This window comes from Grus americana, chromosome 4, assembly GCF_028858705.1.
Source record: "Grus americana isolate bGruAme1 chromosome 4, bGruAme1.mat, whole genome shotgun sequence".
NCBI classification, from domain to species: domain Eukaryota; kingdom Metazoa; phylum Chordata; class Aves; order Gruiformes; family Gruidae; genus Grus; species Grus americana.
The window spans coordinates 62285138-62357226 of NC_072855.1; positions in this window are offsets into that span (position 1 = coordinate 62285138).

The following is a 72089-nucleotide window of genomic DNA, read 5'->3' on the forward strand; positions in this document are numbered from 1 at the left end:
CTATCAGACACAGGGGGAGCTTCTAGCAGCTTCTCACAGAAGCCACCCTTGTAGCCCCCCCCCCGCTACCAAAACCTTGCCACACAAACCCAACACACGTTTTGGGTTTTTTTAAGGCAAAATCTGGGGAAAAGGCAGCTCTGCGGCCATGGGGTCTTACTGAAGCAAGATCTCCTCTTTCAAGCAAGATGTTGGACCATATAGACAGGGGTTTTTTTCACTGACCTCCAGCTGGTAACAGCTAGGCAGCTAGCTAGGCTTCCTCCATAATCACCAGATAAAAAGAGGCACCTCCAGATGTGGATCCATTGCCCTTGGTCTGTGTCAGGATGGAAGAACATACTGTGGAGGTGCCAGGGGCTGCACAGGCAGCTTGGAAAGATGTATTATACTAGATGCTTAACTTGTAGATGTCCAGCTGTAGGTGAGGTGACTCCTCCCTGTGTCAACAATCCATTTGCCTCTCAGTATAGTTAATTGCACAAGTCATTTTCCAGCTCAGCAATTAGCTTAAAACCCTGGTGGTTTTGTCTGAAATGACCCTGGTGGGAATTATTCATCACCCTTATCTCTCAGCAAACCTGTCTTGGCTACTACTGAGAATTTTCAATCTGACCACAATATGCCAAGCCACAAAGCTTTCAGCCTCATAGTGAAGAATTCACAAGGTTTGAGTCCTCTGGCATGCTCAGAGCTAATCCGATGGGCACTCTGACCATACAGATACATTAGTGTCATTGACATAAGCACTATTACCATGTGGTTGAAAAGGCACAATTGCACTGGCTTGGATGATGTTATCAACCTTTATCACCTGGCTTAATAGCTCTTTCCTTCAGAGGCAGAAGTTCACCTCTGGCTCCCTTAGTTATTGTATGTATAATATTTGTAAAACATGAACAAAGAAAATAAAATTAATTCACTTGTAAAACAAACCTTTACTGACAAGCAGTTGATCTTAACTGATCCACTGCTTTATTTTAAACTAATACTTAAACTGAGATCTCATAGTCACTAATTTATTATTTTTACAGCCCGCTTCATTTTCCACTGCTGACTGGGAATTTCTTTGTATAATAAGCTTTATTGAACTAAAAAAATGATGATGTGTTGCATAGGAATAGGTCAGGCTTTTTAAAATAGTCGTCATTTTTAGAAAGATTGGAAAGCATTTAAAGATTGATTAAATATCCTCTTTGACATTTTCAGAATGAAAACAGAAATCTTTTTTTTATGTTTCTATTGATTTTCCTCCTCTGACAGTCATTTTTGTTTCAAAAAATAAAAAATATCAAAATCAAAATGAAGTGTTTTAAAATTAAATGTTTTGAAATTGTTAAGTTGCAACTTAACAATTAGTTTATGAAAAAAAAAATTATAGCTCTTCCATTTCATCCTACTGATGGAAAATATTTCATAACCTAAAAAACATTTCTTATTTGAGAAAATCTTTTTTTTGCCAGGTTCGTTAGACTTCCATATTCACTATTATCCAAATCTGTAACGCCTTCCCTCTTTTAAAATAACAGAAGAAATGTTTTGAAATTGTCTGGTAGAAAAATGTACTTCATACCAAAATATCATAAATTTTCCTTGTTTCCCTTAACGACATAATTTCTACATGTGCTGCTCTGAAAAACTGAAGCAAATATTTCAACTTTGAGATATTTTTCATGCAAACTGCAAGATGGCTATGGTTCACTGACTTCACTCAGCCTCCTCTTTATTCTGGTTATTTTTTATTAGGAAACTGTTCACTTCTAATAACTAAAGCTGGTATGCTCTAATTGTTTAGTTAACTAGATTTTATTGCATTCTAGTGGGAATACTGTACTCTGGGTTATTGGTTTGCCTATCGCAGGAATAACAGGTCATATAACTGTTCTGATTATTACACAATTTATGAGCCCAGTTCTGCTTTTGGGTATTACAGTAGATTTGCAAGGCTGAGTACCAAATGAAGCAATAGAGCACCAAGGAGAAATCAAATCAAGTGGTTTTACATTTCCAGTGACATGAATAAAGGATTACTCTTGTCTACTCATACCGAAAAGCAATTATTCTGTAATGAGGATCACAAATTATCATTGTAATAATAAAGCTTTGCTATGGCTTTAAATACTTCTAATTTATTACACATATTTGGCATATTATTGACAATCATTACTTTGGATGATATTACTGGCCATCCTTGTAGTTTTGTGAAACAAGAAACTGATTTAAAACCATGACAATTAAAGGATCATGGAGGTCCCCATGGCTTTATGGAACAAACGTACAAAAGAAATAAAAAGACCTTTTCCTAAAGCTTCTAGAAGAGAATCAGTGTCCTTCAGGACAGGTAACATCTGAACTTCTGCTGGGAAAAAGGGAAGGTGAATCAGCCTTAAAGTTCTCAGAGGTTTAAGTATGCTCAGTGCAGATTAGACAGGGGCTATACCATCTAAATAGATGTTGAACCAGATTCACATAACATGGAGAATTTCTGTGTGAAGGAGGACCTTCACCTGCATTCTTTCTTCTGGGGAACACTGTTCACTTGGAAGCTGTGTTCACAGTAGCAAGAAAGAAAGAAAACCACTGACTGAGGGCAGGCAATGATTCAATCTCTTGTCCTTTGTGGACTGTGAAGTTAAGGGCTGATAAGACTGCCTGTCCTGCACTTGCCTTGGTGGTTTACAAAGGCAGGCACGTTTACGAAGCCCTTGCTTTTCATGTAGTTGTAGCTGCCCTGGGCTGGGGACTGGATGAGAAAGGGCATCTCAGCAGAAGATATTGTGCATTTCGACAACCCACAGACTGTGAGGGGCTGAGTGATCTTATCTGCCTTTCCCATGCACATCAATAAAGGAAGACATTTTGGCTACTACTACAGGGGACTTGCCAGTCCCAAACTAGTTAACTGCTGAATGAGAGGAGATGTGAGTAGTGAATTTCCATAGGGTAACTGTCATTATCTTCAACAAAAGTATGGGCTCCCAAAATTTTGTTCAGTAAAGCGCAGTTCTTTGACAGAGGATCTCTGCCATGGCCCCATATTTGTCCCCCAGGGGTCCATATTGGGACCAGTACTATTTAATATCTTCATCAACAACATAGACAGTGGGATTGAGTGTACCCTCATCAAATTTGCAGATGACACCAAGCTGAGTGGTGCAGTTGACACACCTCAGGGACTGGATGCCATTCAGAGGGACTTGGACAAACTTGAGAAGTGGGCCTATGTGAACATCATGATGTTCAACAAGGTCAAGTGTAAGGTCTGCACCTGGGTTGGGGCAATCACCAGTTTCAGTACAGAGTGAGGGATGAATGGATTGAGAGCAGCCAGTGGAGACGGACTTGGGAGTACTGCTGGATGAAAAACTGGACGTAAGCCGGCAATGTTCGCTCACAGCCAAAAAAGCCAATCATATCCTGGGCTGCATCCAAAGAAGCGTGACCAGCAGGTCGAGAGAAATAATTCTGCCCCAACGGGCGATACACAATGCAATTTGCTCAACCCACAACGCCACCCAACCAGGCAATCAGAGAATCGAAGATCAGGGTCAGCTCACACCCAGATGGTGCCGCAGCCACTTGTTACTCTCCTGCTAGCACCCTTTATATGCTGAGCATGACATATGGTATGGAATACCCCGTTTGGGTCAGCTGTCCCAGCTGTGTCCCCTCCCAGCTTCTCGTGAAAATTAATTCTATCTTAGATGAAAACCAGGACAATAAATAACCCTCTTATTTATTGCTATTTTTATTAAAATATTATTTCAAGCACCCTTAGGATTACACTAATTTTCAGATAGCAGACTTTTAAGTATCTTCAGAAACTGCTTTACAGCCATTAAACACGTATTTCATTTATGAAATCTATTGTCTGCACTTTACACTCTGCCTGTGCAACTGGATTGTAAAATATATCACTCACTCTCTTCATGCTGCCATGATGTCTCTGCAGAGTAGTGTTGCCTCTGAATTTGTGTAAGAAAGGATGCAGTGGTACAGCTTACTGCTGCCCCTGGTATACCTAATGCAATGGAAAAGGTGAAGAAAGAAAACAGGATGAGTGTGCTCCCAAGATGTATCTGAGGTCTTGCTCTATTGCCATTGAGAAAGGCACTGGGAAGAGAGAAATTCTCCACATCAGCAGAACAGCAGCAGATGATAGCGGCAAAGAGGTCAGGTTTGCTGATCCTGAATGGTACTTTGCTCCTGCAACTCCGTGTCAAGTCTGTGGGAGATGCAGGTCTTCACAACCACTCCAAGTTTGGTCCTAAGGAGGACTGCTGTAGAGAGAAGATGAGTGCTTCATTCTGTGTTTTAGTACCTTGGTATTTACTTCTTGCTGCTGGTTGTTTTTCAGAAATGCTGTGTGAAATCAGACACCTAGTAGGCTAATCAAAATTGCCAAAGCTGGCATGTCTGTTATGTGTAAGGCAGAGTTTCTGAGTTAGAATTACATCAGCATGAAACGAGCCAATATTCACCCAAGACTCAAGGAAAAATTGTATTTGTGGCTATTAATCAGGGGTAGCAAGAGTCATTATAATTGCTTTTTTTCAAGACAGAATATTACTGCACATGTATATCTTGTCACATAGGTACAAGACACATCCACGTATACAATGTTAGTATTTCCTAAAGAAAATACAGCAAACTGTAGTGTACTACCACAGTGAGTACAGGCTCAACGATATCATATACAATTTAAGTAGTTACCAAAGTCAAAACTAGTCTGTGACCTCCCTTTAAGACCTTCAGCTTTCCAAGATCCGTCATACATCTTGTCATATTTTCCTCTTTGTCTTGTTCAGATGAAAACACTCAGTTCACAAAAAAGCAAGAAGGGGCAGATATGACTAGTAACTCATAGCCATAACACAACAACATAGTTTTGCAAGCTTCTGCGTCCTGACAATGTTCCTTTTCATACCCAGGACTGAGTCAGATCAACATTTTCTAACAAAATGCTCTTCTGTTAGAAACTGTTGATTTAGCAAGATCAAACCCTTCCACAGAAATTTCTCAAGTTAGTTGCTCCTTTTGGCAGCAAGAACTATCAGAATGCCAAAAAAAGACAAAAGGTGCCCTCATTTGAACCTTACAGAGACGATATGGCAGAGTGTAGTATCTTAAAAATACTGTGCAGGATGTAACATGTCCATCTTATCCATATTTTCTTCCTGATACATTTTCCATGTCTTATTTATATTAGAATATATACTAAATATCTATTCTGAGTAAATTACAAAATTCCACATGACATTGAGTTTTGAGAAAAAAAATATTTTTGAGATACGTTTGGCAAAGATAAAAAAATTGACACTCAGGCAAAAGTATGAAGCACAAGCATTTTTATTCATATTTTTTCCTAAATTTTTATTTGACTGTGTCTCTGGAGAACACCTTCAATTTATAAGGACATGTTTGTAGGCAGACAGTACAGAAAAGGATATGGGTTTGAATACTTTTAATGACTGAAATCAGTGATGGAACAAAGGTCAGGATGGTGATGTTCAGAACAGGAGAGCCGTTATTTCAAAGACAGGATGAAGTGCTGTTTTACTGGAGGTCAATAGTTATCTTGATGAGGCAGAATTTCATCAAAAATAACTCAGAAAACATAAGACCCAGATTGCCTTTGCTTCCAAAACCTGAAAACAGCCATGACACGCACCAAGGTCTGAGCCTCCAGCAAGAAGTAGGCTCCTTGTCAGATATGCATTATCTGAAAGGTTGGGACATACAGGCCCATGAGGGTTCCACCAACCATGAGGAGGCAGCAGCACAGTCCCTGCTCCATGGTGAGCTGACTCCTATACTCATTATTCCTAGTCAATATGGGAACATTATTCTTTCCAGCCACTGTGAAGGACAATGAAAATAGCTTTTCTCCATGGTGTACAGTCATGCAGGGTTTGACATGAGTCTAGCTCATTGTACTTTATTACCTTTCAGCTGTTTTATTTATAACAGCAATAATAACCTGAGGTAATGTAATTGCAGCTGCTTAAAACTGCTCAGTGCTTCTACACCATGCCTTACCACACCATAGATGAATCCTATCTCCTCATATAAATCTTTTACTGCATTGATAAGTAAAGCTATTCCCCTTCTCGTCAGCTTGCCACCTGTGAATGGGGGGCAGAGGGAGCTCACAGCAGCAAGAAACCTGTCACTTCCTTCAGACAGCCACTCAGAGACCATTTCAGAGTGTCACAGTGCATAGTTTGTCATCACAGTTGTTGTCCTGTTCCTACCTCTGCATGTTGTAAGCTCCCCAGATCACTCACTCTTGCTACACAGCAAGATACTTGCAACAGTGAAATTCCCCTTAATAAGGTGGTTTTAGTTTACTTTTAAGTTAGTCTCCTGAGTTCTGAGAAAGGGGACTGCTAGCATCCTACTCCTGTGCTTCAATAAGTGATCAGGACTGTTTTGTCCTGATTATGCAACTTTCTAATTACAACACACCTAAAAGCAGTCCTGTAAAATCAGACTATGATGTCCACACTTACAAGAAAGGAGATCCATTAGTGGCAGACTAGTACATGGATGCAGTTGGCACTGGGGACCCAACATCCATGCTGTAGGCGTTTCATTAAATCTTACTTCAAACTGGATCTAGTCTGGTCCCTCTGATGAAGCTTGCCCCTATATATACGGTTCAAAGCTACTCCATGGAAACCTGTCCCACAAGAATCTGCTTTCTGGACTGCAGGTCCTTTAGCAGGCCACTCTTGCAAATACCATGCTGTCCATTTAACTCACACAGATGATGGCAGCACGTTGCAGCTGCTGTCCTCATTGCCTCTACAGGGCCACCCATTCAATAGTGAGGCTTATTTGGTCTTATGATCTTGTGGTAAGCCAAAGAAGCAGGGACATTTTTGGGACATGGGACAACCAGCTGTAGCTGCAAAACATATAGAATCATAGAATGGTTTGGGTTGGAAGGAACTTTTAAAGGTCATCTAGTCCAACCCACTTGCAATGAGCAGGGACATCTTCAACTAGGTCATGTTGCTCAGAGCCCTGTCCAGCCTGACCTTGAAAGTTTCCAGAGATGGGGCATCTACAACCTCTCTGGGCAACCTCTTCCAGTGTTTCACCACCCTCATCATGAATAATTTCTTCCTTGTGTATAGTCTGAATCTACCCTCTTTTAGTTTACACCATTACCCCTTGTCCTATTGCTACAAGCCCGATCAAAAAATCTCTCCCCATCTTTCTTATAAGCCCCCTTTAAGTATTGAAAGGCTGCAATAAGGTCTCCCTGGAGCCTTCTGCTCTCCAGGCTGAACAACCCCAACTCTCTGTGTCTTTCTTCACAGAAGAGGTGTTACATCCCTCTTGCATGGTCTCTCATCTCTGTCATGAAGGGAGAGTACTGGGATGGAGCTGGATGTTTTTGAGGGGATGAGACAGACCACTGCTCTCAGCCATAACCTTACAAAGTCTTATAGATACACCCATAGCTTAAAAATATTACAGTATCTGGTGGCACCTCAAGAGTGTTTTCAGAGTTGGTTTCCATGGCATCTCTGCCATGGAAAATTCAAATGATACTGCTCAGTCATGCTTCTCCATACTCTCTTAGCTCATTTCCACTATCACTACAAACTCCAAAATTAAAATTGCTGGTTAAAAATAAAAAATTGCTCAGGGAGCAGAAGGAATGAAGCCTGGTTTCCTGCAGACTTCTAGGCATTTCACCTCTGTCTCCTAAACAACTTTTTTCACTACAAATACCATGGCTTTCTCCTGTGGTGGTACAGCTTCTCATCAGTAAGAGACAGTGCTGATGGCTGCTCTGCCAGCTGACTGTTGTTGCCAAAAATTACAACACACTGTCTTCGTGGTTTCCCCTCTGTAGCATTATTTACACAACCTCTTTCCTCTGCTTGATCATGAAACCTTTTCAGAACTTGGTTAAATTTAAAACTGTAACTTCTTCCTTTAAATTTGTCAGAAATGACAAATTAAAAAATGTTATATCCATCTGAAGCAAGACTAATAAATAACTCCAGTGCCTACCTCTACTAAAATTCAGAAAAGAAACAGAGGCTCTGTTGTAATTCAGGAACAGTCCCATGGAGTTGTGTAGAAATAAAGGTTAATTCTTATGCTATAATACTGCTTCAGTATGTGCTAAGGTATCCCTTGAAATTCTAATGAAGACTCTTGCTGTCACAAGTTACTGAAAACTGTATTATCATGTGCCTTCAGGCTTATAAGCAAAGTAAGTGTTTAATCTACACATATTCTTGCAAAAACTAATATTAACATCGGAGTCAAAGCTTGATGATTCATGAATAATTTAAAAATAGGAAAAAATAAAAAGGAAGTCTCAGGAACATATATGAATCAGATACAATGTAGTTTATGTTGCATAATATATTTCTACATTTATTGCAATGTATCTGGTTAGACAGGTCTGAATACCAGCCTTCCTTAGCCATAACTTCCCAAATACTGGCCTTTATGCATGGGTCTCAATGTTTATTCCAGAACAACCCCCTAAAAGGTATTTGGATTCTCAGTTCAGTGCATTAAAGTTAGTTGCTACCAGATGCTGGTAAAGTCACTGATATGATAATATGAATTGTTCAGTATGGTGTCTGTGTGTCTTGGTACACATATGTAACCGTGGGATAGGGGCCGTGAAACAGAAACTATAGAATCAGGTTGAGATAATTATTTGTAACCAAGGTAATAGGTAATGAAGCTAACTGACCATGGCAAGGTACAATGCTGCTATGTCCCATGTACAGTCCATACCAAACCAAACAATAGGTTTGGAGATATTAATCTTATGAAGTAAGTTGCTATGGACAGGTGCATCCACAGCAAGGATACTGCGCATGCCTGCACGAAGGAGGTCATCCAGCCGACACGGGTGCGAGACCACTGATGACCACCAGAGACCCTTGAGGACCACCAACTCAAATCACTGAGCATGCGTGACAGGGAGGAGAATATGGAAATGGATTCCAAGAAATGATTATCATAGGACTGCCCTTTCTGAGAAAAACGATGAATATGTATGTTTTGATCCTACATAACCTGTGTGTTGGTGATCACCTGGCATGCACGTTGGGTGGAGCTATCCCCCGTGCATCCAGTGCTGCAATAAAGAATGCCTGCCTTTTAACACTACATTGGTGTTACGAGGTTTATTCCCGGATTTCGGTGACACATACAGGAATTGTTGCGTGAAAGGCTGAGGTCTCTCCTGGATTCAGGCAGCTGCCAGTTGCCTCCTGGCAATCAGAGCAAGAGAAGTGCAGGCTGTAAACAGCCCATCATTGTAGAAAGCAAGGGAATAGTGCAGCATTTTTGGGCAGTGTGCCCAGAGAAGTCAGAGAAAGGTCTGGCACATTGAATGTGCAGCTGATGCATGCAACCCAGGCTATGGCATCTTAGAGCACAAAAGGTAGTGTACTTGACTGACATGCCAGCTATATGTCGCAAAACTGTCCATTGGTGTTTCACCAAGTGGCAGCAATCTGTATCAACTGGGTTTGCAATATGCCTGGGCTATTTGATAGATAGCTTATCCATGGAGAGCTCAGGGGAAGGCTAAGCTGTCTGTGCCTTACACATTCAGCTAAGGGATATTTTATTTCTCATACAATGCTGGTCTTAGCTCTCTGCTGTATTCTGTACCTGGTAAAGAAGCCCACTGCACGATGGAAAGGCAACAAGTTGTATGTGGTAATATGGTTCAAAGAATGAAAGGTAATTAATGCCTGCCTCTTAGATGAGGAGATATTGATATGGTTTAGCCCCAGCTGGCAGCTGGGTGCCATGCGCTGCTCACTCACCCCTCCCCCGGCGGGATGGGGAGGAGAACGAAAAACAACGGCAAAGCCTGGAGGGTTGGGATAAGGGCAGTTTACTGGGACAGTAAGGGAGAGGGAAAACAATCAACAACAGTACTGATAGATATTCACAATGGGTGATAACAGAGAACAATTTACCGAGCCAACAACCGACTGACCAGACACTCAGCCCATCCGGGAACCGCACCAAAACCGCGCTGCCCCCCCACTGCCCGACTAGCCCCCTTTTAGCCCCCTTTTATGGTGAGCATGACGTCACATGGTATAGAATAGCCCCCATCCAGCTTGGGTCACCTGTCCTGGCCCCTTGTGAAATTAACTCTGTCCTTGCCAGAACCAGGACAGATATGTAATTTTGCCTTCCAGCACAACTGCAGGTAGTGCCTGCTATAGCAGGAAAGAGATGCTCTGCATTAGCTGCTCTTTTCTTCAGCTGCACAGAAGTATGCAGGCACGTCCTTGGGACAGTGACTTTTACCATTACTGTCATCAAAATCATATCCAAATAATATCACTGCTTGTTAATCTGTCATCATGTATTAGCAGCAAGATATATTATCTCGACATTTACTATTTTCCCTGTTACTGTATTTTGTGCTGCTGGCATCGTATGCTGTTCCCTTTTAAGAAAACTCATTGAGCCTAACCCAGCAAAACTCCCACTGAAGCACAGGCTTTGTGTGACCAGAGAGAGCAGGAGCAGTGCCAGCATTTTCCCCTGTCAGATTCCATAGTAAGAAAAGGGAAAGGTGACTTACTGTAGTTCCAGATAGAGAACAGCTCCAAACATACTCCAAAAAATGGAGAAAATAAATACAGCAAGAAGGAGAAAAGCTTGTCTGGTCAAAATATTTCTTAGCTCTTTGTCCAGCATGTTTGATTATGGTTTCTGGCTTCCTTTGTTCAGTTCTTTCTGTTGCGACAGTGCCACCTTGATGTTGTGGTTTTCCCCCAGCTAAGCACCACGCAGCAGCTCACTCACTCCCCCCTGGTGGGATGGGGGAGTGTATCAGAAAAGTGAAAGTGAGAAAACTTGTGAGTTGAGATAAAGACAGTTTAATAGGTAAAGCAAAAGCCACACATGCAGTCAAAGCAAGACAAGGCATTCCTTCATCACTTGCCATGGGCAGGCAGGTATTTGGCCATCTCCAGGAAAGCAGGGCTCCATCATGGTGTTACAGTTACTTGGGAAGACAAACACTATCACTCCAAACATCCATCCTCCCCTTCCTTCCTCTTCCCCCAGTCCCTTCTATGCTGAGCATGACATCATATGGTATGGAATATCCCTTTGGTCAGTTGGGGTCAGCTGTCCCAGCTGTGTCCCCTCCCAACTCCTTGTGCACCCCCAGTCTACTCACTGGTGGGGTGGTGTGAGAAGCAGAAAAGGCCTTGGCTCTGTGTAAGCACTGCTCAGCAGTAATGAAAACATCTCTATATTATCAACACTGTTTTCAGTACAGATCCAAAACATAGCCTCATACTAGCTACTATGAAGAAAATAAACCAGCCAAACCCAGCACAACAATGCAAAAACTTAATAAATTTGTTTTAAAAAATCAGTATTGGGCTTCCCAGTTCAGTAAGGACAGGAAACTACTGGAGAGAGCCCAGTGGAGGGCTACAAAGATGATTAGGGGACTGGAGCATCTATTGTATGAGGAAAGACTGAGAGAGCTGGGTCTGTTTAGTCTGGAGAAGAGAGGACTAAGAGGGGATCTTATTAATGCATATAAATATCTAAGGGGTGGATGTCTAGAGGAAGGGGCCAGACTCTTCTAAATGATGCCCAGTGACAGGACAAGGGGCAAGGGGCAAAGTGGAGCACAGGAAGTTCCATCTGAATACGAGGGAAAACTACTTCAATCTGAGGGTGACAGAGCGCTGGTACAAGTTGACCAGAGAGGTTGTGGAGTCACCTTCTCTGGAGACATTCAAAACCCGCCTGGACATGATACTGTGCAACATGCTCTAGGTGATCCTGCTCTAGCAGGGGGTTGGACTAGATGATCTCCAGAAGTCCCTTCCAACCCCTGCCATTCTGTGAATCTGTGAATCTGTATCGTGCCCTTTATAGTTAGTAGCTTCCTTTGATCAAATGTAACTGTGGGCCCTAATGATGTGTTTTGGAAAATCAAATGTTGTACCAATGCTTGGAGAATTGGCTTCTCTGTTGCAGACCTTCTACAAATTACCATTAATACAGTGGTACTCCATGAAGGTCCCTTGCTGAATGTGTAGGATAAATTGCAAGATATGGCTATACTAGGTCACATCAAAGTTCCCTGTTGCCCAATATGCTGTTTCTGATGGAGTCTGAGAGGAAATAACAAGGTAAGCATTTATGTAGTTCCTCTAACTGATATCCACCACCAGTTTTAATAAACATTTCAGCTCCTATCCTTGCTAGAAAAGAAGACTTCTATATGATGATTTCTCCTGTCTATACAAGAATAAAAATTTGAAGTTGCTTTCTATCAAAGTTCAGTTATGTCTTAATTAATTAATATTCATATCAAAATCTATGCCAAAAAGATTCTGGATAGCATGGGACTTGCTTGTGCTGGCATGGCTTGAACATGAAGGTTGACAAGATGTTTGTCAAAAATACACTTGTGTGTACAATGTACATTTTTGGAAGATCAGCCATCTACAAAAAATGCATACCTGAGGAGACAGGTGATTGAATACCTAGGATGTGGCAACTACAGATATCTGTGAGTAAGGTTAGATGACGACAGACACTCCTTCTGGGAAAATGGGGTTTCAAAGAGGGCTAAGGGAGCAGAACACAAACTGTATTAAATTGCAGTGAGACTTGCACTGATAAATCACAAAGGATCTATATGCTTGCACAATTACAGATAGCTACTTTTCAATATCTTTTTCCAACTTTTTATTTTCCCAGCAATTATAAAGCTTCTTGAATGTGGAAATTAAGTACAGTGATCATCTTATAATAATCCATTTTCTTTTAATTTCTGAATAGGTTGTATGGACTGAATGTTATCTGAGCATTTTAAAGCTTCTCCCTTGGAACATGCCATCATTATATTCATTAAAATATCCCCTGTGGAGTCAGTTTTTATCAAGTAAATTATAGGGACTATCATCCATTTGACACTTCACAACTTTTGATCATACATTTCTCCATTCAGCATTGTCAGGAAGAATTTATAAGTATTATGTAAGATTGTGTTTCACCAAACTGCTGTTTGATAAAATAAATTGAGTGTATCACCAGGTAAAATGACACTGCACTCAAGTTAAAGAAAAGAGGGATGTGGATCTTAAAAAAATTACAGTGAGTTTAGAATACAGTACATACTCTCTGCTTTCTAATTGCCCAAAGAGCAACAGAATAAAGGTTTATGAAGAGTTTGTGCAGGTGTGTGATGAGAAAAGCTATGCAAGATTTGATTTTTCTTTGAAAGTCTTCATTGTATACAATGAAGTCATCTGTGTTGAAAATAAAGTGTTGGCTATCCTTTTCTGCAAACTCTGGTGATATTCTTGTTCTCTGAGTTCACAAACCTATCTCAATAGTCTTTCAATCAATAATCTTTCCCCTCAGATTGCTTTTTCCGGCCATCAGCTGAAATTTCATGCTATTTGACTTTGTAGAAACACATGTCTAGAATTGCCATCACCTTGATACCTTAAAAGTCAGCCAGAATCCTGAACATTTCCTTGTTAATTTTTCCATGGTCGAATTTAGCTCGCTTGACCCTACATCCTATTGAAGCCAGACAGCATACTCTATAGAACAGTACAATTCACACCTGAGTAGCAGTTTGCATTTGTGGATGAATAAAATGTAAGATTTGGCCTCTGCAATATAAAATAGGACAAATTCTTAGATTCATGTATTTTGCTACGTGAATGTAAATGTTCAGTATTTACAAATGTCAGGAATACATCTTATTATGTGACCAAAACACATTGTGTACAGGTGCAGCATAAGCTTACTGAATAACATAACCTCTGGCAATTCTATTTCACAAATAAGCATTTAATAGGCAGTCATAGAAAATGAGTTGTTACATAATGATGTGAAGTTTAACCTTGTAACCCTGACTTCTGGATACAGTGAAACATGAATTGTAGTGTCATTTCATTTCTTACTATCAGATTGCCAAGAAATGGAGCATTGTCACAACAACATATTTGAAGTTAGCTGCTGTTTTATGGGAAACTGAAAAAAACACTCAGAGAATGTAGCAATTAGCTGTTATTTTCTATGTTCTCTGACTTTTCTCAGATGACACTGGAACAAATATAGGACTGCTGATTCCCCCTAGCCCATCTACTCCCACCTAGAATGGGAAATCTTTTTAGATTAACCTCCTAGTTAAATATATAGCACCAAGTGGGAGGTATAAAGGAGGTTTTTAGTAAATGCTGGTGGAGGCAGTTGCAGGAGCAGAAAATTAACTCCAAGGAACAGAGATCCTGTTTTAATGCAAATGTTTCTATTAATAAGGAATGAAGAAGAAAACCACAGAAAATCATAATTTATATAAAAGGTCTCTAAAAATGTTTTTATTCCTTGAGATATCAGTAACTCTTCAGTGCTTGATGCCTCCATAAATGAATATCGGAGTATTACGTATAGCTACATGTATTTGTAATACCCATAACACAGGAATTGATCTTTCTGATTACATCAGTGTGATTTAGTATAATTTGCTGAGACAGACACAGAAATATGCTTGATTGCAAACAATGCTTTGAAGACTCAATAATTGACTATTAAGTCCAGGATTAACCAAAAGAAGATCATAAAACAGCATAATACAATACACTAAGTGATTGCAAAGATGTTTGAGGAGACAACTTTTAAACAAATTTGAATTCCTCTGGACCAATTCTGTCATCCTTCGTCATGCTGAATAGTATTTTATTCCACTAATAGTCCTGATTTGATCAGTGGGACTCTTTGCAAAATAAGGAAGAACTCAGTGTGAGCCAACATAACAAAAATGGGTCCATGCTTTACTGTGTTTATATGTTCTATGATTATTTGTAGTTACTGGGGGAGAGGATTTGTTGGTACCGACTTTTTGATACAAAACCACAAATTAAATCTGAGTGTATATTTCAAGAACCTGCTTCTTCCACTGGGATTTCTCTGCTCATGAGCAAAAGGATTGCAGTCTGACTAGATATCCATATGATCTTCAACAATCTATTTTTTATGGACTGAATAAGTATGAATTCCATGGAAAGAAAGGAGTATTGTTCTCATTTGACAGCCAAGGAGCTGAGGCACACACTAGATGGAAGGCTTGAAGAATAAAAGAGGTTGAAGGGGAAAGGCTAGTGTCCTAGACTTCAAAAGGAGGCAATTTTCTTTTGAGTTATAGTCAGTTTTTATTGTCTTTCCACATGTTGAGTATGAAGTGGATTAAAATGCTTATTCACAGGGGTTTGAACTTTTTTTTTCCCCAGTCTGCAGGCACAATCTAATTCACTTTTTGTTAACCTACATCAATTGACATACTGAAAACCCATGAACTACTGCTATTCTGAGTTCATTGCCTTTCTTGTAGTTATGGCTTTGCTATAAAATCCATGAATTTGTACATGGTCTTGATTTCTCTCTTGTTGTTTATTCTGAAAACTAATGATGACATCTAATGCTCTCTCCATCGAGCTTTGCACTGTAGGCCATATTATCAGAGATTTTCTTAATAAATGTGTTTATTCATAGTTTGATAAAATAGTGCTTTTGAAGAGGCAGGAAAGATTTTTAAGTGAATTAGGAGAAGAGGTTGCTAGTTTAGTGTGACACTTAAGCAACAGACTCTTTCACTATGCTTCTACAAGCTACATATTGATCCCTAGCTTGTCATTTTGGCCTCTTGATGACTTTGCCTGATGTATCAATTTACTCTTTTTTATCATTATTACACACTTCTTTTTTAAACCAGTAACCTGTGTGGAAACGTACAGACAGTGCTCAGTTTTCTTTGGAGTGACTGGGGCTCAGCTGCACCAGGTCTCGTGCTGCGTGCTTTCAGAGGTGTCTTCTCTGGCGTGAGCTGGAGAGTACACAGCACAGCACGGATATATTGCAAAAGGGCATATATACTCTTATGAAAATTCAATTTTATTTTTGTGTCATGTTGCGGCTCATAATAAGATTGCTGTGTGCTTCCAGTGGTAACAGCCAGCAAGTCAGGCCTGTTGGCATCATTTCAGCCGTGTGTCTGAAACATGTCCCAAAAGACTAGTTTTGTATCCAATTAGTTGGGCCAGATGCTCCAAGAGAATCGATTCTGGAGCTGATTCAGAAAGAGTCTGGGATTTGACAAATCAGGCTTTTTAAATGCAAGTCAGGAGATAGATACATAAAATCTGAAGAATGGTTGTGCTGGGTCAGACTGAGGCCCACCTACACCAGTGAAACACATCTTCCCACCTTGCGTTGGGCAGTGGTAAGCAGCCAACAGTAACAACAATACAAACTAACCGTAAGCAGCAGTGGTGATTCCCTTTCAGTTTCTGGCTATCAGCAGGTTAGGGACTGCCTGTTCTGGAGATCACAGTCAGAACAGCAATGGAAAAGAGTTCACCCGTTTGTGCTCCTTCACTGCACAAACTTGTTTCTTTGGGTATTTTCTTAGTGTAGCTGGTTTTTTACTTAGGTCACTTATAATGAATACAGTGCCACATGCTATGAAAAAAATGTTGTGACAAATATTCTGTGTATACTTGCATGAAAATATGGAAAAAAAAATTAAAAAAAAAAAGGATTGCTTAGACAACCTGACATTGTCTAAGTCAATTTTAATAAATGTTAGTGTGAAATACATGTTATGTAGCTCTGTTAAACACAACCAGGTGATTGTTAATTCTACCATTCATATTCTGGAGGACTAATCTGTAATGTAAGACTCATTAAATATGCTGCTACCTATCCAGGTTATACTAGAAAATTGCAGGCTTACAGTTTATATTAGAGCAACAGCTCCCTGTTTCCTAGTGTTTCTGAATGCCTCAAGTCATATTTTGGTCTCTCAGCCTTTTTCTGGCCTTGAAGAGTAGGATTTAATGACTGTCAAACACTCACATTTCCTCCTTTCAGTATTGTCTCTTCAAGCATCATTTCCAAAGAAAGTATTTTTTTAATAATATCTCCTTTTTTCTAATGCTTTTCTGAAGATACTACACACACACTTTTCACTACAACCCAAGTTAAAAGAGGCTGATCCTTAATGGACAACAATGAAACAAGCTCAAGTCTATCCCATGGTGCATATTCTTCTCCTGCAGGACATTGTGTGTACAAGAGGTGTACTTTGCCAGCTTAGACTGGCCCCAGATCATGTCTACCCCATCAAACTCTTTGCAGACCCTCCTCTCTTAAATTCTTTGGTTGGAACATGCAGGTGAAGACTACCAAAGATACTTGATGCAGAATTGATATAGCAGGATGCAGTTGTATTTACATATTCTATGTGTATATGAAATATATAAAAACGTGCATACAGATACATGACACATATGAACATGCAAAAACCCCTCCTTATTCTGTGCCAGGATAGTAACTGTATATTCTCATAGGATGCATAAAATACACGTATGATCCATCAGATCTTTTTTATGGATGACATTGTTAAAAAGCCCCCATGGTCTAAGATACGTGGAAATTTTCACCTCTTCGCAAAGTTCAGGATTCCCCAGCCTGTACCTGAGTGCTTCCTGCTGCAGATTAGCCTTTGAGCCCACTGAAGGCCTGAGTCTGCTCCTTTACCTTTTTTTCCCCAGAGATCAGCCTTTGACCATCCGACCTCATTGAAATCTTGTGTGCAGGGATGTGTACTTGCCAGATTTTCCCAGTTGTCCTCAGTACTGGTATTTCAGCACCTTGCTTAGCTGTGTGATATTGGGGTGTTCTCACACTCACTCAGGAACCCAAAAGGCTCTCATGATCCATTCTCACTCCCATTCAGATCTCTCACATGCGCTTATGTACTTTGCATATAGTTGGGCTCAGTGTTTTTAGGTGACCTCAGGTCTAGGTGTAAAGATGTAAAGGTACAGATCTATGTGTAACATTTTGCTTTTACCTGGGACCACTCTGTTTGGAAGCAGAAGACAATGCAGCCCTACTGACAACCCCATTCATGTGCTATCTTTTAAAACCATTGACCTCTTGAATTCATACATTTGTGGGACTGTGAGTTGAAACACTTTTCTCTCTTAGAACAGCTCAATAGGTCTCCTCAGAAACCTTGCACATAGAACACCTGGTGATATGCTTCTTAAGTGCTCCCTGTGTGACCTGTACAGTTGTCATAAAGTACAGTTGTCATTGCTGTGCATTAGATGACCTGAACAGCATGTTGGCACAGCCCAGGAATGGAATCATTCTCTGTATCACATTCAACATAGATAATGGTCTCTGTTAGACCAAGGATAGGAATTTGCCATGAACCCTATCCTTTTTTCTAATCTTACATTAACTTCAGACTGACAGAACAATGTGAAGAAACATATTTTGCAGGCTTCTGAGTCTTCTCTTCTGTTAGCAGGGAGTTATCTGTGAAGAGAAGAACTTGTTGGTAGGTGAATGGGTGGTAGGCCAGTGTTCTTGCAAGCAGAACCATCCACATAGATGTAGCTGCAATTAGTCTGAGTTACAATATGGTGGCGAGGATGCAGGTCTATGTTGCATGTGAACTGGGTCTTCATCCTGAGTGATCATGTGCCATTGCCTTTAGATGTAAATAAAAAAAGAAAAAAAAAAGGAGGGCTTGCATGCTCTGAGCGCTGGGCACATGCAATCCCACCTCCAGGGTCCAGAACTCCTCCTCTCACACAACACGTGGGCAGGACCATGTGCCTCAGAGTGAGATCTGGGCTATAATGAGCATGACATGGTCTGTGGCTGCCCACCTGGACAAGCTGAACTCAGATGTTCCCGAAACAATTTTCCCTGAGACTCAGGCCTATCCCTTAAAAAAAAATCTAATAAGGAGAACCCTTAAAAAAGGGTAATTACACTTTTAAAAGGGTAATAAGGAGGACCCTGGGAACTACTGACCAATTAGCTTCACTTCAGTGCCCAGTAAGGTCATGGAACAGATCCTTCTGGAAGTTATGTTTAAGCATATGGAACATAGGGAGATGATTAGAGACAGCCACCATGACTTCACAAAGGACAAATCATGCCTGAGGAATCCAGTGGCCTTCCATGATGGACTGACTGCTTTGGTAGATAAGGCAAGAGCTATTGATGTAATCTACCTGGACTTCTGTAAGGTGTTTGATACAGTCCTTCACAGCATTCTTATCCTTAAATTGGAGAGAAACAGGTTTGGTGGATAGACAGTATGATGGATAAGGAATTGGCTGGGTGGCTGCATCCAAAAAGTTACATTCAATGGCTCAATGTCCAAGTGGAAACCAGTAATGAGTGGTATTCCTCAAGGGAACATATTGGAACCAATACCATTTAATAACCTCATCAGTGACATAGATAATGGGATTGAGTGCACCCTCAGCAAGTTTGCAGATGACACCAAGCCAAGTGGTGGTGTTGATATTCTTGAGGGAACCGATGCCATTGTGGTGGGTTGACCCTGGCTGGAGGCCAGGTGCCCACCAGAGCCGCTCTCTCACTCCCCTCATTCACTAGACAGGGCAGAAAAAGTATAACGAAAAGCTTACAGGTCGAGATAAGGACAGGGAGAGATCACTCACTAATTATCATCATTAGCAAAACAGACTGAACTTAGAGAGGAGATTCATCTAATTTATTACTAAGCGAAACAGAGTAGAGGAATGAGAAATAAAATCAAATCTTAAAACACCTCCCCCCACCCCTCCCATCTTCCCAGGCTCGACTTCACTCCCGGCTTCAACCTTCCCCCACTCAGCGGCACAGGGGGACAGGGAATGGGGGTTACGTTCAGTTCATCACATGTTGTTTCTGCTGCTTCTTCACCCTCAGGGGAAGGACTCCTCTCATCGTTCCCCTGCTCCAGCATGGAGTCCCTCTCACGGGGTGCAGACCTTCAGGAGCAAACTGCTCCAGCGTGGGATCCCCCACAGGGTCACGAGTCCTGCCAGCAAACCTTCTCTGGCATGGGCGCCCCTCTTCATGGGTCCACCGGTCTGGCCAGGAACTTGCTCCAGCATGGGCTTCCCACAGGCCACAGCCTCCCTCAGGTGCCTCCACCTGCTCTGCCATGGGGTCCTCCATGGGCTGCAGGTGGAATCTCTACACCCCCTCATCCTTCCTCCATGGGCTGCAGGGGGACACCCTGCTTCACCATGGTCTTCACCACGGGCTGCAGGGGGATCTCTGCTCTGGCGCCTGGAGCACCTCCTCCCCCTCCTTCTGCACCGACCTTGGTGTCTGCAGAGTTTCTTACGTCTTCTCACTCCTCTCTCCAGCTGCAAAAGCTCTCTCTAACTGGTTTTTTTCCTTCTTAAATATGTTATCACAGAGGTGCTGATTGTCTTGGCCTTGGCCAGCAGCAGGTCCATCTTGAAGCCAGCTGGCATTGGCTCTATCAGACACAGGGAAAGCTTCTAGTAGCTTCTCACAGAAGCCACCCCTGTAGCCCCCCCCCCCCAAAAACCTTGCCACACAAACCCAACACAGCCATCCAGGGAGACCTTGGCAGGCTTGAAAGGTGGGCCCATGAAAACATCATGAAGTTCAACACAGCCAAATACAAGGTCCTGCACTTGAGTCAGAGCAATCCACAATATCAGTACAGACAGGGGGATGAATGCATTGAGAGCAGCCCTGCAGAGAAGGACTTGGGGATACCTGGTCGATGAAAAATTAGACACAAGCTGGCAATGTGCACTTGCAGCCCAGAAAGCAGATCATCTTCTGAGCTGCATCAAAAGAACTGTGGCAAGCAGGTGGAGGGAGGTGATTCTCCCCCTCTATTCTGCTCTCATAGGACCACACCTGGAGTACTGCATCTGGGGTCCTCAGTGCAAGAAAGACATGGTTGTGTTAGAGTAGGTTCAGAGGAGAGCCACGAAGATGATCAGAGGGCTGGAACACCTCTGCTGTGAAGAAAGGCTGAGAGAGTTGGGGTTGTTCAGCCTGGAGAAGAAGGCAGCTCTGGGACACCTTATTGCAGCCATTTGTATTGGGATTATATTACAAGGTTTTGGGTAACAGGGGGTGACGTGGTTTAGGCCCAGCCGGCAGCTGAGCGCCACACGCTGCTCGCTCACCCCTCCCCCGGCGGGATGGGGAGGAGAACGGGAAAACAATGGCAAAACCTCAAGGGTTGGGATAAGGGCAGTTTACTGGGACAGCAAGGGAGAGGGAAAACAATCAACAACAGTACTGATAACAGATATTCACAATGGGTGATAACACAGAACAATTTACCGAGCCAACAACCCACCGACCCGATGCTCAGGACGCTCAGCCAGTCCCGGAACCGCGCCGAAACTGCGCCGTCCCCTGCCATGCTCACTAGCCTCCCTTTTATGGTGAGCATGATGTCACATGGTATGGAATAGCCCCCGGCCAGCTTGGGTCACCTGTCCTGGCTCCTTGTGAAATTAACTCTGTCCTTGCCAGAACCAGGACATCATCCACCCCTTATTCTATACCATCTACATCATGCCCAGATTATTTCACAGACACCATTCTCTTACTCCATGGGCCATCACTCTAAAGTGTCCATCAAGTTCATTTGGTCCATGGCTTTGGGTTCCATCTGCCACTACAGTCTCTCAGGGCAGGAGCAATGATGCGTGCTGCTGGATTGTTGCACGCTGCATCCGCAGATTTTTTTCCACGGACGGTGTATCTGGTATGGTCCATGCTCGCAGTCTGGACGTCAAAGATGTGATTTTTTGATGAAGTTCCTGGGCACCAGCTGAAGTCAGTTCTAGTTCCAAAGTCCATCCTTCATTAGTTTTGGGTGATTCTTATGGTCATACCATTGATAGAGTATATAGCTATTAACATCATACAATTTAATTTTATTGGCTATTTTCACCCAAAATCAAATCCCCTTGGGGTACACACCAGACTTCCCCATCCTTTCTCATCACCCACCAAGTGCACCTTGGTCCCTGAGCAAGAGCAATCCCGCAGATGGGCTTGCCTTTGCCTGAAGCAGGGATAACCCAAACTGTTTTCCCCAACATATTTTTCATGCGCACTACACAAACTTTATCCCCTTCTACTGGGTGTGGAAATTTTGATTGGGCAGGGCCATCTCAATTGGCAGATCCCCTAGTGTTAACTAACCAGGTGGCCTTTGCGAAATGTGTGTCCCAGTGTTTGAGGGTCCCATCACCCATTGCTCTCAGGGTAGTCTTTAGCAGTCCATTGTACCTTTCGATTTTCCCAGAGGCTGGTGCATGGTAGGGGATGTGATACACCCACTCAATACCATGCTCTTTGGCCCAGGTGTCTATGAGGTTGTTCCGAAAATGAGTCCTGTTGTCTGACTCAATTCTCTCTGGGGTGCCATGTCTCCACAGGACTTGCTTTTCAAGACCCAGAATAGTGTTCTGGGCAGTGGCATGGGGCACAGGATATGTTTCCAGCCATCCAGTGGTTGCTTCCACCATTGTAAGAACATAACGCTTGCCTTGGTGGCTTTGTGGGAGTGTGATGTAGTCGATTTGCCATGCTTCCCCATATTTATATTTCAGCCATCGTCCTCCATACCACAGAGGCTTTACCCGCTTGGGTTGCTTGATTGCGGCGCATGTTTCACATTGATGGATGACCTGTGAGATGGCGTCCATGCTCAAGTCCACCCCTTGATCATGGGCCCATCTATATGTCGCATCTCTTCCTTGATGGCCTGAGGTGTCATGGGCCCACTGTGTTGGCCACTTTTCTCTTTTCTCTTTCAGCAGTGTCTAAAGCCAGCTGGATGGCTTTCACCTCTGCAAACTGGCTTGATTCACCTTGTCCTTCAGCAGCTTCTGCAGCTCATCGTGTAGGACTCCATACAGTGGCCTTCCACCTTCGATGCTTTCCCACGATGCGACAGGACCCATCAGTGAAGAAGGCATATGGTTTCTCATCTTCTGTTAGTTTATTATATGGTGGGGATTCTTCAGCACGTGTCACCTCCTCCTCTGGTGACATTCTGAAATTTTTCTCTTCTGGCTAGTCTGTGATCACTTCCAGAATTCCTGGACGATTGGGGCTTCCTATTCGAGCCCGCTGTGTAATCAGTGCAACCCACTTACTCCACGTAGCATCATTTGCATGATGTGTGGAAGGAGCCCTCTCTTTGAACATCCAGCCCAGCACTGGCAGTCGGGGTGCCAAGAGGAGCTGTGCTTCAGTGCCAATCACCTCTGAAGCAGCTCGAACCCCTTCATAGGCTGCCAATATCTCCTTTTCCATTGGAGTGTAGCAGGCCTCGGATCCTCTGTATCCCTGACTCCAAAACCCCAGGAGTCGACCTCGAGTGTCCCCTGGTGCTTTCTGCCAGAGACTCCAGGTAGGGCCATTCTCCCCGGCTGCGGTGTACAGCACATATTTTACATCTGGTCCTGCCTGGACTGGCCCAAGAGCTACGGCATGAACTATTTCTTGTTTAATTTGTTCAAAAGCTTGTCGTTGCTCAGGGCCCCATTTGAAATCATTCTTCTTCCAGGTTACATGGTAGAGAGGGCTTACCATTAGACTATAATTTGGAATGTGCATTCTCCAGAAACCCACAACACCTAAGAAAGCCTGTGTCTCCTTTTTGTTGGTTGGTGGAGACACGGCTGCTATTTTGTTGATAATATCCATTGGGATCTGACGCCGCCCATCATGCCACCTTATTCCTAAAAACTGGATTTCCTGCGCAGGCCCCTTCACCTTACTTCATTTTATGGTGAAGCCAGCCTGCAGCAGGATTTGGATTATTTTCTTCCCTTTCTCAGAACCTTCCTCTGCTGAGTTGCCCCATACAATGATGTCATCAATGTATGGCAGGTGCTCTGGGGCTTCACCCTGTTCCAGTGCAGTCTGGATCAGTCCATGGCAAAGGGTGGGGCTGTGTTTCCACCCCTGGGGCAGTCGATTCCAGGTGTACTGGATGCCCCTCCAAGTGAAAGCAAACTGTGGCCTGCACTCTGCTGCCAAAGGGATCAAGAAAAATGCATTAGCTATATCAATTGTGGCATACCATTTGGCTGCCTTTGACTCCAGTTCATATTGAAGCTCCAGCATGTCTGGCACAGCAGCACTCATGGGTGGTGTGACTTCATTCAGGCCATGGTAGTCTACCGTCAGCCTCCACTCTCCATTGTACTTCCGCACTGGCCATCTGGGACTGTTAAAGGGTGAGTGGGTTCTGCTGATCACTCCCTGACTCTCCAGTTGACGAATTAGCTTATGGATGGGAACCAGGGAGTCTCGGTGCGGTATTGCTGCCGGTGCACAGTTGTGGTAGCGATTGGCACCTGTTGCTCTTCAACCCTCAGCAACCCTACAACAGAAGGGTCCTCCAAGGGACCAGGCAAACTAGACAATGGTTCAGTTCCCTCCATCTCCAAGGCAGCTATTCCAAAAGCCCACCGGTAGCCTTTTGGATCTTTGAAATACCCTTTCCGGAGGTAGTCTATGCCCAGGATGCACGGAGCCTCTGGCCCAGTCACAATGGGGTGCTTTTCCCACTCATTCCCAGTTAGACTTCCTTCAGCCTCCAACAGAGTCAACTGTTGGGATCCCCCCGTCACACCAGAAATAGATACTGGTTCCACCCCTTCATAGCTCGATGGCATTAGGGTACACTGTGCACCGGTGTCCACTAGGGCCTTGTACTCCTGTGGGTCTGATGTGCCAGGCCATCGGATCCACACAGTCCAATACACCCTACTGTCCCTTTCCTCCACCTGGCTGGAGGCAGGGCCCCTCTAATCCTGCTCATCATATTCGCTACTCACTTCTTGCAGAAAGGACTTAGAAGTCCCTTCAAGAGGATCATAAGTGTGATCAGGCCTTTCACTCGATCTGGGGGGCTGCCCGGTGGAAACTGGAGCAGCATTCTTTCTGGAAGAGTCCCTCTGTACAGCTGTCTTGCCTTGTAGCTCATGTACGCGTGCCTGCAGGGTTGAGGTAGGCTTCCCATCCCATTTCCTCATGTCTTCTCCGTGGTCACGCAGGTAAAACCACAGGATACCTCGTGGTATGTATGTTCTATATCCCCTCTCCGGAGCAGAAAAACACTTACTCCTAACAGCTGCAATACGGGTCTGTGCAGGTGGGGAGTACAATATATCCTCTTTGAGTTGCTGGAAGTCCTGGGACAGTTTCTCCACAGCCGAGACGAGGGAGGAAGAAAGGCTCTCTTCATATTGCCAGAGTCGGCCAGCCACTTCATCCACTGTGGGTGCCTCTTCACTTTTCCATTCAATGACTGCCAGTGAGTTGGCATACAATGATGGTGCACTTCACACAAGTTTTCGCCACATGGGTCGGGTACACTGGACTTCATTGTGGTCTGTGGGCAACTGCACATTGTCCGGATCATAATAAACCACTTCCCGCACAGCTAATTCCCTCAGATATTGGATAGCTCTCTCCATGGTGGTCCACTTGCCTGGCCGGCATACGACATCTTCACTGAAAGGATACTTTTCCCTCACGCTTGACAGGAGTTGCCTCCAGAGGCTGAGGGCCTGTGCCTTCTTCCCAATTGCCTTGTCAATGCCCCCTTCCCTAGACAAGGATCCCAGCTGCTTGGCCTCTCTGCCCTCCAGTTCCAGGCTACTGGCCCCGTTATCCCAGCAGTGGAGCAGCCAGGTAATAATGTGCTCCCCTGGAAGGCGCCTGAAATCTTTCCGCATATCTCACAGCTCACTCAGGGACAGGGATCGGGTGATCACTTCTGGTTCTGGCTCTTCTTCTTGTTCTCGTGATGGTCCCGGTTCATCACCATCTCTCACTAAGCGAACCAATTTCTTTGTGTATTTCTTTTTGTGTATAGGGGTGACTGATACTCGTGTGGGTTGATCTTTTGGCTCGGCTACAGTGCCTGTTGCAGGGGTTTGGGTAGCTGCAGTGCCCGTGGGTCCGCTCTTTCCCTCTGGATGGTGCTGTCTACTATCAAGCAGTGTTGGATAGATTGTGGCCAGGGCCCAGCACAGCGCAGGAAGTTGTGTCTCCTTAGAATCCCCACAGCATTTTTCTTTCAAATATTCTACCATTTTTTCAGGGTCATGCAGTTGTTCGGGAGTGAAGCTCCAAACCATTGGGGGTGAAAAGGTCTCTAGATACCCGCCCATACTCTCCCACATGCCCTGCCAGCCCTGACCACTCAGCCTTGGGGAAGATCCCTGGGTGGTATTCTTGAAACAATTTTTGCTAACCCTGAACAGGACTTGGAAAACATGCAGGAGACCTAGCAATAGGAATATACTGGCCTGAACAGTCCAAGGGTATTCAAAATTCTCAAAAATTGTTGTGACCAACCAAAAGGGAAAAGAGGAGGTGAAAGAGTGGGAGAAGGTATCCCCCCCGTCTTCCCCATAGATTGGGTGCAATTATTAATCAATTCTGAAAGATATTGACCGAGGTATGGGCCTGACAGAAATGCTACATACAAGTACCAGCTCAGACTGATGACCGTCGATGATATCTTATCATAAGTCATTCTCACACAGTACAACAATATGAGAACAGGAACCCCTCTCCCAGAGGTGATAAACAGCGCTGCAGGGATTACATAGAGTAAACATGGGTTTACAAACCAGAGCCATGTGACCAAACAGAAGATCATTATGACCAGCAACTGTTTCAATAACATTATAAATTCTTATAACAACTTTGTTTTAACACACTTGGGTCAGACTTGTCATTATCACAGCCCTTCGAGACCCACGTTGGGCGCCAAAAAGGACTGACGTGGTTTAGCCCCAGCTGGCAGCTGAGCACCATGCGCCGCTCACTCACCCCTCCCCTGGCAGGATGGGGAGGAGAATGGAAAAACAGTGGCAAGGCCTCGAGGGTTGGGATGAGGGCAGTTTACTGGGACAGCAAGGGAGAGGGAAAACAACCAACAACAGTACTGATAACAGATATTCACAATGGGTGATAACACAGAACAATTTACCGATCCAACAACCCACCGACCCGATGCTCAGGATTCTCAGCCAGTCCCAGAACCATGCCGAAACCGCGCCGCCCCCTGCCGTGCCTGACTAGCCCCCCTTTTATGGTGAGCATGACGTCACATGGTATGGAATAGCCCCGGGCCAGCTTGGGTCACCCGTCCTGGCTCCTTGTGAAATTAACTCTGTCCTTGCCAGAACCAGAACAGCGGCCTGTAGGGGTGGCTTTGGTGAGAGGACACCAGAAACTCCCTCCGTGTTGGACAGAGCCGGTTCCAGCCAGCTTCAAGATGGACCCACCTTTGGCCAAAACTGAGCATAGCAGCAGCATTGCTAACATGTCTGTCATAACATATTCAAGAAAGGGTAAATACTGCTGCACAACAGCAGCTGGGAGAGAGGAGTCAGAATATGTGAGAGAAGCAACACTGCAGACAGAAAGGTCAGTGAAGAAAGAGGGGGAGAGGTGCTCCAGGCATCCTGTAGCCCCCCTGGTGAAGACCATGGTTGTTGGTTGTCCTCCTGCAGCCCATGGACAACCACAGACAATCTGTGGAGCAGATATCCACACTGCAGCCTGTGGAAGACCCCATGCCAGAGCAGGTGGATGTGCCCTGCAGGAGGCTATGACTCCATGGAGGGTTCATGCTGGAGCAGGCTCCTGGCAGGAACCACAGTCTGTGGAGAGGAGCTCATTCTGGAGGTTTTCTGGCAGGACCTGTGACCCCATGGGGGATCCACACTGGGGCAGTCAATTCCTGAAGGACTGCACCCCGTGGAAAAGACCCATGATGGTGCAGCTTTTGAAGAACTGTAGCCCATGGGAAGAGCCCTTGTTGGAGAATTCATGAAGGCCTGTATCCCATGGGTGGGACACCACACTGGAGCAAGGCAAGAGCTTGAGAAGGAAGGAGTGGCAGACACAAAGCATGATGAACTGACTGCAATCCTCATTCCCTGTCCTCCCGTGCCACTCAGGGATGGGAGTTATAGAAGTCCAGCATGAAGATGAGCCTGGAAAGAAGGGAGGGGTGGGGGGAAGCTGGTTTTAAATTTGTTCTGATTTCTCATTATCTGATTCTGTTTTATTGGCAATAAGTTATATTAATTTCCTTGAGTCTGTTTTACCCGTGACGATAACTGGTAAGTGATCTCCCTATCATTATCTCAACCCACGAGACTTTTGTAGTATTTTCTCCCCTGTCTAGTTGCGGAGGGGGAGTGATAGAGCACCTGTCTGGCCAGCCAAGGTCAACCCACCACAGTGTTCAATATTTAAAGGAGGCTTATAAGAAAGATAGAGAAAGACATTTTACCAAGGCCTGTAGTGACAAGACGAGGGGCAATGGTTTTAAACTGAAAGTGGGTAGGTTTAGATTGGATTTAAGGAAGACATTTTTTACAATAAGGGTGGCAAGATACTGGAACAGGTTGCCCAGAGAAGTTGTGGATGCCCCATCATTGGAAGTATCCAACGTCAGGTTGGATGGGGCTTTGAGCAATCTGATCTAATGAAAGATGTCCCTGCCTATGGCAGAGGCGGGTAAACTAGATCATCTTTAAAGGTCCCTTCCAACCCAAACCATCCTATGATTCTATAATTTGGATGAATGGATATGATGGCAAAGAAAGCCATAGAAGAAATGGAAATAAATAGATTATATTAAGAGAAGAAGCCTGTAAAACTATGTCTTTTAACTTACCTCAGCCAAGAGTTTCATTTGCAATTTTCAGGCAGAAGTTATGCCTTCTTCTGTGAAGACAGAGAAGAAACTGTTCAGCTATATAAGCATGGGCATCTGTTCCCATTTACATGCTCTAGGGGATTCCACACAGCCTCCAGCAGCCCCTTCAGAGTCTATAGTTCTTCCTGAAATCCATCTGCAGCCTTGTGAAGACATCTTGATACCCAAAGATGATCAAAATGGTGCTACACACCTATGTTTAGTCACTTCCAAAATATTCTGACTGTGCTATACAGGCCTCAGCTATTTTTCCTTCCTCAAATACCTGCTTCTTTGACCCTTTACGTAAAACACTTGAGTCATCCTGTCAGGAGACAGGACCAACACAGCATGATTTCACATCATGTGAGTGGGGCTGCAGCTGGTGGGTGAACACTTTGCCAAAGAGGACAGTTTGCAAGTCGTGTACAAGCCAGTGTTTATCAGACTAATGCACAAACCAATGCAAGTTCTGATTAACTCCTAAATAATCTAAACTGAGAATAGATGCTAAACTTGATGAGTTATAAAGAGAATGGATTCCATGCTAAGCTTGGTAATGTGGCTAATTCACTGTCAATATTTTAACGGGTGTTACTGAAAGTATTGCTGAGATTTTCTCTGGGCTAATACATACCTGCTGGAGAGATGTCACGTAGATAATTCAAATTACATGCTTTTATTACAGAAGATCTTGAGCACAGTTTACTAACAGTGTCCTGCTAGCCATTTGAACAATGGATGTTGGCCAGTGCCAGCTATTTAAAATGGTCATCCCTGAAAAGGCATAATTAACCTACTGAGCCATAAGCATGTCACCATGGCCCACACCTTCTCTCTGCTGTGTAGAGAAATGAGACCTGCAATAGATCTTTAAGCATCATTAAGTCCAATTACATTCTAAGTAGGACAGAGTGTTAAATGACTCTCTTATTCAAACTTTTTTCTCCTTTGCTCATCCATACAAGGACATGTTATGCCCCAATTCTCCAGGTCCTGAATAGGTTGTTTTCATACATGGGTAGAGAAGTATTTTTTTTTTAATGGCCACATCAATATTACTAATACCTAAAATGGCATTTACATTAGTAAGCAAGCTGAATAATTAAAAATTTGCAAATTTAGACTCTTAAGAAGCAATAATTTTGCATATAAGTTTTATGAGAGACATTTTCATTCTTCATTTATAAACTGGTGACAATTAAAATGAGCAAAATTTAGTAACAAAGTGTAAGAGATGGCCTACAGTCATTTTGTTCTAAGCAAATTTGAATGTAGTGACCTAGCACAGCTTTTATATAGAAGTGAACTTGCATTAAGCGCTCTCTGTCATTAGTAGCCAACAAAAATGTAGGTTGAGCTATTATCCACGGTGGACTGAAATTTTAATTAGTTCCATAATGCTGAGGTGTAAAGGATAATTGTACTGTAAGCACGCCCTTACATTTATAAGATGGTTTCTGTATGGCACAGTGATACAGAAGTGGCATACTTGCCTTGATGTGAATTCAAAGCCAGGCTGAGCTGCTTTTGCAAAGTTCAGCTAGCTGCAGTCTTGGGCTTCAGAAAAAGTACAGGATTGGATGAATAAATATGGGAAGAGCAAGCAAGGATGTAAAGGCATGAGGAGAAGAGACCATGTTGCATTTCATTTTTTTCTTTAGCAATGGTGCAGAAACTTGTATGGCACACTTCTGACTGGAACATTTCTTTGGTGAGGTCAATGGAATTTTTATCAATACTTTTTTCTCTCTCTTTGAGAGTGTGCTCACTGCTCACTTTAATTCCTTTGTGCTTGGGAGGCAGAGGGATGGCTGCCAGTACCATTGCTGTGACTTAGAAGAGGAAGTTTTCCTGTGCTTTGTGCCTGTGAGAATGGAGCTGACAGTGGTCTGAACATGATGGCAGCGAACTGTGGATGTTTGCTGGGAACCTACTAGACTTCCATGCCAGCTTTGCCTCTGTTACACTGCGTGTGTACTGACGGAGCAGGACCAGGCCAGCAACCTGATACTTACTTCCACTTTCATGTCAAATGCCATATGTCAACTTAAGGGGAATCTGCTCTAGATATCCTTATAGTATTGATAATGTTCTTTCCCTACAGATGCCGGCTCCAAACAGGAGCTCTTACTATCTCTTACCCTGCTGCTAAAATTAAAAGACCTTCAAGTAGAAAATAACCAAGAAAATAGGAGAAATTTCTTTGCTAGTCTGGGCTTCCCATTAGAGGACTAATTGACTCTCTCTGTTTCAAGAGCTGGATCTTTCTTTGCATTTGGATTTTTTTGCAAAATCTTGGCAAAGTTCAGCTAGTATGGCTTTCAACTCTATAGTCATATAAGGCATATAATGCATGAATGCATGCATATATTCATGCATATAATGCATGTAATGTATGAATATTATCTGTATGTGTATGGTTATCAAACTGATCAGCTAATCATAAGTCTTGAGGTACATCTGTCACTGGAAACAGAAGGAATCAATTCCAGTGGGACTGGCAGGAGTGTGTTTGCATCTGTCCTGATTTTGGCTGGGACAGAGTTAATTTTCTTTCTAGTAGCTGGTATAGTGCTGTGGTTTTGATTTAGGATGAGAATAATGTTGATAATACACTGATGTTTCAGGTTGTTCCTAGGTAGTAGTTGTGTTTACACTAAGTCAAGGACTTTTCAGCCTCCCATGCCCTGCTAGGTGCACAAGAAGTTGGGAGAGGACAGCCAGACTGGCCAAAGGGATATTCCTTACCATATAACATCATGCTCAGTGTACAGGTGGGGAAGCTAGCCAGGAGGTGGGATCACTCCTTGGAAACAGATTGGGCATCAGGGTTTTTTTCCGCATGTAGTGAGCAATTGCATTTGTGCATCACCTGTTTTATATCTGTCCTGGTTCTGGCAAGGACAGAGTTAATTTCACAAGGAGCCAGGACAGGTGACCCAAGCTGGCCGGGGGATATTCCATACCGTGTGACGTCATGCTCACCATAAAAGGGGGGCTAGTCAGGCACGGCAGGAGGCGGCGCAGTTTCAGCGTGGTTCCGGGACTGGCTGAGCGTCCTGAGCGTCGGGTCAGTGGGTTGTTGGCTCGGTAAATTGTTCTGTGTTATCACCCATTGTGAATATCTGTTATCAGTACTGTTGTTGGTTGTTTTCCCTCTCCCTTGCTGTCCCAGTAAACTGCCCTTATCCCAACCCTTGAGGTTTTGCCATTGTTTTTCCGTTCTCCTCCCCATCCTGCCAGGGGAGGGGTGAGCAAGCGGTGCGTGGCACTCAGCTGCCGGCTGGGGCTAAACCACGTCAATATCATATTGTTATAAGAATTTATTTTTACTTTTACTTTTACTTTTTATAATTTATTCCTTTATTATCCTATTACACTGTCTTTATCTCAACCCACAAGTTTTTTTCCATTTCGCCATTGCTTTGGAGGGGAGGGGTGAGCGAGTGGCTGTGTGGTGCTTAGTTATCAGTTGGGGTTAAACCACGACAGGTTCCCACTTGGAACTCAGCCTGATGGGGACCTGAGAAAGGTTCTGCTCACCTCGTGTCTCCAAAACCAGAAAAGCAAACCCGTCTAGTTTCCATGTGGATCTGAGCTCCTCTGGGACAGGGTGTCAGAGATACTCCGTAGTAGCGCATCTCTGCCAAAGCTGGGATCCTTTGTTGCTTTCAGCCTTCTGTTTGCCTTTTTTTGTTTTGGGAAAATGAACATAAAGAGTTTAACTCAATGTGCAGTAGACTGAAATTTCCAGTAACTGAAGGCATACCTGTATGCACAAGACTATCCACATAAGGGAGTGAGACAGTCTCTTGAGGTAGATTTAATTACTGACACCATCCCTAAGAGACAAGATACTTCAATAAGAGAGCGGGGAAAATGTACTGTCTGATATTGTCCCAGATGGAAGAAAAGAAATACTCTATACAATTTTTATCGTTTTTCAGAAGCCTATCCAGATGACAGGTTACCAGGATGATCTTTCGAGAATACTAAAAGATTATGTGCATAATGATGAGTTTTCAGTTCTTTTTGGCTTCACATTATCGAAGATGCATCAACTGCATGCCATTCAGGTTGAAAAGTCTTGGTTTTATTTCTGCCTTTAGATCTCTGATGCTGCTTATGGGGGCACTTGATTATTTGAGGCAAACTGTCTGCAATCCTGTGTTTGAAAATTATGTTCTTTCACATGCTATAAAAAAGACCATAAGATCACACTGACTTTGTCCTTGTGTACATGCCAAAAGCTGAACAATAACTCTATTTGTTGAGAGAGTCAGTTTTCTTAAAGCACGTCTACACATTGAAGTACAGGTGATTGCATCCTGAGTGCATACTCTGAATTGTCAGGACATGAACCTGTTTCAGATCCAAAGTTCTGTTACTGCAGTGCAGTACAAGTCCCATAAGTTGCTTTTTATGGGCTTATTATTGTGGGTAAAGCCATGTTTTAATATCATGGAGGTATTCCAGCTGGTGTGTGCTAACATAGTGCAAGGTGTGGACAGAATTAGAGCAAAAAATGTTACATATGGCTGCATGCGTGTGCATCTATCTCTGTGCATAAAAGGGGCTGGAATGTGGAGGTGGAAATTCCTGAAGGTACTAGTCAGATACGAACTACAATTAACAAAGCAAAAAAACCCATAGAATGATTGAAATTGTTTAGGAGAGATATTTCTGGAGATGGTCTGCCACTTAAATGAAAAATGAAAGGAAAAGCAACTTGCATTTAAAGGGCAGGGGAACAGTCTCAAGGTATTGAATGGAGCAAAGAGTGGAAATGAAGGAAGAGTAAGTGCTATTTCTGTTTTAAGAAGGGACATAATTTTGGTTGTGGATTTTCACATGGTGCTTCTGAGTTCTCCAGTACAGTCATACCCATGCAGTCAAAGTAAAGTTCTTTCTACACTGTACCAGTATAGAAATTAAAATGAATTGAATTTTATTTATTAAATTATTTTTTTCTTAATTAATTTGAGCTGGTATTAAACTACATGCTCTTTTTCTGTGCTGCTGTGGCTACGCTGCTGGTGTTCCTGCTAGCTACTCTAAAGGCATCTGAGATAACTACATTACAACTGACTCACTTATCAAAATGTGAGGTAGGCATTTGAGAAATGCAGAACACCATCTGAAAGCCTTGCCATGCTCTGATGCTGGTGTCTTACCTTTGAATCCTTTTTATTCTCTGGTATTGCCAAACCTACCTGAAAAGACCTGATTAGCAGGCTAGGCTCCAGAAGGTTCCCCCCGCAGGAGATGACCAAGGTGGTAACTTTGCGATCTTCAGACCAGTAAAGGAGTGATTTTTCACCTGGATACCTCAGCTTGTAATGTGACCCAAATGTGAGCAGTATTTCAGAAAGGACGGTAGTGGCCAGCTGAGTGGTCACCATAGGGATTGTGTGAGGAATGGCTTCAGCAGTGGTCTGGTAATTTAAGTTTCTTGCTTTTACATATGCTTGCCATATTTTGGACTCAGATGTCTTTGCTACCAGGGAAGAAGTACCTGTTAGAGAGTTCACAGAGATTTTTTTTATATTTCTCAGAGATGAAATCAAATAGTTTCTGAATATGACCTTGAGCTGTTCTTTGTGTCATTTTCCCTACAAAGGATCCTTAAGCATTTTGAACATAGCATTGGTTGCTACCATCAAGACTTGCCTGAGCAGCTCTACATAAAATAATACATTGCTACATTGTTGCAAGGTTGTGCAAATTAGTGTTCGTGAAATGTTTGCAGTGCTTTGAATGAGCGGACTGGTGTGATCCCAAGTATTATTAAGATTGTCTCTACAGAGGGCTCTGGACTCTGACAATTATTGATGTCTGGTCTGGCTCTTCCAGTTTTGCGTTTTCTCTCTTTCTCGCTCTTCTTTTCATAGCATCCTATTTAGAATGCCATTAGACCCTGAATTGAGTGATAATTTACAAGCATTCAAAGTAAAGGCTTTGTTCCACATTCAGGAACATTGTGCATATCATTGGATACCTTCTGTAGTTTTCACCTGTATATTGACTGACATCTTTGATAGTGGATGCTGTACTCAATTAAAGCCCTGCCAAAATCGGTAAGTACTGGTGGAGGTAAGGTACCTTTGTTATACTTAAGCACATGCATAGTTTTAAGCATGTGAATGAAACCATTGATCTTAATGGGATCAAAAATGGAAGAGAATGTTTTCTAGCTGACAAGTAGATTATAAAAGAGAAGCTAATTTTATAATTAATTTTGGAAAGCAAGTAATTCTGGGGTATGGGTATGACAAACTAATTAACATCTGTAAGAAATTAAAGGAGATTTGTAGAATAATAGCTCACACACTGTTCATACTTTAAATAACAACTTGGTCTGAGTGTAATTATAAATCAGCTTTTGCTTCTCATTAGTTTTCTACTTGATTACTAAAGTCATTGTTCAAGCGTAAAGCAGAAAAAAAACCCCACATTAGAAACTGTTTACACTCTGCAAACAATAGCAGAAATTACAAAGGAAATGTATATTAATGAATAAAAGGACATTGATCCATGTGCAAAAAATGTTGTGCCTGAATGAGATTAAATTGTGCTGATTATGTTAATGCATAACCAGGAACGAATAAGTGAAACACTGAGCAGGCCAGTACAACTTCTAACTGATGCCTTTGCAAATAATTTTTTCTCTCTGTCTTGTCTGGATATTATTATTCACCCATAATGCTTGCTAAAATGCCTTATCTGCAAATCTCTCCTTTAGGCTTGGTAATTGCAAATTATGTAAAACTACTAAATAAATAATTATTAAACTTCTTATGTAAAAGTATTTAAAACTACTTTAAATCCAAAGAAGATGGTTTTGTTTAGTCTTTTCTTGCAAACTTTGAAGCTGAACCTTTAAAATAGTTCATGAATCAGGCAATTTCTCATCCCCATGGCTGCACGTGTGCGCTCAGCCACAATTGGCTGTTCTTTCCATAAAGCTATATCCCTATATATTATCTGACACACTGGTATAGTCAAGAAAAGTTGGGCAAATACAAAAATTCCTCTCCATTCCATTGTAGACTACTAGCTGAAACAGACAGTAACAAAGTATTCCCTTGCAATTCACATGTTTGCAAGGAACAGAAATATTTTTTCTATTCTTTGTAAGGTCAATGCATTTTATTAGGACCCTGTTTATTGTTTTCTTCATGACCACAATAGCTGGTTAACCCACATGTGTGTACTTCTCTAGAGATACTGCAGATATATTGTGATCTCATAGATTAGAGTTTGCTCACTCCTAATTGCTATACAGTTCTGTATGTTTGATTCTCTTAATCCCTTTTCTACCAGATTACTTTGCAACGTGTCCATCATCTCCAGGTAGCCTGGGAGGAATACAGAGAAACTGTCCGAGCAGCCAGGGATCAGGTTAGGAAAGCCAAAGCCCTGATAGAAATTAGTCTGGCCAGGGATGTCAAGGACAACAAGAAAAGCTTCTATAGGTATGTCGGTGATAAGAGGACGACGAGGGACAATGTGGGTCCCTTCCAGAATGAAACGGGTGACCTGGTTACCCAGGATATGGAGAAGGCCAAGGTACTCAATGACTTCTTTGCCTCAGTCTTCACTGGCAAGTGCTCGAGCCACACTGCCCAGGTCACAGGAGGCAGGGACTGGGAGAACAAAGAACCGCTCACTGTAGGAGAAGGTCAGGTTTGAGAATATCTTAGGAACCTGAGGGTGCACAAGTCCATGATGAGATGCATCCACGGGTCTTGAGGGAACTGGCGGATGAAGTGGCCAGGCCACTCTCCATCATATTTAATAAGTACTGCAGTCCTACGAAGTTCCCACTGACTGGAAAAGGGGAAAACATAACCCTCATTTTCAAGAAGGGAAAAAAAGAAGACCCAAGGAACTACAGGCCGCTCAGTGTCACCTCCATGCCTGGCAAGATTATGGAGCAGACCCTCCTGGAAACTATGCTCAGGCACATGGAAAATAAGGAGGTGATTGGTGATAGCCAACATGGCTTCACTAAGGGCAAATCATGCCTGACAAATTTGGTGACCTTCTATGATGGGCTTACAGCATTGGTGGACAAGGGAAGGGCAACTGACATCATCTACCTGGACTTGTGCAAAGCATTTGACACTGTCCCACACAACATCCTTGTGTCTAAATTGGAGAGACATGGATTTGATGGATGGACCACTCAGTGGATAAGGAATTGGCTGGATGGTCTCACTCAAAGAGTTGTCGTCAACGGCTCAATGTCCAAGTGGAGAACGGTGACGAGTGGCATTCCTCAGGGGTCGGTACTGGGGCCGGCACTGTTCAACATCTTTGTCGGCGACATGGACAGTGGGATCAAGTGCACCCTCAGCAAGTTTGCCGACGACACCAAGCTGTGTGGAACAGTCGACATGCTGGAGGGAAGGGATGCTATCCAGAGAAGGACCTTGACAGGCTGGAGAGGTGGGCCTGTGCAAACCGCATGAAGTTCAACAAGGCCAAGTGCAAGGTCCTGCACGTGAGTCAGGACAGTCCCAAGCACAACTACAGGCTGGGCGAGGAATGGATTGAAAGCAGCCCTGAGGAGAAGGACTTGGGGGTATTGATTGATGAAAAGTTCAACATGAGCCGGCAGTGTGTGCTTGCAGCCCAGAAAGCCAGCCGTGTCCTGGGCTGCATCCAAAGAGGTGTGACCAGCAGGTCGAAGGAGGTGATTCTGCCCCTCTACTCCGCTCTTGTGACACCCCACCTGGAGTACTGCATCCAGCTCTGGGGGCCCTACTACAAGACAGACATGGAACTGTTGGAAAGAATCGAGAGGAGGGCCACGAAGTTGATCAGAGGGGTCGAGCACCTCTTCTACAAGGACAGGCTGAGAGAGTTGGGATTGTTCAGCCTGGAGAAGAGAAGGCTCCAGGGAGACCTAATTGCGGCCTTCCAGTACCTAAAAGGGCCTACAGGAAAGATGGCGAGGGACCGTTTATCAGGGAGTGTGGTGACAGGACAAGGGGTAATGGGTTTAAGCTGAAGGAGGGTGGATTTAGATTAGATGTTAGAAAGAAATTCTTTACTGTTAGAGTGGTGAGGTACTGGAACAGGTTGCCCAGAGAAGTTGTGGATGCCCCATGCCTGGAAGTGTTTAAGACCAGGTTGGATGAGGCTTTGGGCAACGTGGTCTAGTGGAGGGTGTCCCTGCCCGCAGCAGGGGGGTTGGAACTAGGTGATCTTTAAGGTCCCTTCCAACCCTAACCATTCCATGATTCTATGATTCTGTCTCAGAAAGCTCTTTTCCACTTCTGTCCCTGGCATTACATAGGAAACCAATTGCCTGGAATCATCATGCATTTTACCCGGAGCATAAAGGGGCTTTGGTTTGTCTTTTAGAATCACTTTTCTCCTTCTTTTGTTGTGAACTTAACTGTGAAGAGTGAATTAGAAGTAAGACAGGATACCACAAATGTTTGGTGAGAAAGGTCTCACATGAGTGTTCTCTATGGTGCATTCTTCTCCACATACTCCCATAAGAAAACTGAAAAAAAATTATTACATTCAGAATGAACTTTTGGGCAAAGATTTAGGTTCACAACAGATGAAAAAAACCTCCAAAAGAAATAAAATCTTTCTTTGTTTAGATGCAAAACATTCTCCCATTCCTCCTTTCCTGCAGGGAAAAAAAAAAAAAAGACATGGAAAATCGAGGGGGGTATCATTTTCCAAATCTCTCTACTTAGGATGCTATTGGTGTGAATGAAAAAGTTTAAATTAAGTGTAGATATCTACAGTTAACTACAATTGGCAAACTACTACGTTGAGCCAGTTGCCTTTCACATCTTTGTCAAGCTCACAGAACCCAAAATTCATTTAGATTTCAAAAATTTATTACTCATTTAAATCTCTGCTTTGATTAGATGATTCTTTTGCTACAGAATTGAAGAAAAGTCCAAGTAAAGGGGACTTTAAATATGAGTTTAAAACTCTAGCTCATTCTAAAAGTTAAATCTGCAGCTTAATGTTTTGCAAAGTCACTCCTTTGCATCCACATGGGCAAAGAATGTAGCATGTTTCTGTCCTGGTTTCAGCTAGGATAAAGGGGTTTTTTTGGTTGGGTTTTTTTCACGATTCTTCTCCCCCTCCCCAGTATTTACTAAAAAGAATCAGTATTTACTAAAAAGTCTCCCATGGGGGAGGGGGAGAAGGGAGGGGAGGGGAGTGAGCAGCTACCTGGTACTTAGCTGCTGGCTGGTGCTAAACCAAGACAGGTTCCAATTGGAGTATATAGCTCTTGAAATCCTGATTTTCTTTTTCCTTGTCATGACAGGAGAAGCTCTGGCAGGAAATCACTGAATTCTGTGATGTTGTTGAAAATCCTATGGAAAGCAGAACTGATTCATTTTACATTGGTGCATCTGGTGTGGGGGATGTGTGTGTGGATGTGAGCTTCACCAGGCAGTTGTAAGATGAAACTGCTCATATCTTCAGTGTTGCAACTACAGCAGGACAAAATATCCTAACCAACCAACCAACTAAAACACCCCCCACACTGACATTATTATAATCTAGACTAGAGCATAACAGAGAAATGGTTCAATTAAGTCATCCTTTAAAGCAGGCTGAAAATCACAGGCTACAGGTAGAAATGACTGATATCTATTACCACAACATTTTACAGACAGCCATTCAGTTAAAATGCCACTTAAACTCCAAAAAGGATGTAGGGGTTAAAGCCCAACATATGTAGGAGAAAGGTGGAGAGTAAGTGGTTTTGACAAAACTGGCAAAGAAATAATTTTTTCCATCTGATGTTTCAACTTCTGTTTTGAATTTCAGACTAATTTAAACAATTTTCACCACAATTTTCAATTAATCAAGCATCCAGTGTTCATCATCTCTCAACAGTCTTTCATTCTGAACACAAAATAACATCTTTAGGAATGATTCAGCAGGTGATCTTAGTTAACTATTGTCAGTAATCTCCTTTTCCCTCTGGATGAGAAAATCACTCTGAGAGGTTCCAACTTCCTGTACAGATGTGAGAAGACCATCATTCTTGCAGTTCCAAGGAGGGTTTGGATTATATATTTTCTTCTCCTCCCTACATACTTTCTAATTATTTTTTTTTTGGTGGTGGTGGTTGTTTGTTTTGTTTGGGTTTTGTTGTTGTTGTTGTTGTTGTTATTATTAACTGGTTTTATTTCCTTTGGTTGTTTGCAGTTCATTTTTATTTTAGTTTGTATTGGATCTGTCCATCTGTTCCCCACCACACTCCAAAGAAGGACAACTGAGCGTCTTCTCACAGCCACTCAAACTAAAGTATACGATCAGCTTTTCCATTGTGTGATAAGAAAATACAATGGGACTGGTATGAGGAAATAAAGATTTTATAATAGCACTCTCTCTGTGAGCTCTTAACTAGAGTTCAAAAATTTCATGGTACCAATTTTGTAGATGGGACATTATCAGCAGATTGTTTTGCTCAAACTTGAGAAAGAAGCAGTGAGAGCATCAGGAATAGAAGGCGAGAGTCATGGTTTAACCCCAGCTGGAAACTAAACATCACATAGTTGCTTGCTCACTCCCTTCCCAGCAGGACGGGAAATGAGAATTGGAAGCATAAAAGTGAGAAAACTTGCGGGTTGAGATAAGAACAGTTTAACAATTGAAATAAAATAACAATAATAAATATAAATTATAATGAAAAGGAAAATACCAAAAGAAAAAGCAATAAAAGCCAAGAAAGACAAGTGATGCAAATTAAAATAATTCCTCATCACCAACTGACTGATGCCCAGCCAGTCCCCAAGCAGTGACCCTCTGGCCAATGTTCCCCCTAGTTTATATGCTCAGTATGATGTCATATGGTATGGAATATCCCTTTGGTCAGCTGGGGTCAACTGTCCTGGCTGTGTCTCTTCCCAACTTTTTCTGCACCCCTAGCCTACCGACTGGCAGGGTGATGTGAGAAGCAGAACAGACCTTGACTCTGTGTAAGCACTGCTCAACAATAACTAAAACATCCCTGAAAATTATGAACACTGTTTCCAGCACAAAAACATTACTATGGAGAAAATTACCCCTACCTCTAGCTAAAACCAACACAATGGGTCACCTCACTATTATCATTGTCTTACAAAAATAAGTCCAGTTATTGCTTTGCACCAGTGAGCCCACAGGAAGCTTGCTATGGTAGGGAAACAGCTATTTTGTAGATTTAGAGAAAGTGCAGTAAAGTGGAATAATTTGTTTCATTTTAGCTGTTTGGTAAAAACAAGCAAACAAAATAATACAACCTTTTAGAATTGTTCAAAACAAAGAAAATGGTGCATCGCCAGCAAATTTGTTTCAGCTGGAGAAAGGCAGTACAGTTCCATCAGTTCACTTAGCTGGGTTTGCTTTGCCATGCTTTTTGCAGTCATATTTAATTATTTTTCAGATGTCATTTTTCTCTACATTTCATTGTTTTCAGAGTGATTTGGGATCCTCCTCCTTGCTTTACTTTAGGGCAGTCTGACCACTTTAGACAGAAATGTGTTAGTAAAGAATTTACCCTCAACAGGATTTTCACAGATTAAGGTGGATACCAGGTGACACTTTTTGTTTGAGTGCTACTTTTTCAGTTCAAAACTATCCACTCAAATACACTAGGCACTTCATTTTTGATCCCGGTCCTTTGTTGCCGCCACATCAGCCTGCATGTTTCTCTCCCCTCAGCCTTTTCCTTCTCCTTTTTTATGTCTCCTCCTGCTGACATGCTCTCCAGTTCCTTATTGACCCTTCAGACTTCCTTACCCTATCATGCCTGCTTTATCTCACACCTTCTTACTTCAACACTTTCATTGCTGTCACTCCTGTATCTTTTGAGATAGCTGGCTGTAAGAATGGTTGGTTACCACATTTAAATGTCGTGTGTTTGTTATTCCTCTCAGTTGCCAGTGGAGATGGATTAATGCAGTGTTAGATTTGTGTAATCTCCAGACTGTCTACAGCTATGGCCATCCTTTCTTTACAAAGTAGTCCTGCTGGAATACAAATTGATTTTAGTAGCTAGAAACAGTGGGATTAGGTGTGTAGCAGTGAGAATGTTTCTTCCCTACAAATCGAGTGCCTTCCTCACCCAAACAAATTTTACTTGCTCACACAGCGGTAAAACCTCAATGTTGCCCATGGCCACTAGTCCTTAGAATTACCTACCACCTCCCACATAAGTATTTTTCTCTAGTGAAGATGAGACCCAGTTGTGCGCATATAATCATAGCTAGGGTTGGGATTTTGTCCTAGGGGCTGTCCTCAGCTTGAAGTCTTGCTTTAAACTCATGGTACTGCTGGTCAGGTTCTTTTTCCCAGTCATTTGTCTGACTCAGTCTATGTTTCAGTTCCCTCTTGGCAACTCCTCCTTCTTTCTTTGAAAGGCTTTGTGATTTTAGTGGAGGGAAATCAGTATTTACTAAAAAGTCTCAAGTTCAGAAGGTTTAGCAGAAAAGAAACTGAAGCATATGGGTTGTCCTATTCTAAGGCTTCTAATAGGTCTCAAGACTTGCACAAATCTTTATATTTTATAGAAACAACTGTAGGACCAAAGTTTTCCTTGACTATTTTTTTGATCATATTGCACGTTCTTTTTTCCAAACGCAATAACCATTACTCCATCATTATAGTCTGAAATACTGATTAATATTCCTGTTGTAAGTTTAGACTCTCTCCTCCTTTCTTAGAACAGGATTTAATTTTGACATGCACCTGCACTGAAAGTGAACGGTGATTAACTTAACATTTTCACCTTAGAAAAAATCTAGTATTATGAATCATTGTCTGAGAAATCTAACATTCCATTTCCCATCATTTATTAAAAGGTTGGCTGATTTAAAAACAACCCATTTAGCTTTGACCTGAAGGAGTCAATTTTTTTTTTTACTATTATGTCCTCTACTTTAAGGAGTTCTGAATTAGTTTAACAAGGAATGGTCATCTTTTTTTTTTTTTTTTTTCATCTAGCTATTCTTAACTTGCTCAGGTGTTCCTCCCCCCCCCCTCCCAGTTTTGAAGGGCTTATATGTTATGTTGAAAATCAGATTCCTTGTTCTTTGCATAACATATTTATGTCAACATAAATGGTACAGACCATTAGTGATGATCTCAATTTTGGGCAGAATTCAAGAAGGGAAAAATCAAGAAGGCATTAAAAGCTGCAGCAACAACACATTTCTTGGCTGGAAAGTGTCCAGTGAAAGGACTTAGATGATTCCAAGTGTAGACCATAAAAGTGGTGTTTCAGTTGAAGCCCAGTACTGTTTCACTTCCCATTTGTGAAACTCAGAAAGAGGGATTTAGTGTTGTAGCTGGCATTCAAATGTAATGTTTTTACTAGGATGTTATGGTACAAAGAGTTCAGATAATGTAGCGTTTGGACATTGTTGGAGCCTATTTCTCTAAACTTTTGTGGGTCACTGCCAAAAAGTTATTTGTTGGAAATTCAAATAACTCAACATTTTTGGTGAAACCTTGAAGGAATGTGGACATTAGATCCAATGTGGATGTGCTGCTTTATGGGAACTTGGATGCCTAATGTTCATGTTTTTCTGTGATTACTCGCATCAGAGATCTCAGAGAATGCTCTTTTCATGACATGTATTTATTACTACATATCAGAAGTCCGTAATAAAACCCTGGACTTGTTTGGGGGCAGGTCCCAGAAATAGCTAAATCAGAAGAATAAAGTTTTCATTTGAGAAAGTGGACTCATAGAATCATGGAATCATAGAATGGTTTGGGTCCGAAGAGTCATCCTTCCTCCCATGGCAGGGACATCTTTCACTAGATCAGCTTGCTCAAAGCCCAGTCCACCCTGACTTTGAACACTTCCAAAGGTTCGGCAGCTATAACTTCTCTGGGCAAGCTATTCCAGTGTCTCACCACCCCAATCATAAACAATTTATGCCCTATATTCAATCTAAACCCTACCCCCTTACAGTTTAAAACTGAAATGCCTTTGTAAAAAGTCTTTGTCTGTCTTATAAGCCTCCTTTAAGTATTGAATGGCTGCAATAAGGTGTCCCAGAGCTGCCTTCTTCTCCAGGCTGAACAACCCCAACTCTCTCAGCCTTTCTTCACAGCAGAGGTGTTCCAGCCCTCTGATCATCTTCGTGGCTCTCCTCTGAACCTACTCTAACACAACCATGTCTTTCTTGCACTGAGGACCCCAGATGCAGTACTCCAGGTGTGGTCCTATGAGAGCAGAATAGAGGGGGAGAATCACCTCCCTCCACCTGCTTGCCACAGTTCTTTTGATGCAGCTCAGAAGATGATCTGCTTTCTGGGCTGCAAGTGCACATTGCCAGCTTGTGTCTAATTTTTCATCGACCAGGTATCCCCAAGTCCTTCTCTGCAGGGCTGCTCTCAATGCATTCATCCCCCTGTCTGTACTGATATTGTGGATTGCCCTGACTCAAGTGCAGGACCTTGTACTTGGCCGTGTTAACTTCATGAGATTGACATGGGCTGTCTCTTTCTGTAATTCGATACTTTGCCCAATTGTGGAGTTTGGGTCTGAAGTTTGCACATCTTTATAACCACTAACTAGAGATGTTTCACCTTGTGCTTCTTTGTTTTGACCTCAGTTCTGATGTTTTCATGGTATTTCTGGGTTGTGTGATTTTTTGGATATCCAGGTGGGGATTTTAAAAATCTGAGGGCTTTTAAGGAGGCCAAAGAAGTTTGTTGCCAGAATTATAAATACACTGTATTCTTCTGAAACCTTGTGGCCCAGTTAACTCCTATGCGGGATTTATAGACAGCATAAACTTTAAGCACAGCGTTCCCATCTCATGTTTATCAAATGCTATTGATGATGCCTGTGAAATATGTCTGGATTAATTAAGAAAACTAAGCCAGTGATTATTTTTATGGTAGCTGTTGGCCAGATGGTTCCCAGGGTTAAATCATGTCGCATGTAGGATTTTAAGATGGTTACGAATGATTGAATACAAAGCTACATTCTCTTAGAGATAAAAATATATGAGTGCATTTTAGCATGTAAGACATTTTATGTAGCTATTTATTTTTAACTTAGCACAAAAAGCCTTGATAGCATATCTCCTGTTGCATCTCATAGATAACTGGCACTTTAGGTACAGCAACTATCTGTAAAGCCTGATAAGGAGGGAGATGGCAGTGCTAGACGATCCATCTTTCACAGTATTTTGGGACAGAAAGATGTTAGTTGTTCCACTCATGAAAGGAAATGATTTCTTTTGCTTGGACCAAGGAGCAAGTGGGCAGTTACTTCATTCCAGTCTTGCAATAATTTACAATTCAAAAGAAAATTAGAGAAGATGAGAGCTTGATTTATATACTCTCTGTGCTGTTTGCAGAGATGGGCAACACAATCACATGCCAAAAAAAAGTGTCTGTGCAGTCAGACCTGCATCTTAACTGTGTTTGCATAAGTGCTAATTTGACTGGCTATTCAGGAAAAGTGAAGGTCCTGACAAGCTACTTCTAGCTATCTACTATATACCAAAATACTATGCTCATTATACTATATACTAAAATATTATATTCATCAAGGAGACTAGAGCAATGTCTTGAATGTCTTAAAATGACTCATATCCCTGCAGTGGGGTTTAACAAAGGTTCTGAACTCAGCCCTAATTCCAGTACTTCAAATTCAGTTTTCAAAATGAAGTTGTTTGTATAAAAGGATGGTGCAATTTTTTTGCATTTCCTGAAGTTCCAGAGTCTGAAGTCAAACTAATTTAGAGGGAGACATGAATATCTAAATGCATTCTCAGTTCTGGAAAAATAACATATGCTCCTAAGTTACTCAAAGACATTTTGGAAATTTGATTCTTGGACACATCAGATGAGTGGGATAAGCGGTGAACTTTTTCATTCTTCTATGTTTCTCCATGATTAGCGTGTCCTGTAGACTGCGTTATCTGACAACATCAGTTTGAAGTATTAGTCTCATGTTCATTTTTGTCTGGTCATTTGTTCCCCTAGCTATTAAGCATATGCAATGTGTAATTACAAACAGAAGAACAAATTGCTTAAAATGTGCTAATTAGCTTTGAATTGTTCCTGCTTGTAAAAGAAGCAGGTGAAAAACCAAATTAGTTTTACCCCTCCCCCAGCAAATTGCCATTAGCTATATGCACAAAATATCGGGGGGGGGGGGCAGGAAGAAAAATGGGGGAGTGTAATTATAGGAAAGTTATAGCAAGCTGAAATGTCTTGTCACTGCAAACAGACTGTCTAAGGGCTGCACTGGGAAACATTAATATTTAAAGATATTCTTCAGGACATTTCCAGCAGCTCAGTGTGAAACATCTTTGTCTACTTAACACATAAATATTTTAAGACGTCAATATTTTGCACACATAGAGAAACACCTTAACTCACTGCAGGGAAATCAAGGGTAAATGTTTTACCATAGCCATCACACTGCCAAACTATTGGATTTCTAGGAGATATTTTAGGCATAGGAGAACTCACAACAATTGCATCTAATTTCATTTCAGGTTCTAATGTAGACTTGATGTTTAAAAAAATCACTCTAGAAATTCAGTATCTGCAAGTCTGGAGCAAAATTAACAAACCTGAGGAGAAGATCTAACATGAAACTAAAGAAAATGACATAGGCAAATAATCTCATGAGCAAGGAGGTACAGGCATTTTGTTTCTTTGATCATTTATTTATTTATTTTAAGGAGCAATGATTGATTTTGCTGCGATAGACAGTTTGTGGCAACTTGGGACACAAAGCATCAGTCACTAAAACCAAGTGGTCTTTAAGTTTTCAAATTCAAGCTTCTTTATGTCCTATGTTGCTCTTCTTCAGGCTCTGCTACCCAGGAGGAAAGGGACAGATGTGCCATGTTTTTGACAATCTGACCTGTGTGCTAACTTTATGGATTTCTTCCTATCAGTCTCTTTACAACATTCATTCAAAAAGCTGAAACATTGACAGGACATGCCTATAAAACCATTGGGTTTGTCACTGTTCATTAAATACCTCATACAATTATATACAGTTGTGGAAGTTGTTGCAGCCTTCGTTGACATTGTAATTAGAAGGATATATATATATATGTAGTTTGATATTACAGAACAAATCTTCATTATGCTTGCCTGTTTGATAAGAGAGTATTAGCTTTTACTTGCCTGTATTCTGCACATATAATCATAGAATCATAGAATCATAGAATGGTTTGGGTTGGAAGGGACCTTAAAGATCACCTAGTTCCAACCCCCCTGCTGCGGGCAGGGACACCCTCTACTAGACCATGTTGCCCAAAGCCTCATCCAACCTGGTCTTAAACACTTCCAGGCATGGGGCATCCACAACTTCTCTGGGCAACCTGTTCCAGTGCCTCACCACTCTAACAGTAAAGAATTTCTTTCTAACATCTAATCTAAATCCACCCTCCTTCAGCTTAAACCCATTACCCCTTGTCCTGTCACCACACTCCCTGATAAACGGTCCCTCGCCATCTTTCCTGTAGGCCCTTTTAGGTACTGGAAGGCCGCAATTAGGTCTCCCTGGAGCCTTCTCTTCTCCAGGCTGAACAATCCCAACTCTCTCAGCCTGTCCTTGTAGAAGAGGTGCTCGACCCCTCTGATCAACTTCGTGGCCCTCCTCTCGATTCTTTCCAACAGTTCCATGTCTGTCTTGTAGTAGGGCCCCCAGAGCTGGATGCAGTACTCCAGGTGGGGTGTCACAAGAGCGGAGTAGAGGGGCAGGATCACCTCCCTCTACCTGCTGGTCACACTTCTTTTGATGCAGCCCAGGACACGGCTGGCTTTCTGGGCTGCAAGCACACACTGCCGGCTCATGTTGAACTTTTCATCAATCAATACCCCCAAGTCCTTCTCCTCAGGGCTGCTTTCAATCCATTCCTCGCCCAGCCTGTAGTTGTGCTTGGGACTGTCCTGACTCACGTGCAGGACCTTGCACTTGGCCTTGTTGAACTTCATGCGGTTTGCACAGGCCCACCTCTCCAGCCTGTCAAGGTCCTTCTCTGGATAGCATCCCTTCCCTCCAGCATGTCGACTGTTCCACACAGCTTGGTGTCGTCGGCAAACTTGCTGAGGGTGCACTTGATCCCACTGTCCATGTCGCCGACAAAGATGTTGAACAGTGCCGGCCCCAGCACCGACCCCTGAGGAATGCCACTCGTCACCGTTCTCCACTTGGACATTGAGCCGTTGACGACAACTCTTTGAGTGAGACCATCCAGCCAATTCCTTATCCACTGAGTGGTCCATCCATCAAATCCATGTCTCTCCAATTTAGACACAAGGATGTTGTGTGGGACAGTGTCAAATGCTTTGCACAAGTCCAGGTAGATGATGTCAGTTGCCCTTCCCTTGTCCACCAATGCTGTAAGCCCATCATAGAAGGTCACCAAATTTGTCAGGCATGATTTGCCTTTAGTGAAGCCATGTTGGCTATCACCAGTCACCTCCTTATTTTCCATGTGCCTGAGCATAGTCTCCAGGAGGGTCTGCTCCATGATCTTGCCAGGCATGGAGGTGACACTGAGCGGCCTGTAGTTCCCTGGGTCTTCCTTTTTTCCCTTCTTAAACATGGGGGTGATGTTTCCCCTTTTCCAGTCAGTGGGAGCTTCGCCGGTCTGCCAGGACTTCTTGAATATGATGGAGAGTGGCCTGGCCACTTCATCCGCCAGTTCCCTCAGCACCCATGGATGCATCTCATCAGGTCCCATGGACTTGTGCACCTTCAGGTTCCTTAGATATTCTCAAACCTGAGCTTCTCCTACAGAGGGCGGTTCTTCATTCTCCCAGTCCGTGCCTTTGCCTCCTGTGACCTGGGCAGTGTGGCTCGAGCACTTGCCAGTGAAGACTGAGGCAAAGAAGTCATTGAGTACCTCAGCCTTCTCCATATCCTGGGTAACCAGGTTGCGTGTTTCATTCCGGAGGGGACCCATGTTTTCCCTTGTCCTCCTTTTATCACTAACATACCTATAGAAGCTTTTCTTGTTCTCTTTAACATCCTTGTCCAGATTTAATTCTTCCAGGGCTTTGGCTTTCCTAGCCTGATCCCTGGCTGCTCGGACAATTTCTCTGTATTCCTCCCAGGCTACCTGCCCTTGCTTCCACCCTCTGTGGGCTTCCTTTTTGTCTTTGAGTTTGTCCAGGAGCTCCTTGTTCATCCATGGGGGCCTCTTGGTTTTTTTGCCTGACTTCCTCTTTGCTGCGATGTATCACTCCTGAGCTTGGAGGAGGCAAACCTTTAATACTAACCAGCTTTCTTGGCTCCCTCTTCCCTACAGGGCTTTGTCTCATGATACTCTTCCAAGCAGGTCCCTGAAGAGGCCAAAGTCTGCTCTCCTGAAGTCCAGGGCAGTGAGCTTGTTGTGTACCCTGCTCGCTGTCCTAAGGATCTCGAACTCCACCATTTCATGGTCACTGCAGCCAAGGCTGCCCTTGAGATTCACATCCCCTACCAGGCCCTCCTTACTGGTGAGAACAATGTCCAGCATGGCACCTCTCCTTGTTGGCTCCTCTATCACTTGAAGGAGGATGCTGTCATCAGCACATTCCAGGAACCTCCTGGATTGCTTGTGCCTTGCTGTGTTGTCCCTCCAGCAGATGTCGGGATTGTTGAAGTCCCCCATAAGGACCAGGGCTTGTGAACATGAGGCTGCTCCTATCTGCCTATAGAGGGCCTCATCCACTCAATCTCCCTGCTCAGGGGGCAGATCCCTGCTATGATGTCCCCTGCCCCAGTGCTTCCTTTAATTCTGACCCATAAGCTCTCGGTCAGTTCCTCATCCATCCCCAGGCGGAGCTCAATGCATTCCAGCTGGTCATTGACATAGAGGGTGACACCCCCTCCTCATCTGCCCTGCCTGTCCTTCCTAAAGAGCCTGTATCCTTTCATCCCAGCACTCCAGTCATAGGAGCTATCCTACCACATCTCTGTGATGCCAATAAGGTCATAGCCTTGCAGGCATGCACACGTCTCCAACTCCTCTTCTTTGTTCCCCATGCCACATGCGTTTGTGTAGAGGCATTTCAGTTGTGCCCCCAATGAGGCTGACTTGCTGGCTGGAGTGGCTGGAATTCTTTTGATGTATTCTCGTAGTGTTTCCCTGTTGGTTCCCATTGCCTCTGGAGCCCCTGGCTTGTCTTTAGGCTTTGAGCATGCTGCAGTATGTGCAGCACGTCTCTCAGCAGTAGGCTGAGGGCCCTCACCAGCACCCTGTCCCTCCAACCTGGACATGTCATCCCACAACTTGTCGCAGGCAAGCCTGATGTTATCTCCCTCCCCCTTCGAGCCTAGTTTAAAGCTCTGTTAATTTCTGTTAATTTAATTTGCACTGGAAGAATATCCAACAATGAAATACAGAAGGCAAAGAACAGTACTTTAGGGAAGGATATGGGACTAGAGTGAGTCACAAATTGAATATAAGTCAACAGTGTCTTGCTTTTGGATGATACGGGAGAAATTGCAAATGCTGTCTTGGGATGTCAAAATGGAAGAATGATGCCAGCAACATGGAATAATTTGCTATAACCTTGTTGAGGTGTTAGTGCTAGGCCTTTTTATGCTTATGGTCATCACACTTGGAGAAAGATTTGGAACGGTTGGTGTGAGAATAGCAATGAGAATGAACAGTGATCTAGAAAATATGAGCCAAGAGGGGACACTGAAGATATTGGGGTTGTCTCATCTAGACCAGAGAGAACACTGGAGTAGGACATTGGCCTTCAGATATTAAAAAGAAGCTTAGAAAAGTAAGCAAATTTCATCTTTTTCTATGCTCATTCTGTGGAGGACAAGGAGTAGCAGGCTCAAATTAGAGCATAAGAAATGAAGGTAGGCATTAGGAAAATATTTTGAGCTCTGAAATGGATTGCCTGTGATGCTTTCTGACTCCTATCATTGAACAGGTTTAAAAATAGTGTTAGAAAAATGTCCTTCAATAATAATCGAGATAGTCTTGGGCAAAAGAATGGTTTAGGTGACATCTGGACAGCCCGTCCACTTTTTTTTAATGCAGTTTCATTGCCTAGAAATTCAGAACAAAATACAAGGTCTGTTTTTTTTACCTGTCTGCACTATTAATGCTCTGTGGGTGCTGTCTTCCATGGTTTGAAGTGTCCTGTGTTTGGTCAGAGTAAGACCTTAATATTATTCAGTTTCCATTTGCTTAGTACCAACAATGAAATTTTTGCAAAGAGTGGGTAAAGTTTTTCAATATTTAGTTCTACAGAATGGCTGGAGGATTTCCTCAGGACAGAAATAACATTTGGCAGATTTAGTGGAATTTCCCTGGGAGAAGGGTAAATATTTGACATTTCCCCACATGTAACAGAACTGATCTTGACAAGCTGTTTACCACGAATTCTCTAGATGATTGCTTCAACTCAAGATAGAAGTTTAGAAAAATAAATGTTACGCCTCTTCCAAACAAAAAAAAAGATCCTCCTTCATATCTATTCCGTTTTGAGCCTGCTTTCCCTATTTATCACCTGAAAGACAAGTGTCTACATTGTTTTTATCCTACCTGAGCAGCTTATTATGGGATGTGTTACTGAAGGGCTATGTGAATAAGTAACCACATATGTACCATTGCATGTTAGGGTGGAGGCTCATGCTTGTCAACTCAGGAGAAATGGCAAAGCTATGGAAAGTAATGCACGTACCTACTTGAAAATATTGCAGAAAGTCAGAGTCCACTTGTATCTTGGTAAGAAAACACACTTCAAGTTAAAATCTTTTTAGATATGAAAAGTCAGTATCACTCTAAGTAAGATAAGTAATTGTGGTTGCTATCACGTGTGACAATTATGGATTCCATCTCAGAATAGCTTCAGAATAAGAAATCCAAATAATTGCAAAGAGATCCACTGGGGTCATTCTAGCCAGAGTCTTACCCTATTTGAGGACTTGCTTGTTAGGGACAGTGAAAATGGGGCTTGAGAAGAGCTGAAATACCAAGACTTTACTGTTTTACAGATGTCATTGCACCTCTTTCTCATGTATTTAACAGATTTTGAAAACTTTACCCTGTGGAGGGGTAAAGGTTGAAAGTTCTTGGGGTCATGGATGCTATCAGACATCTGCAGCATGAATTATGCAAGCTGGCTTTTTCACCCTTCCTTAAATCTTCAAAATTCGGGGTTTGATTTGGTTCAGCTCATGTTATGCATGGGAGATGGTGCGACTCCTAGGGGATGTTCTTATAAAAACTCATTCTTCTTTAATCGTGAGAATTTAATTCAGTAGAGATCCCTAAAGGTTTCAGTTTTGAGCACTTGTATTTAGAGTTTATTCAGTTGATGTAATGGAGTCAATACTGTTGACATTGTTTGTATTATGCTGTGGAAACTAATTTGATTTAACACCACCAAACTCAATTAGAAGCAATTAATTCTCACTATTATTTCAGTAGTAGAAGTATATGAATATAATGAGAATTACTGAGAAGCTCTGAAAACCTGAGAAGCTCTGAAAACCTGAGTAGCCATTATCAGTTAAATGCATGTTAGCATGGCACTAACCATCTGGATTTCCCTAGTTACCCCCATATGGTCTGCCTAAGTGTTCTAGAATGACTATTATCCTTGATTAGCTTGGAAGTGGAGATAATTCATTACCCTCCAGGAAGCCAGAAAATGCTTAAAAGCTAAAGCTTTCAATAGCTCATAAAAAGAAGAATAAAATTAGAGGCCAACATGAAAACATTGAGTAAGTGACCAACGTACTCCTACCAGTGGATTTTTCAGTATTATATATTGACAGGGAATATTAACAACAACTGGAGTTAGTTTCCTTTTCCTGGAGTGCATAGTGTATGCATAAAGAGATGCCAGTTGGATGTTGCAAGATGAAGCTGCTTTCTGCAAAAGAAGAATGCCAAGAAACCTCACAGATATAGAAAAGGATTATCTAAAAAGTTATTTAAATTTTGTTTACTCAACATGAGTCTCCAATGTCTAATTTAGATAGGATCATTGATTTTGTTTTATTGTACTTAAACTGGGCTTAGCTCAGTCTTTCATTGTAGCTATGCAGTTTCTCCTTAAGCTAGGCTACAGTTCCTTGAAGATAATATGTCTCAAAAAGTTACCATTACTTCAGGCTTTATGAATTTTCCTAGTAATGAGATGCAGAAAGAACTTGTCCCAGGTTTCGTGAGCTGTGTAAAGGACAGGTATGTGGTAGTGTCAAGCAGCCTTGTATGACCTTCCTGGTACTTTATTTCCTAAAAGAAGTATGAAGGGAAAAATCAAAGAGGAGTGTGAGATGTTGATGTGTAAGGAAGAAGCAGATAGAACTGGTTGCCAGTATTAACCTGTGTGAGAATAAGGAAGGACTGTTCTGGTTGGTCAATCCATGAGAATCAGAAATAGCTGCTGGAGAAGATGCCGGGTTGGCAGGACCTCTGTTCAAAGATGAACGTATAGAGCTACACATTAAAGTTTGCTTTAGTGATCAGCAGAAGGGAATTCTTAGAAACTGGACCAGTGAAGATGCTACATCCTCTCTGTCGCCTTCCCCTTCTCCGGCTGTTCCCTCTTTTTCATTGTAGTTACCAGAGAGAACTCCCTTTTTTGACCCCTAACTACAGGGAACACAGATATTCTCAGGATGCTAAAGGTACATAAAAGGTGCACCATAGATGACATGGATAAGCAGAACAAAATGTCCTCATGGTTTTAGACAGCTCTTTTCAGGTTTTGGCATGCCCATTGAATGAATGCATGATGCTAGCCATCATCTCTATCTGCTGTCAAAAAGTCTTAACTGCTTCCAAAATATAAGCATCTCCACTGGTGTTCATGTTCCTGTACAAAATAGCCACAGAAGTGGCTGAAAGTTCAAATTAAGTGGCTTTGGGCACCCCCAAAAGGAATCAGGATATTTCAGAAGGTAAGTGAAAGCAAGTCTTGGAATTCATGACTGAATTCAGAGTGCCCCTGTGGTACTACCATGTAATTGCCAGCATCCTTCCCTATTTCTGAGGAGAGCAAAACTTTATTTCATTTACATGTGATGCCATATTTACTCCCACTTTCCTAACAGCAAGCATATGTCCTTGTCTATGTAGTGCTGAAACAGGATGGAGTGGGAGAACTTACTGCATGCACTTAAACATTGTGCAGTGTGCTGGATACACAGAACACCAATGCTGTTTAAATAAATTACATCTCCAGGCTTACAGATGGATGAGTAAATTCCCTCAGGGCTTCTTAGAGGCCACATTTTGTGCATTTTGCCAGCAGTTCACTATAGTAGTATGATCTTTGAGACAAAAATGCAGATGTTTGATGGAATTGCATTGCAGCTGAAAGGAAAAAAAATATTGGTTGCTCCTAGGCTTGGAGTCCCAGGATTGTTCAACTTTTAGACTGGACTGATTTTCAGGCTGCTATAGGGTGTTGCCTACTTAGTGAAGTCTTCTTACATGAAGATCCATGTTTATGAGGCCCAGGTCACTGTTACCTGAGGAACTGGAATTTCTCTTGTTGATTTAAATATATGGCATTATGTATGTGGGTCAAAAAGAAGAGTTCAGGAACAGTGGTATCATGGAGAAGCAGGTAAGCAAGGAAGTAGGTGAAAGTCCTAAGAAAGTGTTTTCCTGTGAAGCTAACTATAGTCAAAAGGAAAGGAGCAGAGAAGGAGTTGCTGTCATGAATCCTGTGGATCAGGATGTATTACGAGTACTAATGTAATTCATACAAAAAGCCCAGAAGGGGACATTTATACTGTATAGTTAACCAGTGTGCATAAAACCTTAACTCAGGACAGATATCCACTCCAGTAATTGGTAATCACACAATAATTTTTTAAAGTACACAATGTAATATCAGACATCTTTTTTCCTGTCTCCTCTTAGTGAGTGCTACTCTGGGAATGGCAGGCAAATAGTCTTTCAAAGTCATTTATATGTCAGCTATGAAGTGAATGAGGCAAAACTGTGAAATGAATTGAAACTTGTTTTGCAGCTGATCAGTCTTTCATTTGTCATTTTTCCCTTTGGCATAAAAAGCATGGACTGAAACAGGAAAAGAAGATGATTAAAGAAGTCTAAGCAAGAGTCTGCTGCCCTGGCTTGTGCCAGCTATCAGCTCCCATCTATTGACCCTGCTGGTGGAAGCATCACTGGGACCACTCATAATCCACCAATGCTGTAAGAACACAATTTTGGAAATGGGATGCTTGCAATTATTTTGTAGGCAAAGAAAAAAAAAATGCCTGCAGCTTAAGATGAATGAAAATCAGTGTAGGGCTGAGCATCATAAGAATGAATTAGGATGTTCTTTTACATTGTATGTTCAATGTGAAATTAGAGCGTGCAGGACCCTTGTGTTACACTCTTAGGCCCGAGATTACCTGATGTCATAAAACACGATGACACAAATATTGCTCATTTAAGTCACTATAAAGTTAAGTTTATAGTGATACAATCAGTACTACCATTTATGCTATCTAAGCTCAGCATTACTAATTGTATCACTATAAAACTATTTTATAGTCATATAAACACTACAGATAATGCTGTCAGGCATTGATATTAATGCTGCAAATAAACCTACAAACACTTTAGCTGGATATCTTTTATGGTGCTAATATGTAAACATATTGGCATGAGGAGCAAGCTCACCATTGTAATCTGTGATCCTGCGACCAGTTATTTTTATCACTGGAGAATGAGACAAGGGAGTGCCCTTGCACTTTCATCTGGCTGAAATATTTATTACCACATTTGCTTTTCATAAATGTCTGACTATCGCATCTCCAACTGGGGATGTGCAGAAAGTACGTCTCTAAGGGCAGGTCACACTGGAAAGACCTGCAAGAAAGAGAAGTTAAGTTTCTGGGTGAGGTGCTATTCTGTATTATTCGGTAACTACTCTTTTTGCTGGAAGAGATAGTGGAAGTCTAGTTGGGAAAGTAATCTTTTCTACTAGAGCATACATTGTGGTTTTGTTGCTTCCTGAGCATGGCAGAAAGCAAAAAATGAAAGAGCCTCTCTGTAAGACTTAGCGTTGTGCCCTGTTGCCAGATTCCTGTCTCATCTATTGCCTCCAATAAGTCTATTAGGTGGGAGAAGACCTCAGATGTGTAATGGAAGGATAAAAGAGAAATTTTTCTCTGATACACTTTTATTGTTAATTTGCAACTCTTAGTCATAAAGCTGGCTTAAAAAAAGAGTATCCAAAGACCATGATAGATTATATCTATTCAGCAGCAAAGGCAGTGAGAGAATGCAAGGGTGCAGGTGATTATTTTATGGCTTAAGGGCTATTAAGCTCAGGAACAGATGATATAGCTGCACATGCAGTGTGATCACATAAGCCTTTTTGCTGTAAAACATCAGGATTAATGAGATTACGGGGGCAGGAGGGCAGGAAAGACTAGCACAGGGAGGTATGCTGCAGGTGTTGATTAATCTTGCAGGAAATTCAAAGTTCAAATGTTTTAAGGTCTGGGACATACTGAGGGAAATCTCAGGTTTCTTCCCAGGATTCACAGACAAGTATCTGTCTTTTGAGAGCCTTTCCTCAGTTTCTCCCAGAGGCTCGCAATTGCTGCAAGGCCAAACCAAGGGGAACGCTGCTCTCAGTGCCATGTTGCATATGGGCACTGACTTAGTGCAGTGAGGATGGGCTGGCACACAGTTCAAGATACTTCATCGCCATTGGTCCTGGCTAGCAGGAGGAAGAGCAGATTGAAGCAGGGAAAGGAGAAGTGCTCAGAGACCCCAAGACAGGTGAGGAAACTCAGCAGAGATGACTGTCTCTTGTCGTGGACTGTGCCAAGAAGTTAAGATAACAGCTTAGATGAGATTCTTCATTTTTCATATGGCTACAATGAGGGTATCTGAATGGTTCAAAAATTGCAGAAGTAAAATGGTTCAAAAAGAGTTCCTCCTTCAGCCCAACATTGGAAAATGAGATGGCCTTTTAGTCTAGATCTATTTGCCACATTTTTATATGGTATGTATTTCAAAATTTTATTAATATAATAAAGCAAAAAGCAATATTTTTTTTATACTTCAATTAATATTTTTTTTATAATTGAATTTCTTTAAAGTAAGAAATCATACATAGAAGGAATATGTGTAAGCTACAAATGTTCCTTAGCTGCCTCCCAAGATGAAAACCAGAAAGCCAACTGCTTCAAGGGTGTATGTGGCTATGGTGGACCCTCTTGCACCCCTCCAGGGAAACCTCCATGCTCAATTACCTCTCTGAAATGCCTGCACACAGCATGAGGAATAAAAAGGAAGAACTAGAAGTCTGTGTGCAGTTGCAGGGCCATGATCTCATTGCAATTATAGAGACATGGTGGGATAGCTCGCATGACTGGAATGCTGTCATGGATGGTTATGTGCTTTTTTAGGAAAGACAGGCTAGCAAGGTGAGGTGGTGGAGTTGCTCTTTATGTGAGAGAGCAACTGGAATGTATCGAGTTCTGCCTGGGTGTGGATAAAGAACAAGTCGAGAGCTTATGGGTAAGGATTATGGGGCAGGCTAACATGGGTGACACTGCTGTGGGTGTTTACTACAGGCCACCTGATCAGTATGAGGAAGTCAATGAGACCTTCTACAGACAGCTGGAAGTGGCCTCATGATCACAGGCCCTGGTCCTCATGGGACTTCAATCACCCTGATATTTGCTGGAAAGGCAACACGACCAGGCACGCACAGTCCAGGAGGTTCTTGCAGAGCATTGATGACAACTTTTTTGACACAGGTGGTAGAGGAGCCCACAAGGAGAGGGATGCTGCTGGACCTTGTACTAACAAACAAAGGATTTGTTGAGGATGTGAAGGTTGGGGGCAGCCTTGGCTGCAGTGACTATGAGATGGTGGAATTCAGGATCCTGTGTGGAAGGAGCAGAGCAGTGAGTAGGGTTACAACCCCGGACTTCAGGAAAGCTAACTTTGGCCTTTTCAAAGACCTGCTTAGGAGAATCCCATGGGTTAGGGCTCTAGAAGGTAAGGGGGCCCAAGAGAGCTGGTCAATATTCAAGCACCACTTCCTCCAAGCTCAAGATCAGTGCATCCCGAAGAATAGGAAACTTAGCAAAGGAGGCAGGAGACCTGCATGGATGAGCAAGGAGCTCCTGGAAAACTCAAAGGGAAGAAGGAAGTTTACAGAATGTGGAAAAAGGGACTGGCCACTTGGGAGGAATACAGGAATGTAGTCAGAGAATGTAGGGATGCAACAAGGAAGGATAAAGCCCACTTGGAATTAAATCTGGCAAGGGATATCAAGGACAACAAGAAGGGCTTTTTCAAATACATCAGCAGGAAGACTAGGGAAAATGTGGGACTTCTGCTGAATGAGGTGAGTACCTTGGTGATGGAGGATACAGAGAAGGCGGAGTTACTGAATGCCGCCTTTGCTTCAGATTTTACTGCTAAGGCTGGCTCTCAGAAAACCCAGACCCTGGAAGTAGGAGAGAAAGTCTTGAGAAAGGAAGATTTTCCCTTGGTTGAGGAGGATAAGGTTAGAGAGCATTTAGGCAAATTCATATCCACAAATCCATAGGCCCTGATGGGATGCACCCATGAGTGCTCAGGGAGCTGACAGATGTTATTGCTAGGCCGCTCTCAATCATCTTTGAAAGGTCATGGAGAACAGGAGAGGTGCCTGAGGACTGGAGGAAAGGCAATGTCACTCTGGTCTTCAAAAAGGGCAAGAAGGAGGACCCAGGAAACTACAGGCCAGTCAGCCTCACCTCCATCTCTGGAAAGACAATGGAACAACTTATTCTAGGGTGTATCAGTAAGCATATGGAGGAAAACAAGGTTATCGAGAGTAGTCAACATGGATTCACCAAGGGGAAATCATGCCTGATAGCCTTCTATGATGGCATGATCAGCTAAGTGGATGAAGGGAGAGCAGTGGATGTTGTCTACCTTGACTTCAGTGAGGCTTTTGACACTGTCTCTCATAACATCCTCGTTAGCAAGCTTAGGAAATGTGGGTTGGATGATTGGACAGTGAGGTGGGTTGAGAACTGGCTGAATGGCAGAGCCCAGAGGGGTGTGATAAGTGGCGCAGAGTTTAGTTGGAGGCCTGTACCCAGTGGTGTGCCCCAAGGGTCAGTGCTTGGTCTGGTCTTATTCAACATAGTCATCGATGACCTGGACAAGGGGACAGAGTGTACCCTCAGCAAATTCGCTGATGATACTAAGCTGGGAGGAGTGGCCAACAAACCAGAATGCTGCACTGCCATTCAGCAAGACCTGGACAGACTAGAGAACTTGGCAAAGAGGAACCATATGAAATTCAACAAGGGCAAGTGTAGGGTCCTCCACCTAAGGAAGAACAACCCCAGACACTAGTACAGATTAGGGGTTGACCTGCTGGGAAGTAGCACTGCGGAGAATGACCTAGGAGTCCTGGTGGACAACAAGCTCTCCATGAGCAAGCAATGTGCCCTTGTGGCCAAGGCCAATGGTATCCTAGGATGCATAAAGAGGAGTGTGGCCAGCAGGTCGAGGGAGGTTATCCTCCCCCTCTACTCTGCCCTGGCGAGGCCACATCTGGAATATTGTGTCCAGTTCTGGGCACCCCAGTTCAAGAAGGACAGGGAACTACTGGAGAGAGTCCAGCAAAGGGCTACAAAGATGATTAGGGGACTGGAGCACCTCTCATATGAAGAAAGGCTGAGAGAGCCGGGTCTGTTTAGCCTGGAGAAGAGAGGACTGAGAGGGGATCTTATCAACAGTTATAAATATCTAAAGGGTGGATGTCTAGAAGAAGGGGCTAGACTCTTCTCAATAGTGCCCAGTGACAGGATAAGGGGGAATGGGCACAAACTGGAACACAGGAAGTTCCATCTCAACATAAGAAAATAATTCTTTACTCTGAGGGTGACAGAGCACTGGAACAGGTTGACCGGAGAGGTCATGGAGTCTCCTTCTCTGGAGATATTCAAACTATTCAAAACAAAAGTGATACTGTGCAACATGCTCTAGGTGATCCTGCGCTAGCAGGAGGGTTGGACTAGATGATCTCTAGAGGTCCCTTCCAACCCCTACCAATCTGAATCTGTGAATCTCTTGATTTGAAAACAGGCTGACAGGCAAAATATAAAACTTGCCTTAGGTGCTATATTTTTATGTTAGCCACTTTGATTATTCTTTTTAACCAGGTAAACTTAATTAAAAGAAGCTCTCTGCATACATATATGATCATAAAGCACATTTAGGTTAAAGAGTTCAGTTTCCTCTTCTGAAATGAGTAGTGATGCTTTGAGTTTAATATGACTTACCATCATTATGCCTGGACTCTGACCAAGATTCTTGGTCTGGTTTGAATGAAATGAGCTCTCCAGGCTGAGACTAGAATATTCACCATGCCAGCGAGCTGAGGAGAGAATGCTAATGAATTGCCTAGTATAATTAAGTGTTTTGTATCTTATTAGGAAAAATGAAAAATATATGTAAAAATAATTCAAATATCTACACACTTAAATACCTTAAGACATCAAGCTAATGCTTTGAAGACCAAGAGACATAAGCCAGAATGAAATAAGCAGACTTGATAGCATCAGATCATTATAGGACATCAGAGGGCACAAGGCACTTTGTGCACTGTGAATCCAGATTGATCCGTACAGTGCTTCTTCAGTTGCATGCATAGACCTACTCCACACTAATGATTTGCAGACTATATTAAGAGCCTTTCATTCTGTAAAGTAAGCAGTTCTGCTACTTGAGCTTTGGTGAAAACTCTTTTTATGGCTTGTTAAGGGAACATGCATGTTAGCAGAGTCAGTTTCAGGGTTTTCCAAATATTTTGGTGTGTTCTGTTTGTTTGTTAGTTTGAAATGAAGTCTCTCTAGCTGCTGTAATTGTAAAGAAATCCTTGAAAATATGACCCAAAGGTAGCCAATGCAATTATCTATGCTTGAGTATGCCAGAGCCTGAAGCACTAAGTGTGAGAATAACCTCCTTCAGCTTCACATATTAACTGAGATGCCAGTGATGACACTTCAAATGTCATCAACATTGACTGTTTACTTGTTCATTGAAGCATGGAAAGGTGATAATGGAAGCAAAGATCTGTGTGATCTACTCCAAGTGAAAACTCTCGCTTGGATGCAGCAGGAGAGCAGTGCTTGGTAGATATCCACACTTAATGTCTTCCCTGGCAGAAGAAGGTAGGACTTAAATGCTCAGCAAGATGTGAGATCTACTGAAGGAACTGCAAAAACAGAAGAGCACCCAGAGATACTTTCTCACATCTTGAATATTCAAGCAGTCTATGCAGAACATCTTAGTTTGATTTCTCTGAATTAAACTAGATCATTGGAGAACATGGACACTCTCACTATGTCAAAATACATCATCTCCTCTGAAAATCTACTGTGTCATTGGCTGTCTCTGCTGACCACTGATGGAATCAGAGATAAAATACCAGGCTGGATGCATCTTTGCTCTGATCCAGTGCAGTTAGACTTATGCCGGAAAACAAAGACTAAGAATGTGAAAAAAAGGCAAGCACTGAACTAAACAACCTAGGGTGACTCTGTATTCTCTCCCTAAAGACCTTCAGTGGCAAGCACTACTCAGGAATGATGCAGGTATAATTCAGTTTGCCTAGGGAAGGATAAGTTGAAAGATCCTTCCAGCCCTGCAAAGAACAAACACACACAGAATGGACACAGAAGTGTCCATTTTTTTGGGGAATTTCCAGGTATGAGTCATCTAACTGTACCATTAGGCTGTCTACTTGCATTATCTCCAGATCATCATAGCTCTTGCTTGTTTCAAATGCTGATGGTAACTTAAAGCATTTAAGAAATGGTTTCTGCTGAGCAGAAAACTCTCCTAGGAAATTAGTGTGTAAATTACAGCAGTAAACTTTTGTGTAATCTGATGAACTCTGGAGCTTCTGGTCAGCACATGAGGGTGTGGCAGCAGAGTGGAGTCTGACAGCTATGCTGGGCCCTCAATGTTGGCAGGATGTTTATATTCCTGTCAGTGAGAATGGAGGAAGCAAGAGCACATGTGCATGTTCACAAGGAGAGCAGCTAAAGTAGAGTTGTGTCAGCTGCACTCAGTGCTCACAACAAAGTCAATAGCTTGGTGATGTTCTTCTGATGTCAGCATCACAGGGTTGAAACACGGCCAACCAAGAGCTAAAGATTAGTACAGAAGCTACAATAATTTCGGAACCACTTAGCACAAATGGGAACCAATTAATCTTTGCAGCACATCTGCAGAATACATATGAAGAATTAAATTTTAGCCTTGCTGCAATCAGTGAGAGCTTTATTTCTGACTTTATTAGAGCCTGATTTCATCCTAAAAATACAAGTCTTTATCTCTGTTTTGTAGAAGATTTAGAAATACATGCCAGAGGGTGGGTATAAGTATTGGATTCTGTCCTAGAGATGGGTGGACTTCTCTAAATTTTCCAGGCAATTTAGGACTCTGTTTTGTTCATTTGCCTGTAAAGAGAGCTCTTCATTACAACTTACTCATGTTTTCTTTTGAGACTTGTTTTAAACCCACAGGTGAGATTTAAGGCTTATACATTCAGGTACCAAGTACATAGATTCAACTCTTCTTGAATTTTTCCCTCAGACATAGTGGTAAGATGCTGATAAAGGGGAAAGAAAAATATCTGTTCAAGTTAAGATATGGTGATTTTGAATGTGAAAATAGGAAATCATCAGACTTTTATTAAGAGGGGAAGGAAGGCTATATGAAAAAGCCAGGTATAAGCACAAGAGGAAATGTTCTCTGGTAGCTTTTGACAACTATTCATCTGCTAACATCCAAAAGTATTTAAAAAAAGACAGCTGCAGCAAAGTAGTTTGTGTGGATATTTTTACCTGGATCTCAAATTCAAAAAACTGAATTTCAACAGGCAGTGAAATTCTAGTGGTGAAAGAAAGGCTAGCATTTGCTTTCCCATCACTATACCTGACGACGTGTGCTTTTATATATGCCTGCGTGTTTATTTACTGTTCCCAAAGGCTTTTATGTAATATCACCCTTTAGATTTCCAGATTCTGGAAGCTGCTTCTTTGATCTGGTATTTCTACAAATTAATTTTCTTTTGTCTAAAATTGAGTTGGGATTGCTCTGTCTTATAGAACTGCCAAGTTCTCTAGCCACCGTAAATGCTAATGGTCTACATCATTGTATTTGTAGAGGGAAATTGTACCTCAGTTAAGCAGAGGCACAAGAGATTTGTATTATATGGATGGTTCTGACACAGGCCTCCTCTATTCTTTGGCAGTAGCTATTAATCTGGCTGTGTCCCTATAAATTGGCATGAATTGTATTTCCCTGTCCATTCTGTGGGTGCTTAATTAACATTTGTAAATAATTTTCAACTTACTGAGAATATGGACTGTCAAAAAGGCAGTATATATTTGATCATGAGGACAGCGGAACATGGTAACATGAGTGAGTCTGTGTGCCAAATGCCATCCCTCTCCAAGTACCATGGCCAGAGAGGGCATGAGAAAATCAAGATAAGGATAGTAATTTGGAGAGGTAACGGGCTAAACATTGACTGAACGTAGCTTGAGAGAGAAATAGTGGTGAAGGGACGAGAGGTGGATTCTGTGTGTATTGTCCACTCTTGTTTGGTGTTGCGATAGTGTTGTCTTGATTTTGGTGTGGGGAATTCTTTTTTTTTTTCTTGTTGATGTGATTAGTGTGTGTGTAGTTTTTGTGTTGAATGTGTATTTTAATGATAATTCATAAATATGTGATTCACAGAGGTGAGGGGTGGAATGTGTTGGGTTTGTGTGGCAAGGTTTTGGTAGCGGGGGGGCTACAGGGGTGGCTTCTGTGAGAAGTTGCTAGAAGCTCCCCCTGTGTCTGATAGAGCCAATGCCAGCCAGCTCCAAGATGGACCCGCCGCTGGCCAAGGCCAAGACAATCAGCGCCTCTGTGATAACATATTTAAGAAGGAAAACAAAACAGTTAGGGAGAGCTTTTGCAGCTGGAGAGAGGAGTGAGAAGATGTAAGAAACTCTGCAGACACCAAGGTCAGTGAAGAAGGAGGGGGAGGAGGTGCTCCAGGTGCCGGAGCAGAGATCCCCCTGCAGCCCGTGGTGAAGACCATGGTGAAGCAGGCTGTCCCCCTGCAGCCCATGGAGGAAGGATGAGGGGGTGTAGAGATTCCACCTGCAGCCCATGGAGGACCCCATGCTGGAGCAGGTGGAGGCACCTGAAGGAAGCTATGGCCCATGGGAAGCCCATGCTGGAGCAAGCTCCTGGCAGGACCTGTGGACCTGTGGAGAGAGGAGCCCACGCCAGGGCAGGTTTGCTGGCAGGACTTGTGACCCCGTGGGGGATCCCACACTGGAGCAGTTTGCTTCTGAAGGTCTGCACCCCGTGGTGGAGACCACGCTGGAGCAGTTTGTGAAGGACTGTCTCCCGTGAGAGGGACTCCATGCTGGAGCAGGGGAATGTTGAGAGGGGTCCTCCCCCTGAGGATGAAGAAACGGCAGAGACAATGTGTGATGAACTGACTGTAACCCCCATTCCCCGTCCCCCTGTGCCGCTGAGGGGGGGAAGGTTGAAGCCGGGAGTGAAGTTGAGCCCGGGAAGATGGGAGGGGTGGGGGGAGGTGTTTTAAGAGTTGATTTTATTTCTCATTCCTCTACTCTGTTTTGCCTAGTAATAAATCAGATGAATTCCCTCTCTAAGTTCGGTCTGTTTTGCTTGTGGTGATAATTAGTGAGTGATCTCTCCCTGTCCTCATCTCGACCCACAAGCTTTTCGTTATACTTTTTCTGCCCTGTCTAGTGAATGAGGGGAGTGATAGAGCGGCTCTGGTGGGCACCTGGCCCTCAGCCAGGGTCAACCCACCACACAAGGAGTGGGTATTTTTCGTGAAATGGCCAAAATGCCCATTCCATTATGTTGTGCATCCCTGGCTTTCCAATTACTAACTAACTAGCCACCCACTGAAACACACACAGTGCATGAGCCAAATGAATCAGTAGAAATGTTTTCCAAGGCTGGTAATACAGATTTCATTGATGAAACACAGGGCATTTCATGCTCTGCTCAAGACAGCAGGGCTGCTTGTGTAAGATTATCTGAATTTTTCCCTTGCTATATTTAAAGCAGTGTGACAGCAATATGATACAGTAAATTTTAGAAAGGTGATGCTGCCTTTCATATCCTGGAACTGGAGTCTTTCCATTCCATGCCAAATCCCTAGGGTCAGAGCATTTGATCACTGCTGAGAAAAGTTTTCTCAGACTTCAGTAGAATCAGTCATTGTGCTGCTCTACTTTTCTATTCCTGTGATTCCATAGATTTCTTTTGATTTGAGTTACAGCCATACAAAACTGGGGTAAAGCAGGAGGTAATACAGCTCTTTACAAGAACACTCTCTTAATTACAGAAAATAACAATATTTTTACCTGGGGTTAAAGTAAATTTTCTGCTGTTTTCAAAAGTCTTGTATCTATCTGATATATGTGTTTCCTCACCTTTTACATCACTGTAACTTATTTTATTTTATTTTTTTTTTCTTCTGAAAACTTACAGGGGAGACCTTATTGCTCTCTACAACTACCTGAAAGGAGGTTATAGTGAGGTGGGTGTCCATCTCTTTTCCCAGCTAGCAAGTGATAGAACGAGAGGAAACAGCCTAAGGTTGTGCCAGGGGAGATTTGGATTGGATATTAGGAAAAATTTCTTCACTGAAAGGATTGTTATCGTGGTTTAGCCCCAGCCACTCACCCCAGCCCCAGCTAAGCTCACTCACCCCTCCCCATCTCCAGTGGGATGGGGAGAAGAATCGAAGACAAAGGTAAAACTAGTGGGTTGGGATAAGAACAGTTTACCTGGATAGCAAAGGGAGAGGAAAATAACAACAACAGTACTTTTAACAGAATATACAAAACCAGTGATACACAATGCAATTTCTCACCCAACAACCTGACCCTCAGACCATCCTGGAGCCACACCACTCCTCCCCGACTAGCCCCCTTTTATGCTGAGCATGACATCATGTGGTGTTGAATACCTCTTTGGCTAGTTTGGGTCACCTGTCCTGGCTGTGTCCCATTCCAGCTTCTTGTGAAAATTAACTCTGTCCTAGCCGAAAACCAGGACTGTTACAAAGCACTGCAACAGGCTGCCCAGGAAAGTGGTTGAGGTACCTCCCTGAAGGTATTTAAAAGATGTATAGATGTGTCACTTAGGGATGTGGTTTAGTGGTGGACTTGGAAGTGTTAGGTTTATGTTTGGACTCAATGATCTTAAAGGTCTTTTCTAACCTCAGTGATACTATGATTCTATGGTGATGGTACAAAGCTCTGGAGCTTTAGAGCAGCTATGCTGTCAGTTCATCATGGGTAAACAGCAGGAAATGGGGAGTACTAACATTTCCTTGGTAAACAGCATATTTTGGTCTGCTTTGCAAGCATGTCTTAGTTCAGTAGATGACATCTGAGATTGAAAGTGCCTTGCTGACAAGGTTATTAAAAAGGCAGTGTATTGTTTAAGAATCAATAAAGAAGTATTCAGAGCAGTTTTCTGAGGCCGAGTGCTCATCAGGGTTAAGAGTGGAACTTCCACATCCTTAAATCTTTCTGATATCGAGGCTCTTTCCTTCTCCTTGAACAAATCTATTCAATTAGTGGATGAGATTTTGATTTCTTTTTTTCTTCACTTTCCTTTTAATAACATTTTAACATAGGACTATTCAAACAGTAATTAGCATCCTGTCTGCCCCCCATCAAATAAGCTAGCTGTTGTCTGTGTAGTGATTTTTCCCATAAATACAAAGGAAGAAATTGTAAGATTGTGCATGTGATTTTTAAAGAGCATTAACATTACTGTATTTGTCTCTTGGATTTTGTTTCCTCTGGTTTTACAACATATTGTCATGCTAACCAAACTGAGCCACATATGAGAAAATAGCTTTATCTCCTTCAAATACTAATCTCTACAACAGGATAGCTTTTGGAACATCTCCCAAGCTAACAGATTTCAGCTCTGTCAGATTTCAAAGCAAAGTAATTTTAAATTTAAATTCCTTTAATTGCAAACATCCTTCCTGTCTATCCCAAGACAGACTCCCTCGTGGTCCAGAGTCCCTGAAGATCATTACAATGGGTAAAACCTAAAAAAAAGATTATGGACATGATTCTGTCCTTGAGCCCACCTAGCTCAGTAGTCAGGCCAGTAGGATCTGCTGAGCTACAGTGCTTTACAAAATGTAGAGAATCTAGTCTATGGCATCAAGTCACAACAGTGTGCTAATTTTTGCAATCACACATTGGATCTCCAGTTAGGATCACAAATCATTCCTGCCTTGGTCCAGACATGGAATGAGAGGCAGATGAATGGTTATTCTGAAGAACAGAGTCTGTCTGAAGGATTCCAACATGGGAAGAATGCAAATTTTTCACTCCAGTTTACCAGCAATTTAATCTGCCCTTCTTCTACCATGTTGTGTTGAATAAGACCCTTCTGCCTTCCCTAAGCTATGTCAAATCAGTGAATCATGTGCCACTCCAGAAGTGATCTTGTGGAGCAGGGGGGCTGCAGTCTGCTCCAGCACATCCTTTTCATTTATTTAGAGAAACTCTCTCTTGGTTTGGTTTACTCTTTTTCTCTTTTTTTGTCCTTTTCATCCACTAAGGAAAAGATCTCACATTCTTGATTTTCTCAGAAGTTAGGAAAAGTAGCTCAATTGGAAAATGTTACTTCCTATATACAAAACATAAATCTTTGGAGTATTAGTAACAGCACAAAGCAGGTCAAAGTCAATGCTCTACTGGCATGTGGGGAAGATCCAGTTTTGCATAGCCTGAAAGCCCCACCATTCTTTATGGAAGTAGAGAGGTTAGTATTTACTGAATGGAAGGAGAGTGTATATGAAAGTCTGGCTGGGGGAAGGAGGCAAAAAGCTGAGCTTAATGGATGAGCTCATGCTTTCATTTGACACCAATTTCAGCAAAACTGAGATTTCACTCCTCAGAGCTGGAAGGTCATGTTGTCCATGCCACATCCTGTCAGCAGAATCAGCTCAATCTAAATGGCTTCAGGGAAAGGTTCACCTTAAAAGCTTGGGGAGTGACTGTCAACATTACAAAGGAATTTTCATCTATCTATAGATATGTAAGTCAATGACTGCCCACAGCTAAAATTGATTTACATCAAAACTGCATGGAGGTGTGTACACAAACTAGATTGGAGACCAATGACACACATATTCCTAAATCATCACAGCAGAATGGCAAGAACAAATGCTACTATAATTTAGTGGCAATTTTATATGTTATTGTCACAGTTTAACACCAGCTGGTAACTGAGCACCATGTAGTCAAGGGGACGGGGAGAAGAATGGGAAAAAACCTCATGATTAACATAAAGACAGTTTAATAGGAAAACAAAGGAAGGTAATGATGATGATAATAACAACAACAATAATAATAACAATAATAATAATATACAAGTGATGAACAGATGCAATGGCTCACCGTATGTGAAAGGAAAATAAAACCATCTGATGCCCTGTCCGTTTCTGAGCAATGAATCTGCCTCCCGGATTCCCCAGTTATATATGGGGCATGGCATTACATAGTAGGGAATATCACTCTGTCCAGTCTGGGTCAGCTGTCCTGGCTGTATTCTCCCAGCTTCTTGTGTACCTGACAGAGTGCGAGAAGCTGAAAAAGTCCTTGACTTAGTGTAGACACAACTACCTAGCAACAACTAAAAACATCAGTGTGTTACAAATACTATTCTCATACTAAAACCAGAACACAGCACTATGCCAGCTACTAGAAGGAAAAATAAACTCTATCTCAGCTGAAACCAGGACAGTAATGGAGACAAAGCAGAAACAAAAGCATCCTTCAGTTCAGTAACTCTGCAGGTTATACATATGTGAGGGCAATGTAGTGAAATGTTCACTTGTGAACCTTCTCCTACCATTTACTTCTCCTGACTCAAATTTCCTTCTTCATCTGCCCTTCCCCCTTTCCTGACTTTGTGTAGAACATCTGAGGTGGTGGTTATATGTGAGAAAATGCATGTTGGTGATGCCACCCCCACATAGCATGTATGTTCTCTCCTGATCATCTGCTGTAAAAGGTAGTTTTTGAAGTGTTTAAAAAGTGAACAATAAATGTTACTTCATTTTGGCACTGATGAACCAAGTTGACTTGGTACCTGGAAAATATACAGATGAAAAAGTACTGGAAAAGCAAATGGAAATTAATACATTTCAGTTGGAGAAGTTCAGCTGGAATCAGAAGAGATGTACGAGAAGTTTATAAAACACTGTCCAGACACGTAAACTTACCCTTTTTATACAACCAGAAAAAATGGTGTTAAATTGCAAGACCACCTTAGAGCTAATTGGATGATTTGAATGTTAGAAAGGTAACTAGAGGAACAAGAAACTATTGAATCAAAACCATTAGCATTAGATATTTTGCAAGCGTTTAATACATTCACAATGATATCAGATAGGACACAAGTATAACAAGTAGACTTACATACACTTAAGAGCTTAAGTCAGCTATAAGTAACCAGGAGCAAGGTCACCTTATAGGCAAGCTACTTCATGAATATTTAGAGGACTTTTCCTATCTGTCTTTATGGCAGCAAGTACAAGCCTTTTTAAGAGACATGGTGGTTCATTAAATATCTCTCTGCACCAACCAAGAATTGTATTATTTCCTTTGTTCTTCACTTCTCCTCAAACCTTCATGCAGGGCCATATTGGTCATTTCCTGGGCAGCTTCATGGAAACTTTGCACCAGAAATCTCTGCATTTTCATAAAAACTGCCAGCAAGCTGCTCTATGCTTCTGAATATAAGTCATTTCTGAAAAGATACAGGAAAATCGAGTGGCCTGTGGCACTGGATGAATCCTTGGGCTGTACTGCAGCCAAAATGTGAAAATTAACATGTAATGCAACTGGGGTTACTATATAGTCTTCTATTTTTACAGCCTTTCTTTATAAATTTTATTAACAGTTCTGGGACATTCCAGCTAGGATAGTTCCAGCACCCTTTGTGCTCAGTATTGTGCAAAATTATTCTTAGTAACATTTTTTCCAACCAATTTGCAAGATGAGACCTGCTAGACCTATTTCACATTGTACCAACGTTTCCCTTTCTCTGTCCATATTTATGAGTTCATTTATCTATTGTGCCTGTCTTCGCTTGTTTTTTTTCTTTTTTTCTAAAGCTGCATGTTCTTTGGGGTGAAAAAGTCTTCCACTGTCTTCCCTATAGTTCCTAACCAAAAGGGCTGAATCCACAACAGAGCTAAATTTTATTTTTCATGTGAAGGTAGAACTGAAAGATACTTCAAAGGTTGTCTGCTACTCAGATTTTCCAGTGTCATTCCTGGTAGGACCTTCTTATAACAGCAGCTGGAGAGAAATGCAAGTCCAGAGAGGCATGCTGCTCCATGGCAGAGGGAGGCCAGAACTTGCATCTGACACCCACAGTTATGCATTCCTCATTAGACTAATCACCTCTCTCTGTTGCAAATGACTGATTCCTCCATTTTGCCTCTTGTCTGAGTTTAGCAGCAGATCATTGTAATTGCCTTCTGCCATATTTAGCTTTGTGCTTCCAACTCAAGATATAAAAGTCCTCCTATAAAAAAGGACTATTTACCACAGTGTTCCTATGACGGACATTGACAGAAATTGAAAGGGAAATTGTAACAGCAATTAGGTTTTGTCTAGTCAGAACTGTCATCATTACAACTAATATTTTGGAAAGTTGTTCAGCTTGCTTGTCTGTAATGAATAGTATCAATAGTTTCTATATCTTGAGAGGCTTTGTTGTCAAATGCAAGTTCATCAGTAATATTGGAGCCCTGTGGAGATCAAAGAATAATTATATGTTAGTGGATGAATTTCTCTGTGAAAAATATCATTTGTTTCCATTGTTTCAAAGTGAAGAGACAAGTCTACACAAAGTCTATCAGCAGAAGCTTTTTAATTGGAGTTGCATCCCTACGCTGGCAGGTGCATCAGGTGGATTTGCATCAGGTGGTAGTCAGCCAGGCTTCACTGAGCTGGGTGCAGTTTTACAGATGGAGAACAGATGGGCCACTGGCCCAAAGAACTTGGATACTCTTGCATGTACTTGCTCACTTTGCTTACAGCTCGTTTTTGCATATCGGCTTCAGCAGCTTTTCAGAAGTGCAACTTAGTTTGAGCTATGCCACAGCACCCTCCTCCTCTGCCAGTTGTGTTCTCTTCCTCTGGCCACTCCTCATCCGGATTCAAAATTGTTCCTTTTCCTTTCTACCCAGCACCTATGTACAGAGTGTCATGAGCAGCTGGACCTCTTCAGGCAGTTGCCAGGTCTGATGCTAGCTCTTGAGTCAAGGGGTTTCACTGCAGAAAGGTGATAACAACCACTTTACATTAAATTTTAGCCACAGATAGAGAAGCTTTGATCTCCTTAGGGTTAGAGAGAAAATAAGAAAGTCTAAGTCCTCCATGGAGGTGAAACTGAGGAAGATAATTCACCTCTGCATTAAAGCTTGCAGCATGGATCCCTGTGATTAATTCCCAAACAGCCCACATTGATTCCTGGCTGAATGCTTTCACTCTCCACCCATATTAGGCCCCATTTTTCCTGCTATGACTCTTTCAGCTTAATATTTTCTTCATGCTATAAGAGAAGCAGATGAGAAATTCATATAAGGTAGGAACAGAGGAAGGCTAGAACAATCCCACTGGTTCGTGGGTTTGGATTTGTGGTTTGTTGTTTTTTTGTTGTTGTTTTGTTTTGTTTTGTTTTGTTTTCCATTTCTAGGACTGAAATATAAAGAGCTATGTTTTACATCCTCATCCCTACCTACTCCCAGCCCCAAGCTACAGCAATTTTAGCATTTGCCACTTACAGTTGGCGGAAATCCAGGAAAAAATCTGATGAGTTCTTAAAATAACAACATACAGGTACACTATGCAGGTCCAAAACCAGATTTATCAGACCTACTATGCAAGGAGACCAGGCACACAGCTGGAGTGCAGATCCCTTGCTGGTGTTGAACTGGTGTTTGTGCAACTTTGTGGCTTTTTAAGACAAGCCTGGTACGTCCTTCCATTACTCCAGAGAGGGAATTATCATGTGTTTCTGGGGGAAATACAGAAGCCCCATCAAAAATGTAGCTGAAATGCAGTTAAATGGCAGAAAAGTTTATGAGTGAGGAGATGGAAAGGTATTTCTGTATTTTTTTGATCGATCTAGCTGCGCAGGTAGCACTTATTATGGGGTAGAGCCTGTGTAACAAAGAGTTGAATGGGGGAGCTGCCACTTTCCCAAGTAGGTGAGGGGCTCACTAGAGCATTTCAAGCCAGCTGGGAATTTTCAGTTAGAGTTTGGGTCTTTTTGCAAGGGAAAAATCAAAGCAAAACAGTTTGGCGAGTCAAAGCCAATCTCTCTTTTTGCCCTCCAGCAGTCCCATGGTATTTGCAGCTTGACTGTATCGTGCTTCTTGTAAGCTAGGT